The following is a 72,089-nucleotide window of genomic DNA, read 5'->3' on the forward strand; positions in this document are numbered from 1 at the left end:
CACCCAAAGGAGAGGCGTGGACATTTTGTTTGAATGGGAATAGCTGCTTGAGAAGGAGGGCTTATAGTCTGTGGCTTAGCTTGTTCTTTTTCTGCTAATACAAAACTATGCTAAAAAGAATCTTACTTCTTTTTTATTTTTTAAATGATTAACTCTACCGCATGCTTTAAGATGTACTTCAGCAGCAATTGAAAGTTCATTTTGTATTGATGTTGCAATTGTATCATTAAATAATGACCATTACAAGCTGACTGTGGGGTGGGCTGTTAAGTGGGTTAGAGGTGATTAATTATTAGGTCTTAGAGATGGAGGTATGTATATTTGATTAATTTTATCTTTGTAACAGTTGAATTGTGTTGAATAATTGGTGGCTAGAGAAGCAGCTTTGTTGCAATTTGATGAGAGAGAGAAGAAGAATATACTGGCTGTTTCTGTGTGAGCACAGGAGAAGTGTCTTTCATTCCTCATCACAAATTGCCATTCTCTCTTGTCAGCAGTTACTTGTGTCTCTGCACTGAAGTTCGTATTCATCTGCCATGAAAGGAAGGACTAGAAGAAAGGGTTTGACCTGAAAGGTCAGGCATTCCCACAGAGAGAACTCCCTCTCTGAGCTTTGCTGAGGTTATCTTGGTTAGCTGCAAATTCTTAATCACAAACTACACATGCTGCTTCTTTTATTCTCATTGCTTTTAGGTTTCAATTAAAACGCAAACACAGAAAAACAAATTCTTTCTTTGGGCTACATGAAGATTTCTTCATGGGAACTTTTTGAGCCTTGATTCTTTAAAGAAGTGAGAGCCACATGTGAAAACAGACAGACAGATAGATCCTGTTCTTCCTTGTAACAGTCCAAGACAATCATCCAGACTGAAAGATAAGTTGACAGAACAAATATGGCAGACAGATATGGCCTTATACTCAAGGTATTGGAATCAAGAGGTACGACAACTGAGTTCAGTCAAGATCTGACAGGGTTTTTCCCTAGGCTTCCAGAAATAATTTTCAAATCAGTTAAATCTGATCTCTCTCAAACAGTGACAATATTCCCACCCCCCCCCTCCTTTTTGTAGGTCTTGTTTACTTGATTGGAAGTTGTTTTGCATGAGCATTGTTTCTTACTGTTCTATTCCTATATGTACTGTCCTACATGTACTGTTTCTAGTCCTCAAGGCCTCTGGGATCACATAGGGTGTCTCATTTCTTTTGAAATACAAGTAATAAAGAGAATCTAGATTCCTTGGGAAAGGAAGGTCCAGTGAATGCTCTGGATATGTACCTGTTTCTCTGGTCACTGGTCAGCAGGGTCACAGGCAGAAAGACAAGGGGGAGGGGAACCTCAATCCATCCCACTCCTACCAGTTTGATGCCAGTGCCAGCAACAGAAGCCCAGAGCCTGGACAAAGATCACAGGTCAGCAGGAGAACACTTGAAGTACAGCACAAAGGAATTCCAGCCAGTAGGTCAGCTTCATTGGGAGCCCAACTTAAATACTTCTATGCAAACACACATAGCATGGGGAATAAACAAGAGGAGTTGGAGACCTGCACACACCTGCAGAGCTGTGATCTCATTGGCATCATGGAGATGTGATGGGATAGCTCCTATGACTGGAGTGTTGGGATGGAAGGATACAGGCTCTTTAGGAAGGACAGGCAGAGGAGACGAGGAGGGGGTGCCACCCTCCTTGTCAATGACCAGCTGGAGTGCGTGGAGCTCCACATGAGGATGGATAAGGAGCCCACAGGCACCTTATGGGTCAGGATTAAAGGCAGGGCAGGGACAGGTGACACTATAGTGGGGGACTGCCTCAGGCCACCTGATCAGGAAGACTGAGTGGATGAGGCCCCCTATAGACAGATAGGAGCAGCCTCACGCTCACAAGCCCTGGTCCTCACGGGGAACCTCAACCACCCCAATATGTGTTGGAGGGACAACACAGCAGGGCATAAGCAATCCAGGAGGTTCCTGGAATGCATTGGTGATAACTTCCAAGTGACAGAGGAGCCAATGAGGAGAGGTGCCATGCTGGAGCTTGTTCTCACCAAGAAGGAAGGACTGGTGTGGAATGTGAAGCTCAAGGGCAGCCTTGGCTGCAGTGACCATGAAATGGTGGAGTTCAAGATCCTTAGGACAGCAAGGAGGGTGCACAGCAAGCTCACTACCCTGGACTTCAGGAGAGCAGACTTTGGCCTCTTCAGGGGTCTGCTTGGTAGAATACCATGGGATAAAGCCCTGGAAGGAAGAGGAGCCCAAGAAAGCTGGTTAGCATTCAAGGATCACCTCCTCCAAGCTCAGGAGCAATGCACCCCTACAAAAAGGAAGTCAGGCAAAAATGCCAGGCGACCTGCATGGATGAACAAGGAGATCCTGGGCAAATTCAAATGCAAAAAGGAAGCCTACAGAGGGTGGAAGCCAGGGCAGGTAGCCTGGGAGGAATACAAAGAAATTGTCTGAGCAGCCAGGGATCAGGTTAGGAAAGCCAAAGCCCTGATAGAATTAAATCTGTCCAGGAACGTCAAGGGCAACAAGAAAAGCTTCTATAGGTATGTCAGTGATAAAAGGAAGACTAGGGAAAATGTGGGCCCTCTCCAGAAGGAAACAAGACACCTGCTTACCTGGGATATGGAGAACTATAGGTCGGTCAGTCTCACCTCTGTGCCCGGCAAGATAATAATAAAGATCCTCCTGGAAACTCTGCTGAGACACATGGAAAATAAGGAAGTGATTGGAGACAGCCAACATGGCTTCACTAAGGGCACTTCATGCCTGAAAAATCTGGTGGCCTTCTATGATGGGGTTACAGTGCTGGTGGATAAAGGAAGAGCAACTGATGTCATCTACCTGGACTTGTACAAAGCATTTGACACTGTTCTGCACAACATCTTTGTCTCTAAATTGGAGAGATGTGGATTTGATGGATGGACCGCTCAGTGGATAAGGAATTGGTTGGATGGTCACACTCAAAACATTGTGGTCAATGGCCTGATGTCCAAGTGGAGACCTGTGATGAGTGGTGTTCCTCAGGGGTCAGCATTGGGAGTGGCACTGTTTAACATCTTTGTTGGTGACATGGACAGTGGGATTGAGTGCACCCACAGTGAGTTTGCTGATGACACCAAGCTGTGTGGTGTGGTTGACATGCTAGAGGGAAGGGATGGCATCTAGAGGGACCTTGACAGACTTGAGAGGTGGGCCCATGTGAACCACATGAAGTTCAACAAAGCCAAGTGCAAGGTCCCACGTGTGCCTTGGGGCATCTGAAGCACAACTGCAGGCTGGGCGGTGAATGGATTGAAAGCAGCCCAACAAGGACTTGGGGGTGTTGGTGGACAAGAAGCTCAACATGAACCAGCAATGTGCGCTTGCAGCCCAGAAAGCCAACCATGTCCTGGGCTGCATCAAAAGAAGCATGGCCAGGAGGTTGAGGGAGGTGTTTCTGCCCCTCTACTCTGCTCTTGTGAGACCCCACTCGGAGTACTGTGACAAGCTCTGGGATTGCTAGTACAAGACAGACACTGAGCTCTCGGAGCGCATCCAGAGGAGGGCCACGAAGATGATCAGAGGGCTGGAGCACCTCTCCTATGAAAACAGGCTGAGAGAGTTGGGGTTGTTCAGCCTGGAGAAGAGTGTCCAGAGAGACCTTACAGCAGCCTTCCAGTACCAAAAGGGGGCCTACAGGAAAGATGGAGAGGGACTGTTTACAAAGGCATGTAGTGATAGGACAAGGGGTAATGGTTTTAAGCTGAAGGAGGGTAGATTTAGATTAGATATAAGGAAGAAAATTTTTACAATGCAGGTGGTGAGACACTGGAACATGTTGCCCAGAGAAGTTGTGGATGCCCCCCCCCCCCCCCCGGAAGTGTTCAAGGCCAGGTAGGATGAGGCTTTGAGCAACCTGGTCTAGTGGAGAGTGTCCCTGCCTGATCTTTAATGTCCCTTCCAACCCAACCATTCTATGATTCTATGAAAACTACAAGAGAAAGAACAGAATATAAATCTAGAAAGAAGGTTACATTGAAAAAGAGACAGGGATGTGGATTTGAGAGCCTGAGGTTACAGGAGGGCAGAACTGAGGACAGCGTGAAAAAAGGGCTTAAAAGACATAGGACAGAAAGAAAGCAAAAATAAATATGAAGGTGAGAAAGGAACTGGAAAAGAAGGAAGAATAAATGGGAAGACTAGGAAAGCAATAAGATTTAGGAAAAAATATTTGGGGAAAACAAATACAGTACAGTAAAAGGGAGAGGACAAAAAAGGTAAAAAATGCATGAGGGAAAACCAAAGAAACTCATAGCACTGCAATACCTTTGTTCCCAGGGCACATGCATCCAGTGGACATAGGAGGTATAGAAAGCCATTGTAGTTTATTACTCTTTGATTCTGTAAGATGATTATTAAATACCTATATACTCATTTGTGTGACTATTTCAGGCTAGAAATTACCTTATTTTGTCATTGAAATAACAGTTTTCACTGAAGTATTTGCCTTGGAGAATGACATTTTCTAAATAATTAGAGTATTTTAGCATTAAAAGGAAGGAATTTTGGAGTATGGCAAAATTGAGAAGAAAGAGTAAGAGAAAGAAACTAAAAGAAAACCCAGGTTTAAAACTACTGGTGACATCTTGGCTAATTTTATTGACAGGATCATTCAGTCTCTGCCATATTTCATTAGCCTGCCCCACCTCTTAGCTTTTCCAGGGTGTTCACCTTGTTCCATTCTTCAGCAACAATTACTGAACAGTATTATTGTGATCAAGATAAATAAAACAATCTATCAATTTATCTTGTATATTGTTTGTAATAATTCATATGCTGACTCTGACTACTCATTGCACTGGAATAAATTGCAATCAATATAGTGTTAGAAATTGCTCGTATCCCTCCTTCCAAAACTGAGCATGCTCCCTTTTGGTTCGAATCTACTAAATTACATTAAAATGGTCATTTGGCAAATGTCCTATGAGGCTGCTTTGTTCAGATGACTGTTCTTGATTAGACTTGTATAAATAGCACTGAAAACCCCCTTTGTAATCTGTTAGCTGCATAAAGACTTGTTCCAGTTTTATGTCATATTTTATATTTAACGATACCTAACATCATCATGAGCCTTAGAAAAGATGTCCATATTATTTACTGCTAATTCAAACTGACTCTAAAGGTTTACCTGTGCTCTGTGTTGAGCAATAAGGCTGTAGGTGCAGATTCTTTATCTGGGACTGTATTTAGACAGGTAATTGAGATATTTAGAATCTTTAGATAGATAATGGGCTGATAATATTGCTCATTCATTCAGTAATGAGCAGGCCAAAGGATGTGTCCTGAATGGAATCAGAAATTACTAGTAGCAAGGTTCTAAATTGCTATTAGTTAGGGACATTCTTAAAATGGCAAAAGTTGATGACTACAGTTTCAAGACCCCTCCTCCAATTATTTTTTGATTCTATGATTCTGTGATGAAAGTGGTGATATTACATGGCAAAGACTCTTTTTTTCCATCTGTTACATGAGACAAGGATGTGTTTCCGAGGTCACAGGTGCAGAAAGAACAGAAGACTAAACCTGTTTTTAACTGCTCATGAAATAAGTTATTCCAGTCAGCTTTTATTGTCCATGATGATACCTACCTTTCCCTCCAGAGCAATGATTTCCTAACGAGACTACATCAGGATGAAAGATTCTGGGCTTGTTTTAAATTGACTTCTAGATGTCTGTCATTTAAACTATGAGCTGAGATAAAACATATCTGCTTTATTTGAAGAATAAGGAATGGGAAATGCGTGTGGTGTAGTGCAAGAAACGTGCATAGGATTGTTCCTTCCTTTGTTAGGCATTTTTTAGAAGTTGCTTGGTTTCTGAGGCAGGAATTTTAAGAAGAGAAAGGAAAGTCTCACAGTTAAAACAGTCATATGCTGAACTCCGGAATTAGGTTTTATCCTCATCTTTTCTGTTGAATTTTGATGTGTTGCTTAGCAAGTGACTTCAAACTCAAGTGGGATTTTCAGATCGGGTCATTAACAGTTTGTTCCTTGTTCCCAGGCTGCCCAGCATGAGACTCTTTTTCCTGATTGGCAGGAGTGCAAAATGCTCACAACTATAGCTGCAGTCAATCAGAGATGTGCTCTCAGCATACAAAATGAGATCTACTGCTAAATACTCTGAAAACTTAGGTGCTACATATCTCAGCATGCTTGATGTTAGTGGCTATGTTTGACTTTTAACGCCTCTCTGGCTCAGTTTTTGGTCTACAAAAAACCAGGATAATGACAGTCTTCATCTCACCTGGGTTTTGAGAAAATAAATTCATTAATGTTTGCAAAACACTTAGATACTAGTCATGAACACCACAGAAAAGCCCATGAGGAAATGAATAGTTGTGTATTCAGACCAGGGTTTGAATGTCATGCAGTAAATAAGGACTAAGAGCACATACTGAACGGTAAGAAGAAAATCAAATATTAAAGAGCTGTTCATTAAGAACACCCTGTCAACTAGGAACACTGAACGAGACAACAGTTCTCTGTAAATAAAAGCACGTGATCATGGGATTAAGAGCTGTATCATAATGCATACATATCAGAAGCCAAACTAAATTTGCAGGCACTCCCTCAGTTCTGTTATATCCTAATTGTCAATGCTTGCCCTTGAGACTTTGATAAAAATCTTTAAATTGTGCACACAATAATTTCATTTCGATGAACACATATTAATCTATATACACATTCTCTCATAGATACACACAATCACAGAGCATATCCTATCCACTAAATAAGCATAACTAAAGCAAAACTCCAGGTCTTTCTTTTACACATTTCTGTTTCTTTCTGTTGTTTTTCCACTTTCTTCTTACTGCTTTTCAATGTCCAACCTAGTTCATAACTGTAAATGTGGAAGTTACATCTAATGACTTACTACCTGAGGATAAATCTGGAAGGCTAAATAGTTAAAAATACTAATAGACTAAAGACTGCCTTATTCTTCTAAGTAACCAAATACATTTCTCCTGACACATTTTCATCCCAATATTCCAAAATATTAACCTGGCAGTTTTCCATATTTCTCCCTGATACATTCTCTTCATTGATTTTTATGATAGAGTCAGGTTTACGTTTGCAAGTGAAAAGGATTAGATTTTTAAGATGCTAATAACTTTTATTGCTGGACTCTTGTCGTGGTTTAACCCCAGCTGGCAGCTAAGCACCATGCAGCCACTCGCTCACTCCCCTGTGGCAGGATGGAAGAGAGAATCGGAAGAGTGAAAGTGAGAAAACTCATGAATTGAGATAAAGACAGTTTAATAGGGAAAGCCACACACACAAGCAAAGCAAAGCAAGGACTTCATTCACCACTTCCCCTGGGCAGGCAGGTGTTCAGCCATCTCCAGGAAAGCAGGGCTCCATCACGCGTAACGGTTACTTGGGAAGACAAATGCCATCACTCTGAACGTTCCCCCCTCCTTCCTCTTCCTCCAGTCCCTTGTATGCTGAGCATGACATTGTATGGTATCGAATGTCCCTCTGGTCAGCTGGGGTCAGCTGTCCCGGCTGTGTCCCCTCCCAGCTTCTTGTGCACCCCCAGCCTACTCGCTGGTGGGGTGGTGTGAGAAGCAGAAAAGGCCTTGGCTCTGTGTAAGCGCTGCTCAGCAGTAACAAAAACATCCCTGTGTTATCAACACTGTTTTCAGTACAAATCCAAAACACAGTCCAGTGCTGGCGACTATGAAGAAAATTAACTCTATCCCAGCCAAAACCAGCACAACTCTCAAAGCACATTTGATATAGGTAATAATTTTAAAAATACAGAGCTAACAATGCTGCAAGTTAGAGGTGATGGATATTGCAAAGCTGTGCTGCCATGACACAAAATGGAATGTTGAGAGTGAATCACATTTATATATGAAGACAATGCTTATTTTGCATATATGACAGATACAGAAATAAGATGCAATTTTTCTTTAGAATAGATCTGGGTGCTCTGTCCTCTGCCGAATATCTTAAGAAAGCCAATTACTTATGACCAGTTTTAAGATGAGCAACCAAAATTACCTCACTGCTGCTCTGATCAGTTCTGATACCTGTTAAAGGGCCGCTTTTCAGGATGTCTTTTGGCATGTTCACTTCAGGTCTTCATTGGAACCAGAAAGTGCAACTTCGCTACAAAACTTAGACTGAAGTGCCTAAGTTTTGGCAAATGGGGGTTATCCATTGAATGCAGCTCTGAACAAATGCCTAGAAAGCTGTAGAAAATAAACAGGGATCGCACAGACATAGCATCCATTTGCTATTGTTTTAACCCAGAACCTTGTGTGGCTAACAGGCAGGATGTAGGGTCTGTACAAAGCCTGAGGACGGGAGCACAGGTTGCAGGATAGATAGTCTGAAGGTGATGCTAAGTAGCCAGTCTGTATATACAGAGCTAACATTATCTGATGTTCCAACAGCACTGAACAGAAGTTTACTTAGCAAACAGCTCATTTCACTAGAAACGTGAATCCTCTCATGATGCTGTACAGCTGATTTACAGAAGAAACAGTCCTTGGAACTAGGCAAATCCAGAAGAGACAGATTCAGTGGTAAACATTTCAGTGTTGGTTTAATTTTGCGACTGATATTGTGGAAGTGATGTAAAATAAATACCAAGGTGTGATGAGTTCATCAGAAAGAATATAATTAGAGAATGCTGATTATGTAAACAACATACCATCCTTCTCTCCTGTACAGAAAAATTAATTCCAGAGAATTAATTTTGAACAAATGCTTCTCTCTGTTACTGATTTTTTCCTGACATTTATAGCCAAGGGATATGTTGCTGAAATTTAATTTTTTGCTACACATGTGACCAACCTTACTTTTTGACATGGAGGATTGCCCTTGCATTCAGACAGGTAACATTTGGATTTGTTTCTTGTTCAGGGTCCACTCTACAAAAAATTTGTACATGTACCTCAGCTAAGGAAAGCTAATTAGAAGAGGTCCAGTCATCTGTTTTAGAGAAGATATAGTGAATGGCTTAAGTCTAGGAAGCACAGATTTAAGTGGAGTATCTCTTTTTATTTTCCAGCATTGATATTCAGGGCACAAGTGGGAAAAAAAGATCTTAGATGCTTAGATGTTGGACAATAACTCATTTGGAAGGGCAAGAAATAATTCAGAGGTGGATGTGAATTGCAAGGAAGAGTAATGGTGTTACTGTATGTATCATGGCTCTGTACCTGAAGAAATAACAGGACTTGATCAATGATAACTCATGTAGAGGAGGGATGCGAGGTGATGAAGAACCAGCAGAGGCGTCCCTGAGAGAATAATGATATCTTACCCCATGGTCCACATCGCCCTGCCCAGCAGGTGTGTTTGGATTGATGAGACCTCCATCTTTGGCAGTCAGTAGTAATTTAGTGTGGTAGGCCACGCACAAACGACTTTCGTTACTGCCGACAGCTTCATTACAGCAGGCCCATCCTTCACTTACTGCAGACCTTCTTTCATCAAACTGAAGATGGATGAGGGAATGACCCAGACTCTATATGTTTGTAATATTATTCTCTCCATTATTGTTCACTGGCCTGGTTTTGTTTGTAAATTCTACAGTTAGTTGTACCTTTAAATTATACAACGAAGATCCAGAAACACCTTTAATGCCTTTATCTGCATGTATTTACATAATTACTGCATGTACTCCAAAAGATAAACTAGCAGAAAGGGAAAGAGGGGCTTTAAAAAAGCCTGAATCTGCAGTCTGTTCTGACATCTTATAAGGAATGATTTCCAGAGCATGCTGGGTCACCATGGAGTCATTTTCTTACTGGCATGGTACGAGACATCTTTTTCTAAAACTGAGTTACCAATCACTTTTCCAATACCTTTTCAATAGAATTAATAGTTTTCTGTAAAGCAATAAATATACCCAGACATTAGTCACCCTCCTTAACCCTCTGTGTGGGTGCTGAATGCCATCAGATGGAGCAAGGCTATAGTCAGCTCTGGGAATTCCTCTTTCTCACAGCAAGTGACTCAAAGAAAAGGGAAAATTATATCTTCTTTGAAGGAAAAAGTTGCACAAAGGAAGCAAGGGGGTTGCTCAGATGCTATGTGCATACAAGGACTGCAGGGACAGAGAATGATGAAGTAAGGGATACACAAACCAAGGCTGCATAGAAGTAAATGCTCAAAATCAGAAGAAATGAAAGTTTGAAGGATCTTAGACTGGAACTCCTTGTCACAGTCTTCAAATGCATGAGGGCAGATGTATTTTTTTCTGCTGGTGAAAGAGGTTTGACTAATACTACAGGCCTGAGTGGTTTGTGTGCTTCTATAAGCTCTGTAAAATCACTGTTTATGACAGCATGTGCCTCTGGTTGTGATCATCCCCCTCAGAAGATCTGTCAGTGCCAATGCAACAACTGAGATTCTTCCTGGGGTCAGTTCTAAGTCACTTGTTAAATTATTCATTCAGCTACATAAAAAAAGACCCAGATAATGTACATAAAACCACTAAACCCCATAATAATAATCAGAACATTGAATGTATATAAAGTTCTATGTAAATGTTCTATCTTAGATTTGGAAAGTGTTTTAATTTATTATACTAAGGCTACATACCAGATGAAAATGTAAATTCTTTATTGATTCCAGTCTGTCTGACTGTATTGCACTAACTAAACTTTTAAAGCTGTCCCTACTTGAGACTTGGCATTGCATCACGCAAGTTCAGTACTTCTGTGTATGGATGATGTTACCTGCATTTGTCACACACTAACTATACATTCATTCTTACCAGGGGAGTCTCTGTGTGTGTGTGTGTGTGTGTCTGTAAAATCATGTGACAGGAACTCCCTGCCTACTCACCTATCTGACCAAATACGTGCTGATTGTGGTATGAAAAGGAGCTGTCCATCTGACACAGGCAGGATGAACGTGTAGCCCGTGTAAAATTGGTAACTGTGGACTATAACCGTACTTTAATAGCAACTCAGGAAATACAGAATAAAAAGAAAGCCTTCCTGCTCTGTCTCAAAGACCTGCAAGGTGATTATCTGCTCAAATGCAAGAGACTGGACACACATAAATGGGCTGAAATGCAAATAAACCACTGGCACACTAGCTTGGTATAAAGTGATCACACATTAACAGCCTAATGATTATCAACACTTACTTATAAATATATTGGCAAACAACAGCTTTGAAGAAATACTTGCATGAAGATAATTAAGTAGCTTTGCAAATGTTCATGCAAAAGGGTTCTTGAATCTGTACTCTCTCTGTTCCATGTCTCTTAGTAAACAACATAGAAACACTCTGTAACAAGAGGATCTAGCCAAAAAAAGGTGGTGGGGGGGGGCGCTTTATTTCCTAATTTATTTATTTTAAAACCTACATGTTTTATAAGAAAACCCACATAAGTACATTATGCATGATGACTTCTCTGCCAGATGTAGAAGTGGCAAATTTCATGAGCCATCTGGACAGTTTCCTAGAGAATACTGTTGTGGAGCTGTTGGTGAATGTTCATGTAGGTAACAGCAGCACAGGGAGAAGTAACAGTGGGGTTACATGAAAAAACTGCAGCTATGAATGAGACATTTGGCACAACATTAATTTCAGGTACTTGGTGGAAGTGTAGTAATTAATGGCACAATGGAAAATCAAGGTGCAAATTAGAGCCTAGTGCTTTACACTGAGGAGAGCACAGGGACAAAAAGTCTGTATGATTGGTGTCCATGGTTAATATGAATTAACTTTAAAAAATAAAATCTCTAAATTTGCATCACAGAAATTCTTCACATTAAATTTTTATGTTTAAATGGGGAGAATATTATACGAAGTCTTGACTACATGATCAGGAGGGGAATGATGACTGCACAATACTGTGAGTGATAAGACAGCCTGCAAGGGCTGAAAATGCAGCTGTAATGAGACCTCCTCTTTCCCCATGAATCTTAGCTAAGTGTCAAGGCACTATGCAAAAATTACATTCTTAAAAATCACTGATGAGTGTCCCTTGAAGTAACTGTCTTCAAAAGGAAGAACAGCAACCACATGTATTCAAATTCAGCAACCTTACAGAAGTGAAAAAAATCACTACAGTAAAATTTAACTTCAAAATGGGAACTATGTGGTAACCAAGAAACTATTTTAAAGGATGAAAGGGAGTAATCAAAAGGGTAAAATGCTTTCAAGAGTATTTAAAGACACCATATTGCAGCCTCAGAGTAAATATTTATCCCTATCAAAAAATAGTCTAAATGACCAGAAAGGAGGAGTGTGGTTAAACAACAGAAGGAAAGAGGCAATTATACATCCTTCAAAACCCAGAAGTTGTATCCATAGGTGCAAAACAGAAAATGCATAAAAATTCTGATATGTGAAATGTAAAAACATAATAAGCTATGTCAAAACCAATTCTGAGAAGGACACTGCTAAAGGCATGGAATTTGTTAATAAAGTATTTCTAAAACACATGAAAACCAAGTGCCCTTCCCAAATCTGTAGGGCTGAAAGACAGCTGAGCTATGGAAGAAGCACTAGAGGATACTGTGGCCATAGCAGAAAGGCTAAAAGAACTGCTAACATTAGTGTTAACCACACGGGAGCTTAGAGAGGTCGCTGCACTGAAGCCTTTACTTGTAGGGGATGAGTCTGAAGAACTGTCTCGAAGAGAAGTGTCAGCAGAAGAGGTTTCAGAACAGATCAATAAAATGTATAATAACAAACAATGTAAAAAACAGATGGCATTAACCCAAGAATTCTTGAAGTTGCTGCTGAACTGCTAACCGCTCTGGGTGAACTATTGAATAAATTAGTCTTTATACCAGAGAAAGAGCAGGTGGCAAGCTTAATGCCCATTTTTAAAAGGACCTCGTGGGGCACGTGCAGGTGGGGAATAAGCAGGCTGTGAAATCTACAAACAAATAAGTCTGATTTTCTTATCAAGCAAATTGACTGAAGCTGTGATAAAGAAAAAAATAATAGACATGGATAAATATGGTATTCTCAGGAAGAGTCAGTAAAGCTTTTCTTTAAAAAAACAGTAATCTACGTTTCACAAATCAAGCTGAGATCTTCAGGCATGTGTCATCCTCTTGATACAGTGCATTTTGATTTCCAAAAAGTTTTGATGATGCTCTTGTCCGAAAGTCTGTTGGTCTTAAAAGAACATAGTCTCATAAAAAGAGAGACCGGGATAGTATGTGAAAAACGTAAGATGACTTGAAGAACATGAAAAGGGCATGATTATGCACTGATTTTTATAACACAAGGAACAAAGATCATTAAGTTAAATAGCCTAACAAGCTTGAAATAAAAGAAAGCAATTGTTTACTCAATGTGTAATTAAACTGTTGAATTCACTGTCACAGAATGAAGAAACAAAAAATCATTACAGGGTTTAAAAAATGGCTGGAAAAACTGATAAAGGGTAGGAACACCATGAACTATCAATGTAAAATGTGGATTTAATCACTGAGTTAATCTTTGGTCTATATACCATGGGCTGGGAAGGTATACACTTGAGTCCTTTTCATATTCTTTCCATAAGCATCTTCTTCTGGTCAGTGTCAGAGAGAGGATACTGCCAACTGCTGCTATTCTGGTGCTCCTCTAAATATTTTAAAATGTCAATATGGAAAATAAGCTTTATAAGGCACACTTTATGTCATAATATTAAATATTGTATGACTAAAAAGAGCAGAGAAAGTGATGGAAATGTTATGGAGAGAAACTACCACTAATTTTTGGGTTAACTTTTATTAAAGCTTGAGAAATATGTTAATTCAAACCAGATATAGAACTGATAGAAGCAGATTTAGTATCAGTATCTCGAAAGATTTGTGGGTAAGATTTGTCTAAAAAGATGGTCTTGCAATTTCAGTATTAGACTGGATTTGAATTCTTACCAAAATCCTGGCTGATGCATTGCAAAGATTCTCCACGCTTCTCTGTTTCCCATCTGCAAAACTGGGTGACCTCCTACAGTAACTCCCAACTTCCAGAGTCTTGTTAAGCATAAGTAGTTAATGTTTCAAGGCACCCAGAAAATGTGTTCGAGAAGGTTCCTAGCAAGTTGCAGTGCCATTAATCTTTGCCATTTGTTTACAAGCCTTCATCCAGTTCTCAGTCCATGGAACAAAGGCTTACATCCAAGCCTATCTGAATTAATTCTTGTAAGACCTTGTGAGGCATTGAATCAATATAGTGTTTACTGTTTAACTTACTCATTGAAGAATATTTTACATTAATATAGCTCTTCTCAAGCTGAATGGTCCTGAAGCGCTTCGCAAACTATGTTAATACAACTGCAGCACTAAAATGCTGCACTAGCAGAAAGTGTATAGAGAAGGGAAAATTACAGCCAAGGACAATAGGGCAAACTATTTCTGTTACAAGAAACTGTTTTGAAACCTCTACTGCACACTGGCTGCAGTTCATAGAGAGCAATCCTGGAATAATCTGTTATTGATAACAGTGCTGCCAAAGCAAGAGAGTGAAATATCATGGGGCACTCAGGAATCATGTTCCTCTCCTGGACTACTTCTTACTCCTGTGGTATCATGTGTTCTGTTCTCTTTTCTTCTGTACTTTTGGATGTGATGAGGGTTATGTAGCTCTGAAACTATCCTGGAGCCGTATCATCCCCAAATGTGTTTCTCAGTTTTGTGGAGGTTAGATTTGCTTCAGAATCTCTGCCTTGCTGCAAAGCTTTGGGGAACGGTTTAGCTTTCATTTAAAAAAGGGCTGGTTCTTCTGCCAAGTAGGAAGCTGTGGTGCTGGGAGGCATGCGTTGCGCCTGTCATCAGGCTCAGTGCCTCACCGCAAGCGCAAGTGTGTGACAGTGAGATCTGGGATTTCTCCAATGTACCACTGACTTCAGGACTCTTTCCATGCTGCTGTAACCTGTTCAGGTACTGCAGGCAAGTCTCTGATGTTTGGGTTTTTTTATCTCCTATAACCTGAGACCGCCAGCAGCCGTCTTCTGCTCTGCATCTTCCCCTCAAAGGGCCTCGAACTGAACTGCAGTGTTTATCTCATTTTTGAGACATTCGTAGTCAGGCAGCTGGAAGGAATGAAGGAGCTGGAGATACAGACCAGCATACAGTGGGGAGTGAGGACTGGGGAAGGGTAGACTGGATACGCATCTTGTCTCTGCTGAATGTCTCATCTCTGCTGAGATGAGAGATCAGCAACAGACTGAAACTGATCATTTCAAACTCTCCTGGGCAAGCACAGAAGATCCAGGTCCTCAGGGTCACGCTAATGGAGTCTTCAGTGTCGCAGCCCAGGCTCCAGGCTTACATGGAGAATGGAATCCCAAGACCCTATCTGTCATGAAAGGTAATTGCTGAATTGTACATCCATGGGTCTCCATTGCAAAGTGCCATCATGGTATTGGGTGTGTGTGAGAAGAGTGGGAGTGAAGGCTGTTTCAGACTTTGAGGTCTTGCCTCAGATTTTGCTTCCCTGCTGCTGTTGAGTAGATGGCACTCATTTACCATAAAGTGAGACAAATGTTGTCTGGTATCCCTGGACTTTCTAAGTGTGACAGTGTTACTGACTGTATTGTGCTCTTTGATGGCCCTGTTACTAAGAGTGCAGTGGCTACTTAAATTTCACATGCCAGTTTTCTTCTCTGTGTCATTTTCTACGTAGTGGGAAAATTCTTTCTCTCCCTTTGACACTGGATTTGCACAGCTGACCAGTGGAGGAGGAATGCTACTGACTCTGCTCTCTTCACCCATTCCTTCCAGAGTGACTTGCAAAATTTCTTCTGATTTCAGAGAAGCCAAAAATCTCAGCCTGATTTTATCTCATCTCATGAATTTCTTTAGGTCTTGAAGTCAAGGATGGCTACGCATGACCATTTTTTCCAAAGGTTTAAGACAGATATAAAAGCTAGGTTATGAACATGAGATGCCATCCAAAGTAATTTTCTGCTTCATGGGTTGTTTGTTGGAATTTGCCTGATAGGAAGAAGCAAGCTGAGCTTTTTAGGATTTATTTTTTTATATATAATTAGAATAGGTTTTTATTTAGATCAAGTTTGAATCAGTTTACCCACAATAAATCTGACAGCATGTGAAGTCCTGAGAATTGCAATACAAGCAGAAGCAAGATGTGAATTATAAGTAGGCCTATCCCACTTTTCTGGCCCCCAACAAATCTCACTACTAACCTTTACTGCCCATAAAAAAGCCACCAACTCAGGAGGCTCACTTTGGCAATAGGAAAAAAGAAAAATAGCTGTAATGATTCACAATGGATAGTTATCATTAGATCCTAAGAAAATAAGGATGTAGCACATAAGTTAGCAAAAGCTGCTTTTCCAAGCTAGATTAATTTTGCTATTGCCAAAATTTGACAGTGGCAATAAATTCCATGAGGTGCAGATCATCTTTTTATTCTGTGTGTACAATGTCCAGCACAATGAGGTCCTGATGCACATCAGAAAGTCCTTGATCCTACCAAACTATAAATAAAACAATTACAAACCATTGCCTTTCCTTCTCCAGTTTCTTTGATCCAAGCATAATGAACATGCTGTTCTGAATTCATTTTCAAAGTGCCCCTGTGAGAGCTACTGAAAGCAAAAGCATTGTTTTTTACTGAAATTATTATTGGAATTTACGTTTTTGGATTTCAGCTTTCGTTGTTACTTTTTAATGAAAATGCATTTGCTCTACCTTTTCTTTCTCTTTCTAAGGACAATACGAAGCAGTGGGAGGAGAAGTGAGTTGGGTAGAAAGAGAGTGAAAAAATAAGAAAGGACTTAGCAGAGCTCCTGCTGAGATCAGAAGTGGAAAACCAGTCATGGTCATGTTACCTTCAAGCTATTCTTTGCCTGAGTTACTTTAATAGTGGGCTGTCCATCTTGTACAGGCAGGGTGACTGTGTAGCTCAGCAGCAGCTGCAAGAACACAGGTTGAAACATGCTCTGTTTTAGTCACAAATTAGCATCTTAATTCATGCCGACATTGTGACCAGACCTAGACGACTGTGACCATAGTTGCCTCTGTGCCCATGAGCAGTTGTTGCTTGTCAATGACCTCTCTTTAAATCAACCTACCAACCTATTTGTTTGATGATGTATTTTAAATATATATGGCTCTCAGCAGCTACTGTCTCATCTGCAGGGTTTCTGGATCCTCCAGATTTCTGCACCTTCCACATTTCTGGATCTAGGTAGATTTCTGGCCCTGTTCAGACTCCATATGACAACTGAGGTGCACTTTATTCTTTTCTGTTGCCCTCTTACCCTGGGAAGGAAACCCAGCTGTACAGGGTCCCACTCACTGAACTGGATGATAAAGCCTTTGTGTAAATACATCTACATGTGTACATGGATGCTTCTGTTGTTCTTATTATACAGAAAGCTCATAACTAGGGCATAAAACATGGGTAATGTTTAGATCAAATGTGAAACAATTCCACATAAAATTAAAAGCAAATCACTTTTTCCCGCAGTTCGGCTTAAAAGGAAATTAACTTAATTGAATATGGACAGCTCTATTTTGCAAAAATATTACAGCCAAAGGTAATTTGTTTTTGGAAAATATTTTAGTAGACCATTTCAATTTCAATGAGATTACCTACTAGAAAATTAAATACATTTTCTGTTAAATGTAATAATGAATTCCATTGTCTGCATTGCTGAGGCAGAACTACAATATAATTGTGTTTAATACAATTAAACACTGTCTCTATTAAAAGTAATAATGCAGTCTATTGTCTACATTACTCAGGCAGAACTACAATACAATTAAGATCTTGTATCTAAGTCACTCAGAAAAAACATGTGCCTTATTACATCCTCATTCTGAACATTACATCCTCACAGCTCTCCAGGCTAGTATGTCTTGTTTGTCCTCATTCTAGTGAACCCCTGTTGTTACCAGCTGGTCCGAGACTTGCACAAAGTAAATGTAGTGTTTTTATCCCAGTTACTAGTGGGCTCAAATTAGCAAGCTTTTCAATGCTCCCATCCGAAAGCATTTCTCGTAAGTTTTTGCCATGTCTCATGCTATTTATCTAGCGATATTAATGCTTGTATATATTTTAAAGTGCTCCAACAATCCTCCAAAGCTCCAAAGGTCCCCCAGTGAAAACTACTATATACTCTGGTTAAAAAAAAAAAAAAATCTATTTTATAATTATAACCATTTAAGTAATTTCTAATGCCTGATAACAGAGCCTGGGTGTTATATTGATTGTAATAAGTATTTTATGCTTCTTGAGAAAGCACTACTTGTTGAAAATTGTGGTAGAGTCACTGGTTTTTACAACACAAAACCAGAACCTTGAGGAAGAATGGGAATGGAAACAAAAATGGTGAAAAGAAACAAATGTGATTTTGATAACAGCTTGTGTCTAAATGAGCAAATACTCAGTATGCCTTATTGAAAGAACACCCTTAATAAGCCTTATTTCTCCTCAAAAGATCAGGAGAAAGAATAGGAAGATGAGGACAGGAATCTACAAAAGTGATCAAAGAGGGTGGAGACAGAATAAAGAGATGTGACACAAACAGGTAGTGTAAATACAAGCGAGAGAAATTCCTGGAAAATTTCTTCATATGGCTCAGAAACTTTCTGTGAGCATCAGATCAATCCTGGTCACCTGCTTGGCATCATTTCTTCTAGAAGCAGAACTAGCCCTTGTACAAATGGGCAGATCTGCTAAAACTGTTTTCTTGTATTACTTTTTTCTTTCTTGTTCACTGATCATCTAAATTGTATTTTTTGTTCTTCCTGTTCCTGAAAATGAATTATCTCTCATATGTCCACCCAATGACACAAGGATAGGATTCCCGTTCCCTTTCCCCTTCTCTACTTTATTCCTCGTATTGTGTTGCCTCCAGAAGGCACTGAGGATCACACTGGTATGGAAGCAACACACAACTGCATTACCTTGGCATTCATTGTGTTACCTTCCAGCTAACCATGGAAACTTAAACTTTTTAACATTTTGAGTAACATATTATCAATAAATAGGATCACTGTTAGTAGCTCTGAGGCCTGGGTGGTGAAAAGAGCCTAAACTGAAGGCAGAAATTTTGGTTCCAGGCATTTACTGCCTTGTTTTTAATTCCACTTCAAAACTCTACACTTTTCACAGATCTCTTCTGTTTCTGATATCTACCTTTTAGAACCAGCTTTTCTGGGGGTTGGGTGAGGGTTTGTAAAGTAGGGGTATAGAAACCTGCCCGAAGAAAGTACTTCTGGATGTACATGGATTATGACTAGTTCAATATAGAAATTACATAAAACCTGATGCCAGGATGTATTAACTCTTAGTTGTAGAAATATTTATTTGGGTAACTCAGAAAAATGCTGATTGAAAGTTTAATGTTTTAACAGTGTCTGTGATACAGGGGGCTTCTACTGCACTGGAGATACCTGTCTGCCACTATGTCCATTTTAGCATTTCAATTTCAATTTGACACTTGGATTTTGTCCAATTGGAGATAATTACAGTTATCTTCATTACAAAAACGCTTGGAGATTTCAGTCAAAATTAGAAAGCTTTTGCCAGGTAGTGTAAAAACATATGACAAGGCATAATTCCAATCCTGAGAAGTTTACAATTTAAATAGACAGGATGTACAATGGGAGACCTATTTGCATCTGCAGGCATCCAAACATCAGATCTTGAATATCAGACTGTAAGTGGCTTGCCCACATGGAAGTGGGAATTGAAAATACTTTTCCTGAGTTCCTGGAAACATTTTTATTTTTTAAAAAAATGTCTCTTGCAATAGCTGCAGTGTGAAGAATTATTTGCATTTTTCTAAAACTAAGTTCAGATTTGCAGACATTGTTTCTCTTGTGTTTCAGAACTGGCTCTGTCACAGCTTACTGCTTTACTGCTGCGCTCACTCTCAGGACTCACAGATGCTCCTGTTGTACTCACTTTGAAAATAAACCTCACCCCAGACCTGTAACTTTCACTGCTATCCTAATACTCCCTATATACTTTAACCTCCCAAAGTATTAATTTTACCTAAAAATCCTTGGTTTCTCCTCTTCTGGGGCTCCAAAGGATCAAAGGATGATATTAGGATGGTGTAACTAATTCTCAGCATGAATCAATAATGTAGATGTGCACGTAACCCTGAATTTCAGTGATCAGTATCAAGGCAAAATGAGCTATCCAAAGGTAAAAAATTCGGTACCTTTTGCGCAGCTCAATTTTAGCAGCTCCCTGCACTAAACAGTCTTACAGGAATTTGAGGACTGAAAAAGGAAATAAATAACAGGAAATAAATATTTAAAGCCATACACCATTTCCAATTGGTTAAATCACTCTAAGTGGTAATTTCATATCCAATAGGAAAAAAAAGAATTAAAAATTGAAAGTCTTTTGCACCAGACCCTAATGTGTCCTCCTGTGCATCATAAAAGCAGAATGATTTTATTACTGTTTACTCACAAGGAGACTGAGACCAAAGCATTGAACAATTTCTACTTCTAATCACAGGACTTTCATACTTGAACTTCACAAGTGGCATGGATGTTTCTGTGTTTTGTTTTGTTGTTGGTTTATTTTTTTTAAATTTGATTCAATGATTTGTCTTTGAATGGAACGTTTGCTTGCACGATGCTTTGTATTTTTGGAATGTCTACAGACACTACCAGGAGAAATTAAACTGATGACCTTTGTCCTATGAGACTGTAGCTGTGAGTCAAGCTCTCTGAAATCTGAAGTAAATGTGAGAATCTTTGAAAGGAAAAAGTTATAAAAATCAGAGTTATAAATAAAAAAGAGCCCCTCAAACATTATCTCTTATAGGCAATGCAGCCTAAATCATCATAGCAGTCTTTGCAGTAACATGGAAGGAATGATTGTGGTGAGGCAAAAAGGGAGAAGGCTTTGCCTCTCTTTATAGTAGGTATTTATCTAGCCTTGTTACCACATCATCTGAGCACACAACAGTTGAAATATATCTATTCACCCAGTGCTACTGGAAATAGAAGCTTGATCTATCAGGAAGCTCTGTAAAAATATGTGAAGACCTAGGCTAGTGCAGTAACTTTTGAGTAATTTTTTCTCATGAATAATCACAATTACCTCAGATGATGCCATCTTCTCTCTCATGAGGGAGAGGAGCACATTAAAGCAGCAGTACCGTGGCTAATCTTACAGAGTCTGCCTCATTTTCTCGGTAACCTTCCAATAACCAGGGAAGGCACATAAGTTTGGATGCTGAGGCCTGGTAAAGATGATTTATTTGACATCAGCAGAATTTTTAAGTTCACATCTCAAGAGTTAACTGTACCAAAGGATAACAATGGAGCAAACCTATGTGAGCCTGGCTTCCTAACATTAGCTATCCAGATCCTCCAAAATGAAAGTCCCATCCAGCCATCTATTCCTAGGATTCACTCTCAAGCCATACTACTGGAGTAGTAAAATAGTTTCTGTTTTAACATATTTCAGTCACACAAATATTTTACTGGAATATTCTCCTCTGAGACTGAAATTCTTCATATATATGCATCAGCTCAGGACTGTTCACAAGAGTATTTTAGGAAAAGATTCCTTGTATGCAGACCAAACTGGTAGATGAGAGAGGGTGAATGTAGGTGAATAAGAATACTTGACATTTGTTTTCATTACTTTATATTTGTTATTTATTATTCATTCACCCATTTAAAAAGTTGCAGCCACTCACTCAGAAATGGGTAACACTCCAGGTAGTTTAGATGGTAAAATCCACTGCAAACACTGGGCAGTGAATTCTTGCAGGGCACAGCCCTTGGGCTGTAGTTTGTTTTATTGATCCTTTGCTGAAGAGTCAGTATTAGTAGAGACATTCACAGATATTATGTGCTTACACTGAAACAGCCAGGAACAAAGCACAGGAAGAACACTTTGAATTAATCACTATGAGCACATTCCCAGATCAGCTTTGCTGGGGAAACATGCTGCAGTTTTAGAGTGTGCTTTTTAGCTAGAATCTAGTGAAGCAACATCCCCCTACACAGATTCAGCTGCCCACTCCAGCAGAGTGAGGGCCAGACTCACAAGATGCTGGCACACTTTCCCTTAAAGTGGAATATTTCTGCACTGGGCAAAGAGTAAATTAGGTTGGTGGTTTTTGTTTGTTTGTGGTGGGTTTTTTTGCTTTTCTCTTTTTTTCAGTTACCACATTACAAAGTATTTAAATTTAGGATCTTTCTGTGATATTTTGTCCCAACTAATAGGCTCCATATGGTTTCTCAGGGCTTCCCCTGGCTAAAATACAGCTGTTGAAAATACAATTCTTTCTCTAAATAGGTAGGAACTAATGTGAGTTCTTAATGAAACAGGACTAGTGAGTGATGGAAAGCAAACACTGAATTAGACCCAGGCCCCAGATTCTGTGCTATAATCTCCTTTCAACTTGGCTCAGGTGTAAGGGGTAGCAGGAACGAAGCAGAGAAGGTGTAAATCTTTTGTAGCCCCCTATTTGGATCAGATGGGTACCAGTCCTAAGGGAGAAGATTTGTGCATCGCCAGGGTCCAGTTCAACATGAAGCCTTATTTGTTCCTCCTCAAGGGGCTTAGAGCTGCTGGGAATAACCGAAATGCAGACTATTCCCATGAGTTAGCTTAGCATTCAGGGGGTATTTGGGCTGCCCTAGCTCAGGTCTGATGGCTCATAGTTCAATTAGTAACCAGAGAGAAGAATTTCTGGCAAGTCTGTTACACCAGCTTTTAACTGCTAGCAAAAGAAAAAGCTTAAATTTGGTCTCAGGAGTCTTGGAAAAGACCTAACCTTGAGTTTTGGCTTACCTATCTCTTTCCTGATATGTATATATTGGTAAAGATTTTTCAAGTGCAGGGAAGTGCCAGACAGAGAAACAGCTGGTGCAGAAAATTAAACAGGCTTAGAAAGCAATAGAATAAACTCATGGAAGAAAAATCCATCAAGGACCATTGAAAACAAAGATGCCATCCCAAACTCAGAAAGTTTCTCAGCTGCAGCCCCCTGGATACTGCTACTGTACCTCTGGTATACATTATATTGCACTTGCCCTGCTCTTATATTCTGCCCTAGGCATCTGTCTAGGCCACTGGTGGAAATAAGATACTGGGCTGGCTGGACTTTTGTTCTGATTCATTATGGACATCGTTATTTTTCTGTGACAAAATCTCAAATTTCAATGACATTGCTGTCGACATCATTGCTATGGAAACCAACTCTACTGCAATTTACTGACTACACTTTTAAAATACATTAGTGATGAAGCATTTACATCAAATCTCATGGAAATCAACCAACACCTTTTGTATTTTTTTTTACACTTCTGTGTAATGATCCAGCAATGAGAAGCTGTCAAGCTTGACTAGTGACTGGCATAACATGCAGAAATATTATACAAGCTCCATACTGATGAAGGTCTGATATCTGCATAGGGCCATCAGAGGAAATAATGTGGTTTTTATAGTGCAAGACAGAAGAGACAAAGGCTCAGGGGCTGTTCAGCCCAGAGCCTGTTTCTTCTTCTCAGGAGCAGGTAGGAACAGGCAGAACACCAATTCTCCAGAAGTAGTTGCTGTTATGACCACAGCAGGTATTAGATTGCTGTGGCTGTGGTTTTGTGCTGGGAATCTTACTACTTGGAAGAAGTTCACCTCTAAAAATATCAGCTGCCTCCACAGTCCATTTGGTCCCACTGCTTCTAATGGGATTACAGCAGGGATTGATTTGTTCCATAGAGTTTATACTGAAGGTACCACTAACTCAAAAATATTTATTTCAGACATTACTTCAAAACCTTCTGTGACTGCTGGCAGCTGTCTCAGTGCTCAGGGTCAGTGCCTTTGTGCCTTGTAAGTCCTGAAGGAGACGCTTCAAGGTATTGACCTTCTTTTTCCAATGAGATTGCTGTGGTATACACACCTCCTCCTATGCACGTGAAAAACCAGGCATTGCCTCTTCTCTTCCTAGCTGATTAATGGTGAGGATACATTATCAGACCTAATAGGAGTCAAATGAAGAAAACTAGTCAAGTGAAACACTGTAAATTGGTTCCTGTGCTTTCTCCATCTCTTCTAATACCTAATGCCAGGGATTTTCATTCTTGTCCAGCCAGGGCTAAAAAGGAAAGGATTAGAAAGTAAATAACTCCCACATCTGCAATAGGGGAGCAGTCAGCTGTTTCATTGGCCCATTTATTAGCAGGACAGAAATGTAAATCTACATCACAGAAATGTTTTCTTCCTCCTGTACAACCTGTCATTCTTCTTGGAAAAGTAGATGTGCATACTAGCTTTCCACCTATATGTCTGTGTCTGTGTCTCTCTGCATCTTTATTATTCTCTGCCCTGAGCTATATGACCTTTACTGAGGTGAAATTATCAGTTTTCAATGGGAATTTTACTAGTGGAAAGCGGTCAAGATTTGACCTGTTCCTCTTGGATGTCCTATTGTAACCTTTTTTTTTTTAGTTGAAAATTCCTACCAGTACTCTCCCTGCTGTAGTGCCAGCTGGCAAAAGAGTCCTGCTTCAGGTGGCAAAAGAGCCCTGCTAGCATAAGCTAGGTGGTGGTGTTCTGAAAACCTAGTTTAAAGACCTACTGAGAAAACACTGGGAGGCAATGCTTTGTCCATCCTTTTTCTATCCATCAGTTGTTGCCAGTGACTACCAGAGGTAAGAAATCTTATAGGGGAAGGCTGGGTAGATAAGAGCAGTGTTCCTGGCTCTAGTGATACCCAGATAATATGCCACTGGCATCACCTGCTTTCCTTGTTGCTTTCCCTTTCTGCCTTGTTCTCCATTAATCTACCACACAACTGAATTTGAAAATTCTGGAATTGCTATTCAATTTCTGCTATGAACATGCAATACAGACCAAGTGGAAGATAAGAACTATCAGTCTACTGTAACAGATCTTTACAACTGTACTGTTTCCAAAGATAATGGCGAGAAGTTGTGGAGACCCACTGTAACCAGTCAGCAGTTCCCCCATTCAGAGTGGCTTGATCTGTGTGTGACCCTGCGACTCTTTCCACACACTGGGCTGCTTCCCATACTGTGTTATCATAACTCTTTCTGTAAGACATACTGCAGAGACACCTAGGGAATGCAGGATTGTTCCTCTGGACAAAAGAGAGAAATGCTTTGGGAGAGAAAGTGCAAACTCATTTCCTATGTATAGAAAGATGAAGTTCCTCTACATGCACGTAGCTTATTATCCTTGCATTTGCTCTCTTTCTCTCTTTGCTTCTGTCACCCTGGTGATGGTTATCTCCCAACATCAGTAGTCAAGGTAATCTCTCCACCTTGACACAGAGTTTGATTTGGTAAGCCTGTCTGTAGAATAGCTATTGTGACAGAGCACACAGAGTCTCAGGCTTTTCTTACAGAATGTATCACTTGAAAGCCAAAGAAATTGTCTGTTTTCTTTCTCTTCGTTTCTCTTTCTAGTTTAGGAACACTACATTAACAAAACAAATAATGTAAAAAGCTTGGACTGTCTTCTCTCATTTCTCCCTTCTCCTCTCAGTAATAATTATTTGAAAGTAATGCAAAACCACTTCCCATGCATAATATTGTCATGCACATCTTCTCTTTTCCCTAGTTAAAGAATATTAAATTAAATGTGTCAAGCTGTAGGACTTTGTAATAAAACATTGTAAACACAATTGGTTTTGTCTTCTTGTTTGACTAACATTTTTCTTGTTATTTTTCAGTTTGGAACCCTGGAAAACTGTAAAACTAGTTTCATTCTTTGTGTTCTTTTTTTAAGCTTTATTTACCATCCTTCTAAACAAAAAATCCAGTGACCACATTCAAACCATCAACAGCATGCTCTTCAACTAGCAAATAGTGTGAAGCTCTGAATTAACAAGCAGTATGAAAACATTAAATCACTGGATGTATCTAATTCTGTATCTAGCAAGCAAATATACCTTTTACTGGATTGTAAACCTGAGTATGAATAGCAACAAGCACAGTGGAACCTGACCCAGACCTATTCCTCTTTTTATTACAGCAAGAATGATATGCTAATAATAATATTATCAATGCATTCTCTTTCTCAGCAGTTCTGAGCATTCGATACATTTGTGCATGCAAATGCCTAAAAGCAGCATCACAATAACAAACTATTGTATGTTCCACAGTGTTCCTGACTATCTCTACTGTGATTTTATCTATATATGTCTACTATTAACAAATGACAGTGGGAACAAATTGTTTTCATCTTAGGAGCTGCTCAAGAACTTTATTATCTTCTAATAAGTAATCAAGGCACATGATTGTCACCTAAACCTCTTTGGTTTTTTTCCTTGCCTGTGACATCACTGCAAGAATAACATACATCAGAGAAAAAACAATGGGCAGTGATTACTGATGCTCAATGTGAATATAGATATTATAAAGAACAACCACTTCCCAAATTTTTGTGAATACAAGTTTTTCCACATGAGATTTTGTGGCAATCACAAAGATGATTCAGTTTAACAAATTAACTGTTTTTATAAAACAGAATACTGTCTCAGTATGCCTCAGCTAGAATTGCTACGTAGCTTCATCCCCAGAGACAGGGTGGGAATGCTGTAATTTGCTGCTAACTACTACCCAGTTGACCCATTAAATACAGAATATTCCTGCAGCTGAAACAGCCTGTATTTCCATACCAGTACAATCCCATTCTATAATTCTATACCTCTCAGAATTATTTTTTGTCTCCTTCAATGAAAGGTATAAAACAAGAAAGTCGTAAAGGGAAAAAAATTGCTGAAAATAAGTCTGAAAGCAACAACTTGGAAGCTATAAAGGCAACTGATCTTGCAGAGGATGCTTGCTTTACTTCTTTGTGTGGGTTTGTTTGGGGACTGGACAGTCCTGACTTAAACACTAACTCATTCATCCTTCATGGAACTAAAATAATGTTTCACACCATACTTGCTAATTTCCATAGCTATTAAAAAGCTGCTCCTTTATGATCTAGCTGCTTTTTCTATAGTGAAGCTGTAATGCTGGTATGAACAATGTGTAATGCTGATGCAAACAACATTGTCTTTTCAGACATTAACTAATACTGGTCTAGATATTCATCAGTCATATAATCTTGTTTATAGCTGGGGAAAATGTGCCATAACAAATGGTGGTGAGTTGACAAAAAACATAAAAGGGAATAAATGTTCAAGCTGGGGCTAGATTGCAAGAGATCCACCCTTACAGACCTGTGCTTATTTTTAAAGATAATGCTGCCTCAGGCCTGGGAGATGTATAGGAATACACTGATCTCTGTGACTGAAGACTGTGATGTCACGTGCATTACATGCAGAGTAGTATCTTCATTTCTGTGTCAAAGGGGAAGTCAAGCTTTAAAATGTTTAGAAAAAGAAGTATCTCTGGACACAGTAAGAAATATTCTTCTACCAGTCACTTCTACTGCACTTTAGTTATATTCTCCTTTTATTTTCAAAATAGCTCAGGTATGAAAGCCTGTCTTTGTTCTTTTGAGGATGATGTCTTAATGGCAATTCATCACAGCAGCCATGAAATCTTGATGACAAATCCATAAACCCTGAAAAAGATTGTAGGGGAATTAATTAATTTAAGCACGTGCTAGTCTGCTGCTTCATATAATAAAATAACAAGAAGCAATTCACTGAGTAATGTGCATGGAGATTTAGAGTGGCTTGGAGTGTGCACATCTAAACCAAACCCTGAACCCTCAGCAGTTTGCTTCCCCTGCAACAATCTGCAGATGAGGTGACTGCTGGCCCAGTCCTGTCTCTCAGCTACTCCTGTGCCAGCTCACCCACTGGCCTGAACAGTCCTGCACACACTATCGAGCTTCAAAGCAGCAACATTTGTCACGTCATGACCTTGTTGTGATAATATAAAACCAAGGGGCCACCTTGCAAGAACAAAATATGCTTCTTCCAATGGTTTTCTTATGCTCATATTCCTACTACCTGCTGTTCTACTGTATCTGGGATTTTTTTTTCAATAGCTAACCGAATCAGTATATTTTAATTTTCCCCTGAAAATATTTTGCTTTTCAATGGCAATTCCTGTTTCTAGAAATTTCAGTTTTAGATGTTCTGATTTCAGACAGTCACATAACAAACATTTCAGTATGGTGACTATTTTCATAATTTCTTTTTACACAAAGAAACAAAGCACAAATATTTTAAACTAGCTCTTCAATATAAGAAGTCACACTGTGAGTAAACCAAAGTTACAGGTCAGGAGCCCTGACTTATTGAGTTACTTCAGCCTCTGATCTGGCAAAATGCATCAACAAAAACATTGACAATACAAATAATTTCTCGAATGTCCCTTTGCCTCTATCTATCTAAATCAGAATTCTGAACTTCCATAGAGAGACATCTGTATGGTCTAAGAGTGTTGTGACTTGGAATCTCCACTTTTGAAAGGCAGACTTTCATGAAGCCTCCAATAAGTTTACTCTGAATATTACCAGCTGAGGATCAATCATTGCACATTGAATTAGTGTATATTTGATTTCTGTGACATCTAATGTGTGTCAACAATATTTAAAAATTAAAATTATTTTTTTCAAGATGAATATATTCAATCTGTTACCGAATATTTCAATATTTCAGAAGGAAGCCAGCAATCATAAATTTGGGACTAATATACCAATCTTCTCCTTTTGGTAAGGCCTAATTATGTTGTTGTTTTTTTTTTTAAATGATGATAGACCCAAATTGTCAGATGTCTTTCTAATGCCTTAGCCAGCTTCAGTAGAGAAAAATTACTTTTTCTACTAAATCAACCACTATCACAACCATCTTCTGTCCACTTTTATGTCCCTACTGAGTAACACCCTTATGACTAGAGGGAAGCTGTTTTAACATATAAATTAGGATTTGTAAAGTGTCTTTCCACGTTAGCCTTCTTTCAATTCCCTCTTATTTATCATTGTAACTTCTATATATCTATGCACAGGAGAACAAGCTGCTGATATGTATAACACTTACAGAAACTAGAGGTAGCTGAGAAGTTTTCAGTAAAACATAATTTTGGCAGAATCTGCCAGTTTTCTGAAATTGAAACATTCAAGGGACAGACGTGTGATGTCACCATGATGCTGTCAGATCTCCAGTCTGGTGCCCTGGGACCTAAACACCTGATTCCTCAGCTTCCCATCCGGTGGGTTGATCAGAGTTGAAAGCATGAGCAGTGTGGCATCCAAGCACCCTCAGCTGCTTATCAGCCTGGGCTCCCAGGGCTTCCAGCTTCTGGGACAGCTGAACCCACAGAGCCCTTCCACAGGCTGTACATCCCAGGGAATCTGTGCCATAAAGACCATGGGGGTCACAGCTCTAGCCCCTTCCCGAGAGAATTTAAACAACTTGGACTTTTGTTTTGAGTCAACCCAAAATCGTATTTCAAAGCATTATCTGTGAAATGGAATTCTCCATCTCTGATGATCTCATAAATTAGTTTATTAACAACAAAGAAACATGATATATGTAATTGTTAGTAGTCCATCACCAAAAAATAGATGTTAGAAAGCTTTTATTTCATGAGATATTAAAAGATATATATATATATATAAAACATTCCCACAACATAAATGGATAAAAGAAAATCAGTTCTCTATAAATGCAAAGAACCTTCCATGTAAGAATTATAGGCACTCTTGGATTTAGCCTACATACCTTAAGGTACCTGACAAATTTAACTCGGCTGTAGCAATGAGGTATACAGGAGTAAAAATGATGTATCCAATATGACACAGGAAATCTTGAGAAGAGTCAGGCTCAGAATCCAGATCTTCAGAGTTCCAGTCCTATGACTTATCCATGTATTTGCTGTCACTTTGTATTTCTTTACATGGGCTGCAAGGCTTGGTATTTATGCAAAGTGAGTGGAGCCATGCTACGTTGTGTTCCCTTTGGTGTCAGAGAAGACAGTGTTGGAAATACTCCGGTAGGCTGAATGATGAGTAACGGGTTGCTCTTTGCTAATCAAGATGCCAGCTGACAAGATGCTTTTTCATCCACTGCAGTTCCAATATTAATTTACAAAGCAATAGTTTATACTAGGAATCACCTAAGTCATTAAGAAGAGGGTTTTCATTGTTTGACCCTGACACAGGCTCTTAGAGTAGTAACTGATGTCTGAAGTAAGTAACAAACACAGGTGTATTTTATGCCTTCTCTGTAACTTAACCAAGTCAAGTCAAACCCTGGGAGGTCTACGGTAAGATCTTCCAAGATGTAGGAATTATGTAGCTTCCAAAGATGAAAAAGGTGCTTATTCTATAAGATCTAGATGTGTTTGCAATGCTAGTAGTTCAACAATAAACCAGCAGAATATAGGTTTACTATACTGGTACAAGGTGGAAGAAGTTGCTGTAGAATACATTGCTGTTCACACTACACAATAAAGATGAGGTCACATTATCATTCTTTTTTGCTTTTGAATTCAGAAGTGTATTTATCAGGAGCCAAAAGGAACCAGGCAGGCCTGAATATTGAACTCCTTTGCAAAAAAGCTTCATTCACGCAATCTTGCCAATGTGTCTTCAATGACAGCCAGTGAATGGCCACAGAGACCAGAGTTCTTTCTGTCTGGAGGTGGCCTCTCCACATCGGAGGTGATGAAGGGCTGTGGGGAGAAATGTTTGCAGTCGTGCAGGTGTTCAGCACTTTTCTGAGCATAAACAAGGGGCATCAGTCTGCAGGGCTGTCAGTCTGCCACTCAAGCTGGCATTAAACTCACTTTTACAAAGAACATACGTCTGATTGATAGAAAAGAGTTTAACAAGGGCAAAACTAAGTCTCTGGATGACCTAAAAAGGTATGAAGAGAGCAGAGGACACTTTGTTCTTTCTGAAGAGTTTACTTCAGAGTCTAACAGACTAGTAGCAAATGGATGAAAGCAAGGAGTACACAAAAGGCTATTTTCAATACTTTTTGGTGCCACAGATTTTCAGCAATATGTGATCACTGAGATGGCTAAGCATGCACAGAAACAAAAAAAGGGAAAACTGTTCAAAAATTGTAAGGACAGATGTTGGTGTCAAGTCAGAGTATCTACTTCTATCCTTTCTCAAATCCTACAGTGCTTTCCCCAAGGAACAGTTATGGCTAGTCTAAATACTTAAGATTTCTATTGCTATAAGAAAGAGGGTATCAGGATCAGGCTCTTAATAAAATCATAATCTATAAAGGGCTTAGTGGCTTGATTCAGGAAAGCATGTTTTTATTGCTCAGTCAAAAGAAATTTCTTGAGTTGTGGTCATAGACAACTTGCTAAAGCCTTACAGATGGAAAAGATGGATTTCTAAGTTTCTAAAATGTCTCAGACTGATGGAACGGAAGGAGTGATGGTGAAGTTATCTGAAGAATGTCTGGGAAATTGAAAAGTATGGGAAGCTTGAAAAGTAGAAATAGTTGCAGCACAGGGGAGGAATGGGAAGAGCAAAGAATGAGGGTTGTTTTAAGACTAGTATCTGGATTTACTTTGTGCCTGATGAATCTGGAGATGAGAAAAATGATTGGCTCTTAGGGATCTGTACATCTAATAAAGAAGCTATGAGACTGGCTGACATCACTGATGAAATCTTGCTCTACTTTGATAAAATTTTAACTGGCAAACCAACTCAAAATATCAGTTTCTATTAAACCAGATTAATGGTCTCTCCTAAGATCTCTTCTTGTTAAGATTATTAAGCTCATTACTGAGCTTCCTCATAGTGTCTGAAGGTGCTGAATCCCCTTTTGACTGTGTGTTGGGTTTGCGTGGCAAGGTTTTGGTAGCAGGCGGGGTTACAGGGGTGGCTTCTGTGAGAAGCTGCTAGAAGCTTCCCCTGTGCCTGATAGAGCCAATGCCAACCAGCTCCAAGATGGACCCACCACTGGCCAAGGCCAAGCCAATCAGCGCCTCTGTGATAACATATTTAAGAAAGAGAAAAAACAGTTAGAGAGCGCTTTTGCAGCCAGAGAGAGGAGTGAGAAGATGTAAGAAACTCTGCAGACACCAAGGTCAGTGCAGAAGGAGGGGCAGGAGGTGCTCCAGGCGCTGGAGCAGAGATCCCCTTGCAGCCCGTGGTGAAGACCATGGTGAAGCAGGCTGTCCCCCTGCAGCCCATGGAGGAAGGATGAGGGGGTGCAGCGATTCCACCTGCAGCCCATGGAGGACCCCATGCCGGAGCAGGTGGAAGCACCTGAAGGAGGCTGTGGCCCCGTGGGAAGCCCACGCTGGAGCAAGCTCCTGGCAGGACCTGTGGACCCGTGGAGAGAGGAGCCCACGCCAGAGCAGGTTTGCTGGCAGGACTTGTGACCCCATGGGGGACCCACGCTGGAGCAGTTTGCTCCTGAAGGTCTGCACCCCATGGAAGAGACCATGCTGGAGCAAGCTCCTGGCAGGACCTGTGGATCCGTGGAGAGAGGAGCCCACGCCAGAGCAGGTTTGCTGGCAGGACTTGTGACCCCATGGGGGACCCACGCTGGAGCAGTTTGCTCCTGAAGGTCTGCACCCCATGGAAGAGACCATGCTGGAGCAGTTCGTGAAGGACTGTCTCCCGTGAGAGGGACTCCATGCTGGAGCAGGGGAACAATGAGAGGAGTCCTCCCCCTGAGGATGAAGAAGCGGCAGAAACACCGTGTGATGAACTGACCGTAACCCCCATTCCCCGTCCCCCTGTGCTGCTGAGGGGGGCGGAGGTTGAAGCCGGGAGTGAAGTTGAGCCCGGGAAGATGGGAGGGGTGGGGGGAGGTGTTTTAAGAGTTGGTTTTATTTCTCATTCGTCTACTCTGTTTTGCTTAGTAATTAGTAGATTAGATGAATTCCCTCTCTTAAGTTCGGTCTTGTTTGCTTGTGATGATAATTAGTGAGTGATCTCTCCCTGTCCTTATCTTGACCCATAAGCTTTTAGTTGTACTTTTTCTCCCCTGTCTAATGAAAGAGGGGAGTGATAGAACGGCTCTGGTGGGCACCTGGCCCTCAGCCAGGGTCAATCCACCACAGTCTGGTAATCATAAATGAGAAGACTAGGAACAGGAGCAGAATTGATATAAGATTAAAACTATATGGCGTCTCCATAAGATTGATGAGAAGAGTCCTTTTCAAGTTCAAGTACATGATGTTTCCACGTTTCTTTTCTTTATACCGCTGTTTGTATAATAATAGCACTTACTGGATGTAGCAAACTGGGAGCTACATGCTCCTTGCTGTGTTTATGAATAGAAAGACAGAGCTACTATCCTAGAGAACTTATCCATTAAGTAGATAATAAGTATGAGAAGGAAAATATCAACAGATTAAAGTTTGTGATGCTTGATCCTCCCTTTTTCCTAACATGTGACTCCAGGATAGTTCATGTACACCTGGAAGCTGCTGAGACCTAGAGCTGTAAATAGCTAAGAGTATTGTACTGTGTTTCTGATGAACTGAAAAATTTAGTTTAAATATTGTCATTTTCTTCTGAAAGGTATAAAATACATTAAAGCCTCAATGAGGCTCATTTTAAATAAAACAGATTATACCATTCATGTGCAACTCTAGTTTTGTGGCTAATGCAATCTCTATGGCTATACACATGTAACCTGATCATCTTCTACATAATCTATAACCATGGGACATTTCAAAGCACTTTCAGCCTATACATCACTAAACAGGTAATATCAAAAGAAGAAACTCAAGAAAGGGATCAACAAAATTTACTGTTGTGCACTGTTAGCTACTTCCTATGTGCAACACTGGGCTAGGTTTTAATGAGAGAAGAGACAGTAAGGTTTTTGACTAAAGGCTAGTTTCTAGAGGTCAAAGCTAACAGGAGATCTCTTTTTTTTTTTTTAATTTTTTGCCCCTATTGAGAGGAGTAAACACTTTGGAGGTTCTTCAGTCAATGGAGGATGATAGATACAAATCTTTAAATAGCATTATTTTTGTGCTGAATGAGGAAGCACAGACACAAATATACTGGTATTTCCCTGTCACATGAAAGCAGGACCAATAGCCTTGCTTGTAAGACTCTCTCCCATTGCCCCAAAGGGATTTTGGTTAAAGTCAAAGCAAGGTTATTTTGTTTGAATATCCACGTGATACTAAAATTTGATCCTGAAAAATAAAAGATCATTCTAATACAAATGTGTGTCAAATTGAACCTATTTATACTAGTGTAGCATGAAATTGGATCATCCTGTCAAATCTATACCTCTTGAGCTTCTAATGTACTTAAATATTCCTTTGCTTTTTTTTCCCCTTGCTTTTCACTTGAACTCATTTGTTGAGTGCTCCAAGTTTTATGGATGATGTGCTCAGTCTTGAAGTCCCTAGGTGTGTGCGTGCACATGGATGTTGACAGAGAACTTCAGCACTGTCACGCTGATTGCAGAGGGAAAACTACTTTGTTACAGAAGTGCGAGTTATGCATCATGCCGACATCTTAATCTTGGGGACGACAGGTTTCAGGGTTTGATGTTAGGCTGGAAATATGAAATGAAGAGATAAAGCAGAAAATGAGAGGAGAAGAGGCTGTGACAAGACAAAAACTGCTTTCTTCTCTTAGTTCAGTGTATGAATATTTTTCTTTGGATTGTAACAGTTACTGAAATATAACAATTTGAACAATTGGAAGCCATGAGTTCTTTGCAGCATCTAAACTGACAGGCCATGGCATTAGCTGATATCTGGAAATCTATAAAGAAGACATAACTACAGGAAGCAACAACTGTAAAAGAAATTTTGTCTTGACTGAAATGGTAGAGCCCTGCTTTGTGATCTGGTGATAGACAGTATTCTTAAGTGGCCAACTAATAATGTTTTGTACAGGTACCTACTGTACTGATTCAGCTGTAATGTAATCTGAACAGATCCGATCTGGGAGTACATGAATGTACAGAGCTGATACTGTCTGACTGTACAGAGGCTGCGTATACAGTAAAAGCACAGTAAGAAATTTGTCTCTGTGTTGCACATGAATGCCTGGGCAAGGCAAACTTTAACAATACATTTTCCAACAGTTCCAAGTTGTAGAAATGCACTTTTTAATGCCGAGTCCCTTAATTCAAATTCCAGTATATCCAGGAGTTTCAATGTGTACATCACCTGCGGTCCTGTGAGAACCACCTTGCATTTTGCAGGCCCTCCGTGCAAAGACCTTTCACTAGTCCTTTCTCTGCCTCCTGAGGGACACCTGGAAGAATTCAGGGGTATGCCAGGGACCTTTAAGGGATGATTGACAGGGAAAGTGCGTGACCTGTGGCACCAAAGCGCTCCTTATACTCCTGGAATGTCAATGCATATTTACTGACATTTTAAAATGAGCCTTTTTATCATGGGGGGATCATTTTGAAACTATGATGTAATAGGGATGGTTTAGAAACATAGGGATACTGGAAGAATCCAGAAAAGATCATCTGCATTACCAACGACAGAACATACTGCAGTCATTCTGCAAATTCTCTTCCTTTACATTTTCTTCTCCCTCTCTCTGTGCCACAAAAGCAGAGACAACAATAAATCTGGATTCTCTGCATTAGGTTGTTTCATTGCTTTCCCCAGAGATTTTCTTCTACAGTATAAATCCAGCATAATGTGCTCAGATTAGTGAAGTTACTTAACAGAACAGACTGTCCTAGTGGCACGTTTATTAATACCATATATAATGAGGATTTAACTGTACAGTAACTTTAGCATCTTTCTATTTAGCAAAAGAAAAAAGGACTCCCCTCCTCAAAATCACACACAACCACTAGTGAAGTTTAGAGGGCTGGCCCACCATCTTCACAGATGAATAATGGCTTTTAAATATCATATGCCGGAAGCTTACAAACCACAGTTAACTGCACTCTGATTCCCGGAATGGAAAGAGAACATCTATTATTTGTTTCAGATGCAAGAGAATAATAAAAAGAATTATGAAAATCTGCCTGCTACCTTGCAGGCAGGCAGAAGGATTCCTGCACTGATGCTAGGCAACACTGGAGGATGAAAGCACTGACTTGGAACAGAGACCTTGCAGAAATCGTGTTATAGCAGAATCCCACCAGTACTTTCAAATCTGTCACATCTTTCTAAAGCCGCTGCGTGACTTGTCTATGACAGCACAAGAATAGGCAGTGACAGATATGAACTCTTCATTTAAGAACACCAGGATGTAATGATATTCTGAATGCTAGCGAAGATGCAGTCACTATGGAGAAGTTACTGTACCTTTGCTTATGAAGTTGTTCTGTAGGAATGCATTGGTTCAGTCTAGAGGAAGTTCATGGAAAAACAAAACAGAAAGTCAATGATGTAGTTGACATAGGAATACATACAAAATTGGTACAAAAAGGTACACAAAACTGGTGCAAAAATGTACACAAAACTGGGCAAGCTCAGAGCTTTAACAGTCTTATATTAAGTCTCAAGCAATTAAAAGTCTTTATTGGAAGAATCAGAAGAATTATTTGGCACGTGCTGTCCAGGAAAAATGGGACTGACCCACAGAGAGACTTTTCTCAGATCTAGGAGATGATAAATTCTGGGGTAGATATGCAAACCTTCAGGTTGGTTTAGCATTTGAAAGGCAAGTTTTCACAGAAGTCTCAGAAGTAAATAATACCCAGCTTTCAGTGGGTTGTCTGCTCCCTACCATCACTATGCTAGCTGAAAGGAGAACTGCATTCTCCAAATTTACGTGAGAAGTGTTGAAACATTCAGCATATGGAAAACTGTGGGTAGGGCCTTCTCCAGGAGTGGGAGAATCACTTGACTAAAGAGGAAAATGCTCAAAGATCAACTTTCACAGACATTACAGTCACTCAGGATATACTATATCCTCTCAGTACTGGTGTCTGGTCCTGTTTGGAATAGTCCTTTGTTCTGAGGTTGAGAGTATATATGCATGCACAGAATATACTTACAGTCTATACTTATAGTCTTTGCCACAATATCTGTTAAGTTACAGGCCTCCATAGAAATATGTACTGCTAGCTAACAGTTTATACATTTAGGGACATAGTAATACCCAGTTTACTCCAATATTCTGCTAACAATATACTAGTTGGGTAAGGAAGACCTAAGAAAGTTCGCCTTCCCTAGCATTAATGAAGATAGCTCACATTTTTCAGACTTCTAGTCTTTCAGTATTTAAAACAGTCCAGAAAAAAAAGACATAGTTTCTGACTCATCTGGAGTGCTTACAGGTCCAGAAAGGTTATTATGAAAGATTAGACTATATGGCTAAACATGTTGGTTACTAGATGTAGTACCCCTCACGAAAGCCATAACTAATGAGAGGCTCTTCAATGCCCCCATACACTGACGGAAGGTGATCCAGGAGCTTTATTAAATATTTTCCTCAGAAAATGCTCTACCTAATCTGGTAAGCCTTACACTCCCTTTCTCTGTTTTACACAGTCATTGTCATGGTATCTGACCCCTCTGCATTTTACTTAACATAGGTTATAACTCTTTTTGTTTGATATAAAAGAAAAAAATCACTAACCACATCTTGAATGTTGTGTGATATTCTAAATGGGTTGTAGAATACATCACGTTTTAACACAAGAAGTAGGGAGTTTTCTGACATCTGACTCTGTCTTGAAAAATTAATTATAATTTTTTTTTTAAAGCTCCTATGCTGACAGGTCACAGCTGTGAAGGGAAATGCTTCATAAAATCAATGAGTCACTTCTGATATGTTGCCTACTTCTCTGCTAAGGTCAGCCCTGCCCTGCTGCTGGAGATAACACAGTGTCAGTGCGTATCTTTAAGGGGGGAAAAAAACCAAACCGTAACAGCTTATCTTTTCATCTGTTGTCTGTAAAAGACATGATTTTTTCCTTGGAAACACGTAATTTCAGCCATGTCCTTGGTACAACAGGTACAATCCTGGTGGTCATTAGGCTGAACTTAGGTAAATAGCTACAGGAACTGTAAGTGAGATTGAACTCCTTGTCATTGGTCTTTCTGGTATAGAGTTCTGCTATGAAAACCCCCACCCTGTAATGACATTGCAGGGGATGTACACATTCGATTGCTAAGAACTGATCCTAGACTGTCAATCCTGCATGTTCCTGACAAATTTGCCCTTTGGTGGTAACACTATTACCAACATAGGTCGGATTTGAAATGGAAGTTGCCGACTGAAAGTCCAACCAAATCAACAAAAGCACAAATATTTCGTAAAGGAACACATATAAGCAATGTCCTGTGTTGCCATGAAACCTTCCATTGTGTCTCAGACCTAATGTCTCAGGGAGGGGTGCTTGAAAAGAAATAGGAGGCTGGAAATATAATAAAAATGTCAGGTGAAACAATAATAAGAAAGAGGGAGGGAGAGAGAGAAAGCACATAGGGGAGGGAAGGGAAGGGAAGGGGTAGCAGAAGGGGAAGGATTAGCAGAAGGGGAAGACCCTCTTTCTGATCAGAGGAAATAGCACGCTCTTCCCAAGCAAAGCCCTTTCCCAAGGTGGTCATTCATTCATCATTGACCTATCCAAGCCCATACCAATTAGTTAATGCCTGGAAAGACAGAAGATACTTTTTAAACCTTTTGAGCTTGGACTAATTTTAAACCTACTCCAGCTGATATATTTACTGCCTGTCTTCCTCATAAATTATGTCATATTCAAATAGTGAAAATCCTCATTTCAGCATCATCAACTCAAGTGGAAAACTGCAAATTCTCCAACAGAAAATTAGGGAACATTTGTTCTGTCTGTCACAGCTCAAGTGTGCGGTATTTTTTTCCTGTCACAGATGTATTTAGGTTTGCTAGCTGGTGAAACTACTGTAGCTATTCTGCAGTGTCCCTGGAGACAGGCATCCTATGGCTACAAATGAGTGTATTATTTAATCATGAAAAGACAAGACTTTGAATAAGAAAAAGCATTTCTAAGATAAATGTTACCAAGGACTCTGGGATCTGACTGCATAATTCAATCGCATTCCATTTTTTGAATGAAAATGGTATGCTGCTGAAATGATGTACTCGTGCCTTGGGAGTGCACTTCATGTACACCAAAGTACAATGATGTAATTTATTCAGTCTTGAGAACAAATCAGTTTTGTAGGTAAGAGGACAGGAAAATATGCTCTCTGAGCATTTAACAAATATTAATTGCTTCACACTGCATCAGAAAGATGTATTTTGTTCTGCATTTGCAAAGTAGGTAGGTACTAGCACTGTTTCAGGCTTTGGGGTGCATCTGAAATTCTTTCAAGGGGCTTCATTTTTACCAAGTATTTGGTATTCTCTTCTGTAAAATAAAGGTTTTTTTGAAAGTACCTCTATGAAAACACTCAGGTTTGAAATCTAAAGAACACCAAATCATTAGGCATGTGTGAACTTTTATACTGAATACTACCATTTTACTCATGTAAATGAAAGACATAGCTTTTGTAATATATCCAGAAATGACTTGGCAATAAAAGATCTGGTAAAAGTGTGTGGAAGCCTAAGTATCAACTACATATTGTAATTAACTACTAGACAGCAATTTGAGTGTACTTAATTTTGTTTTGCCTTTTGCATTTCCTTTTATCTGTATCTGATTTTTCTTACTCCAGTTTTAGCAAGTCCAGTTTTTACCAGTGCAGTTGCTGAGACTAAACCTAGCTAAAAGTAGATATACTCTATAATAGCCTAAAAGAAGGAGCAGATTTAGGAAACTTCGCAAGCATGTGGAAGTAATTTAGGAGTATATCAACAATGCAAAAATGGGAACTTTCTCAGAAATAAAGTAAAACTAAATCTTATATCTTTAAAAACTGTTGAAAATGCTGCCTTTTTGCTGCCCCTGAAAGGTGGCAACATTCCCTTAAGCTGGAACAAGAACAGAAGCTTAACTTCTATATTATTTTTTGACATGTGAAGCATGATGTGAAAATATGGCTCTGTTGGGTTCTTAAGGCTTGTATGCCTTTTGAAGTTCACACAAATGCCTGGGTCTCTGCTATGGGAGAATAAAAGAACCTAAGATTAGTATCTATAATTCAGTTACACCATTCAGTTAACATCTCTCTACTGCTTGCCAGTTCACTTGACAGTGGCCACCATGGTTAATAGCTCACTCAGATTTTGGCAAAGAGGCTAAATGTTGTCCAAGAATACAGGAAGTGGCAATGCCTACACTATTGCCCATGCAGATCACATTCAGTTTGGCACTCTACTTCAGGAGCTGATTCCAGAGCAAGTTGTGTCTTGATTTCTGTAGGTGTCACCAGCGTTTTAGATGAAAACATACAGTGTAGTTCAGGGAACATTTCCTCCAGGGGCGATGGTCTCTCAGTGTTAAATTGAACAGTTTACAAGCAGAGAGTTAAAATTTTCTGGCCCTCATCTTGCACAGCATCCCATATACAAAAATAGTGCAAATGTTTAGATTAGCTATTAATTTTGTCTCTGGCTTTTCAGACCAATAACTCAAGTATAATATGTCTATGAATGAAAAGGATGTAAGATGCCAATAGTAGTGTATTGTCACATTTTGAGTGCTATCACACTGATTTTTATATGATCACAGAGAATTATAAATCCAGTTAGACCTGTGGCAAACAGGCTGCACAGTGAACAATATCATATAGTCTCATTTACTAATACTTGAAAAAAATTTGAACGTCAACTGCTTTGAAGTTTTACTTTGATCTCACTGAGACCTACAACCTGGCATGTAGCCAAAGAAAGGGAGACTTCATGAATGAAAAGTTGAACATCAGAATTTTAGACTAGTATCAAAAACACAGACGGAGAGAAGTGGAAATTGCTAGGAAGTCAGATTTTGGTTTATGATCACTAAGCATTGGGTGGTACATCACAACACAGATGAATAAATAGACCCCATTGTGGTGTTGAATCCCGTTATGCTTTGGACCTGCTATTAAGATTAGCCAATAATTATAAATAGCCTCCTGAGGTCACACCATTCACTGCATATTTCAGGTCCCAAAAGGAAAGACATGTAAATAGCCAGACTAGTTCAGGAATGAACTCAGATAAGCTTCAGCCTTAAACTGTGATTGTATGTAACACAAGGACATTTTCCTCCCTCTCTTCAATTATACATTTCAACAATGTTTAAAAAATAATCCTCAATTCATTATCACAATTATTGCTCTTATTTTCTTCCTGAGGTCTCAGCTTTTAACTCCTCTTCTGCCCCTCCCTCTTTGAAGCCACTAGTATGTTATTTTGCCAAACTACTTGAAAAGAAAATCAATAGTTCCTCATGCATGTATGTCTGCAGTTTCACAATCTAGCTGATACAACATCCTCATCTTTTAATAGAAAAAAAAAATTCTGATTTTTCTCATCATAAGTACACTACACGAAAAGAATTTTATGTACATTTACAAGATTACTGATTCTTTATCCTGAATTGAATCCCTATCATAACACTCCTTTTTGTCCCATTATAGTTTCTACCTGCTATTGCTTCCCTTCATCCCTCCTGCAAAAGCTTCTTTCCCTGCTCTTGGCATAATTTATCCACATGGAGTGTCTGACATTTGATTATGATCATTAGCTCCAACAGGGAAGGAGACTTGATTATCAACAGGTGGGCTGGACCCTTTATTCCTTAAAGTAAGTTACCCTTTCTTCCAGATGCTTTCTCATTTTAAGGGTACCTAATTTGATACTTGGTGACTGATTTGCTGAAGTGCGCATTACTAGCAAGTATAGCAGGTGTCAGTGGCAGATAAATTGACATTAAGCATTAAATACTCTGTAATACCACTGTGTTTGTTGAGTTGGACACCCAAGGCTAATTCAGAATAGCACACCTGTGCCTTTGCTTCCCATGTGTAAAATGAAGTGGTAATGCAACTTTCTTCACACAGCTGATATAGATATTAATGCATTCGCTAAGACCTAAGTCACAACATTATGAATACAGTAGATTGGCCTTTAACTCTATATTCAGTGAAGATATTGGATGGCATATAATAAATAAAGCATGGGAGATTGTGCAATAAATGGTGAAGATGAAAAGCACAGTTGAATAGCTACCATTCAGTAAGTACTATCCAATTGGTACACTAAATGAGGCAGGGGTCCTATGGGAAACATTTAATCTTGTAATTAAACACTATCGTAAAGGCATATGCAGAGAGGATCTGAATAAAAGATCAGAAACCTTAATTCTGGTATTTCCTAACTTTGGAGTGTTAGACTTTGCAAACTTAATGGGGTTTTGTTAATGTCTTTTTCAGGAGATATGTAATATATACTATACTTGCATTCCTTTACACTAAACTGCTGCTGCACTCACAGCTTCTGAGGGGAAGAATTTTATTACCAAGGGCATTAGTGAATGGTAAAATATCTTTGAAATCACAAAGGAGAGTGACATCCCCTAAGCAGACATACTGAACATTGTCAGAATAACAATAAGATGTAAGAGAGCCATGGCCCACTGTGTAAGTATATCTGTTAAAAGAAAAGTTTATTTCTTGTGAAAAGCCCCACTTAAGAAATTTTAGGAGTAGGCAGTGGAAAAATGTATGAACGAGAATGACCTTGTTTTGGCAGAGAAGAAGAAACAGCCTGATAGAACCTGAAAGGTCTATTTCTAGCTCACATCTCAGCACTGTTTCAATCCACTTCTGCCCTAGGGTAGTTCACTGTTATATATGTTACTGTTCTCTCTAGTATGGGGTTGAACTTTACCTTAAGTAAATCTAACATACAGCTGCAGGGCTTACCTGATAGGCTTCTGCTATGTAAAACCTGGAAGTAGATTCCTAATGTGAATAATCATGGCTGTATTATTACTGAATCATGACACAAAAGCATCATTTGGGATTTGGTCCTATTGGTTTTATAGCTATGGTTTTACATGTCCAGAAGTTGGCCCTTGCCATCAAGAACTCATCTCAAAACAAATCTCAAAGACACACTGATGAAGCTATATGCAGATGAAGCTATACAATGCCATATATTTAGGACTTGCCTACAAGGGGAAGTAAGTCTGCAGCCCAATCCACATCTTGTCCACATCTCCCGGGACAGTCACCTGTAGTGAAGGCAAGTCAACATCAGGCAACACATCACCATCCAAACGTGCTAGAGATAGCCCTGAACAGCAGTATGCCTGTGTTATTTCAGCACTGGAATCGCACTAGTTATACCAACTAAGAAAAAGGCTAGTTAGCTTCAGTGTAGTACTGTGCCAATATACTAATAGTACTTCAGAACTAGTATCTTAGCTTGGGATTGTGTTGCATTATGTGGGCAAACATAATATTAAGTAGGGATTTGTCTCCAGAATGCTTCCTTGCTTCATGCAGGTACTTCATAAAAGTGCTTTTGTCTGCAGTCAGATGCACCTTCCATCACAAAAAGTCACTTAGCCAGCTGAAAATATGCCTTTAAGTAGTTGTGATTAACTAAAAAAATTTTGTTCATAGGACATAATCCTCACATCTGTTACTATTAAATTCCAGTCCAAATTCTAGAAACCTATATATTATGATGTGCAAAATTTAGATGTTCATCAAATTCCTTCCACCCCAGACATTTAGAACACTATGATATATATCTGTAAGGTACAACTGGCACAGCATATTGTGGAACTAATCATTATGTAAATGAACAAATTTTTAGGTCAGAAAATTGACAAATAGACTACAGTTGTTCTAGTCTCCATTTGAATGATACTATTTATTTCTTCAACCTCCTATGTTTAGAAATAGAAAGAAATACTCTAAACATTACAAATTCAGAGGTATTCTAAAAACTTTACCATTTCTCTTCTGTGCACAGGATAGTTTGTGACTTTGTCAGTTTGCTCTCCTTCAAGCCAGCTAAAATGGCAAGAAAAGTTGTCTGATCTTTCTAGTAAACACAGCTTCAGACATAGGGACAGTTTTATAGAGTAAATACCAGCCAGGTTAAATTACCACTGTAAAAGCTTTCTACTCATGAACAGTGATTTCTACTTTTCTTAGAATGTATTTACATTATTACATTGCAAAAGCAGAATATTTTTTTTTGTTCTTCTTGCTCTTCAATATATAAAAGAACCCATCCCAGTAACTAAATCAAGATAAAAGGGATCAGTATTTTCTTTTCCCTGGGATGTATCAACCATCATTAGGAATGCAGACAGTAAAAAGGCAATTTGGGACTCTGAGAGCAGGTTGCAAAAATAATTTACAGTGGTGTTCACTGTTGGCATTATATTAAATCACATCAAGACTTTTCATTTGTTCAGGCTGCATTCAGTATGGTATTAAAAACAAGTCTTTCCATTGCTATTTTTATTGTTGTTTGCAAATAAGATATTTTCTTCTAGATGTCTAATGTGCCAATAGAGACATCTCTGCACAGATACCAATTAGTTACTTACATTGTAACGATAGTCATTACAAAGCAGACACAGTGGGAATGAAATCATGCCTTATTAAGGCATTTGTCAGGCAAAGTTGCTTCTCTTTTCTTTTTAATTATATGCTGGAGCAGTTCTATCAATGCTCATACAGTAAATATACTGCCAATTTTAATTACTGAGAATCTAGGACAAACACACTGAAGTCTTACGTATTTTACACCCCTTTCTTTCTACAACATTTTTCAACTGAGTGCCATCTCAAAGTGCTTTATAAGCTGTGAGTTAATCTGGAGAGTCCAGTGTAGCAGCTAGGTACAATACTATTGCCCCTTTCTATGAACTGTCTGAATTTAAAGAAATAATTTGTCCAGCATCTCAGACTGAATCAGTGGAAGAACCAGAAAAAAACCCCTCAGATCTTCATAATTACTGATTTTGGTATGTACCAAGCAAAGCTGCCTTCTGTTCCCTTCAACTATGACCTGAGACATAGAAGTACTTGTTGGGATATAACTTTAAAGTGTGATTACATTTGTTTTATGTTGTGGTTCTGCTCTGTTTAGACAAACACTTTCCTTTTTTGTTGGATTCCCTGGTTTCTCCTTCCATGTGCCACAGACTGCTACCACTGAGATTTTTTTTCATGACTGCTGCACTGTTATGCCAATGCTCTCCTAGCCCTTGAAAAGCAAAGGTTCTGTCTGAGCCCTTGTCCTGTCCTTGGCACAAATCTGATCTTTATATTGTGAAATATGTGTGCTAACTTTCTTTCTGATACTGCATATTTTCAAGGTAGCTCTGTAACTCTGGGTTCCAGTCAAGAAGAAACACCTAATTACTGCAGACATGAGGCATTTCACCAAGGTTTCAAGCTTATCTTTTCAGACTTCAAAGTAGTTGGGATCAGTAAATAACTCTCCCCTCTGAAAATGTTAAAAGAATTTCTTGCTTAGCAAATTTTAATATTCTTCTTCCTTCTGCCTTTGAAAGGCTAACACTCCTGAAAAGAGAAAAAAGGTTTGGCAAAAAGAGAAGTGTTTTAACCCAGACTCAAAAGCTCCAAAGAATCTCTAATCCTCTGTATTTTCCAGCACTTCTCTGAATTGCCCTCAGATGCTGTGTGGGTCACAGGCTGCCCTCTCAGCTCTGAGACCCCCAGTTCTTTTCTCTAGTGTAAGAGTTTGCAGAATATTTCCACATTACTCATGCACTGTTGTGACATGCTTTTGTCATTCAAAGCAAGGCTTTTACAGCCTGGTAACAGTGGTAAGAACTCATTTCCTCTGAACTGCAAATTAAAAAGAGGCTAAGATGGCTTGTGGCACCCTGTCAAATACTGTAAATTGTTCTCACCGCACCATATTTCAAAACTGATGGCAGTGTAAACTTATGGGTGGGTATGGCGGAAGGTAACACTCAAAGTGAGACTGTGGGGTACCAAATCTGCTCTCTGTCAAGGAGGTCAGAACAAATTGGCTCACTTCAGGAGGCAGAATATTTTTTCTGTCAGATCTTCATAGCCAGGCTAGATTCCAAATCCCATGTATGTTGCTCCCATCTTGTATGTTACTGACTTATGATATGTGAGAATGGAAGAAACATGAAAGAAGAAACATTTGCTCCCCTATGTTTGTGTTGTCTTTAAAAAGAAAGTAAAAGGAGGCTTTTGTCTCTATTAATCCTGATAAATGGCTCTGTGACATCAAATCTGTGTCATTCTTTATATGAATTATTCCCAGAGCTCTACGGATTTACTGCCCCCCAAAAGAGAAGCACTTCAAGACAGACCAAATAAAAGGTAATTATTTAAAAAACTTTCAGATTTAAAAAAAATCAAAATAATTTCTATTTAATCATGAAGTTATGAAAACTTATCTGAAGACTTAATTTATTGCTGTACTAAAGGTACACATTAAATACTAATACAAAATGTAGTATGTTTGCTATCATAGTGTTAATGCATATCAAACTACTAAGCTGGTAGAAGTAAATTGTCAAATTCCGAAAATCCACTTTATTGACTTGCTAACTCAGTCGAAATGGCTGTAGCCTCTTCCTGTGGTATAGAAAAGAAGACATTATTCAAAAAGTTTATTTGAATTACTGATTCCATTTAAGAGCAGATATTTGGATAGACTTGCTAAAAGGGTGAAAATTATGTTTCCTCTTCCAGCCCATGAATAAAGACTGGTTATAAAAAGGAGAAGATCAACTAGTTTTAGAAAGATAAAGGATCTGGTGATTAGAAACAATCTCTTCAATTCATTAATAACAGATGATGCTTTCTTCCTCTACTAAGAGACCTTTCTTGGTGGTTTGGAAAGATTTGCATGAAGTCAGGCCTAAAGCAACTTCACTTAGATTCAGAACAAAATGAAAAATAAAAACGTGATTTTGATGGCATTTCAATTTCCTTTCAAATACAGCTTGGCATAAATTGTAAGATAATCATTACATATTAAATAAAAATGTAGAATTAATAATTTTCTAACAAATTAAACGTGATAATTAAGGAATTGAATGACTATAGATTGAACTTTCTAAATTATTTACAACAATGCCTGTACATTTAGCATGTCCTCCTGAGTCAGTAAAAAAAATGCCATATACAAGAAATGTTCTTCCTTTAGAAAATCAGCTGGAATGACCCAATAATAACAGAATTTTAAAAGTTTAAAGCAAATTTTCTACTCACTGATTTGAATAATGATCAAAATCCTACAGTTTCAATCTCTTTGAATTAAATCAGTCTGCTTAAAGAACACAATAAAACAAAGAAAAGCATTGTTGTAGAGATCACCTCCAGAACTAGTAACAGCTTATATCATGTTTGTTCTGTAAGAAGCTTAGCAAGTGAATTTTGGGGAAGTCTCAAGTACCCAAGAGACTATTGGCCTGAGGCAATGCACTGATTATAAGAACACAAGATATAGCAGCATTTCTTTTCTCTTCTCTGGCTGTATGGATCCAAAAAGCTAGTTTATGATAATACTCCACTGTGCCTTTTCCTCTTTCTTTTCGCATAAAATGCAGGCCCAGTAGCAAACACGAAAAGGTTCTTTGACAGCAAACATGGCAAAATTAAACATGCCCGGCAGAGACAGAAGGTTGGGCACATGAGGAAATTAAATCTGTCAGTGTGTCCTGTTGCCCATCAGTCTTGAGCTATGACTATTCATTTTCTAAGGTAAATGCAGAGAATGCTTCTATGAATTAAAGAGAAAGACCTGAGCCTGAACCATGTTTCAAGAGTGCAGCTTAATCAATAGCATTAGGGAATACTGTGTTCAAATTATGGATATATTTATATTTAATGAAGCCAAGGCTTGTGAAATATACCCTGGATGACAGGTCTAAAAATTAATTTCTATTATTCCATTTGATCTCAAACCTGGCAGTGGTAGAGAGGGTATAGGCAATTTCATTTACCTAGATAGTACAACTCAAGTGTGTCCTATAACACTCTGAATACAGTCAGCATTATTTATAAAACCAGCCTATGCCCTTATTTAATGATTGGGCAGTCATGCTAAACAATTGAACCTTTTAGGGAATAGTGTTAGTTGAATGTCAATACATACATATGATTGCCTTTGATCTGTGCAGAGAAATGGTAATTAGGATTTCCATTGAGTTTTCTGACAGAGGTGAAGCTGAATTAAAGGCTATTTATAAATATTTTAATATCATAAAACAGCCTTAGAGCCAGCCTTAGAGCAATCAATTTGAGCAGCACTGTAAATATGCCCTTCATTATGTAAAGGTTGGCTGTTTAATAACAATATGCAAATATCTTTGCAAGAGTATTTGCTTTTGTCTCTTCTCTGTTTTTCAGGCACAATGTTTCTCCCACTGGGGAAAGTGTGCAGACAAACCTACTATCACTTTTGCTGTTTATTTGTACGTATAGGACTTATTTATGTTCTTCAGCCAAATAAAAACCTTATACGCCAGCAGCTTTTTTCATTAAAACTTCTATTAAAACTTGACTTAGTGTCATGAGAATGTTCATTATTTACAAGTCAATGTTTAGTGGCAGAACCAGAAATCTGGACACTTTTCAGCCTGTATGAATTGTCTACAACTCCACTGACTGCAGCTGAGAACCTGTCCCATAAATCCCATTTGGTCTGCTTCTAGATAAAGCTGATCATCTGGCTCCAAGACTGCCTTGTTGCAACCATAAGTTAATGAGTTTATTTTGGACTCAGATTTTTTGTCTAAAAAGTAAGTCTGAAAATACCTAGCTTATGTGTTGCATTTTTAATTCAGGAATTCCACTAAATTTAGAATAGCACGGAGTCAGTAAAAATGAAATCAGGATTAGGATGAGTTTTAACATGCAGATGTAGCTGAGGTCACTAGTAAACAAGTAAGATGCAAGTTGTAAAGCTGCAATGACAAGGAAGGGAGACAGACCCCCAACAACGTAATATTCCTGTTCACCTGCACAACCCCAACAGGGTTAAAGCCTATGCTCTGCAACTGAAATCAAGAACATTCTGACAATTTTACTGTTCGTAATTTAGTCAGCATCATGGTTTTGCATGGAATTGGCTTCCTACTCCACTTAAAATCAGCAATATTATGCATTCTGCATCTTTTCTCTCTTCCTTTAAGAAAGTAATTTCATCCTTAATCATCAACTTGTGGTGGTATCTTAGACTTTCAAAAAATTAAATTCCTGTTTTAGCCATTATCAATACAAACTCTTTAACTCATCTTTCTGAATTTATACACCACTGACACCAATTTATTATTTTTCTTCTTATTCTGAAGCTTCTTGGATTGGCTGAAATTGTACACAACAACTCATAGATCAATAAGTAATTCGTTTAGAATGCCAGGGATCATTTGTGATCTAATTTTTGTGTGTGGGTCAAAGTAAAACAAGCACAAAGCATATGTGTATGCTCTCAAAAATAAGCACAGACAATTCAGTTTGCAAAAGTTCTTGAGCAAGAATCACCTCAAGGAATCAGAGAGGAGAAACGGAAATGACAGTCCAAAGTGAAGGCAATACAGAAATGTTCCTGTTATCTTGATCAGATTTCTCAAAGTGTCCATCACTGAAGACAATTACAACTACAAAATGATAGCTTGAAAATATTTGGAACTGTTAAACTATGAGAACACCACAGGATATCACTTCAGCATTAACTAATGTAGTAGCAAAGCAGTTTTGCACCTGAATTTTTAGTTACCGACCACATAGTACCATGCCATTCTGGATTACAGGGGAAAATCCCAGGTAGTCCAATCCCTCTGCGGCAAGTTCACAGCTGTTTACTGTGGCAAAGCGAGACTTCTTGTCTTGAGAGACATTGAAAACCTAGTATTTGGTATGAGTCAAGGTTTACATTTTCTTTTCATTTAATCTTTTTACGTATCAGTGCTGTTAGGATGCAGTGCATATGCTCTTCTCGGTTACTTCTATTTCAACTAGGCAGCTCTGTAGAAAACAAGGAAAGCTCACCTGCCTTATTAAAAACTTGAAGGTCACTAAAGTTTTGATAATGGGCTTTAGCTGACACAACTTCAGCAAAGACAACCAAATTTTAAGCATTACTTAACTTAAATCGGCAGTTTTGTGCATGTGAACAAGACCCGGGATTATATAAACACCAGCAAAAAAGCTGGAGTCAACTCTGGTCCATATTGAGACAAACGCTCAAAATGCAAATAAGAAATCATGCTTTGAGGTAGCTATCCCTATTCTTCACCAAATGCTCAACTTTATTCTGAAGCTAACGTTGGTAGGCTGTCTACAATTGGTCAGCCATTCAAGGAAAAATGAAAACTACTCTTGGGTGAAATACTATGAGATTCCACTCACGGCTTCCAGCCATCTGCTTTCTACCACATTTGTATGGTGTTTCCCTTGGAAAACATCTGTTTTGTATAAAATCTGGAAGAAGGGCACTACTTACTGAATGGACAAGTTGCCTTCTAAGACTGCTTTGGCCTACCTGTATTTACTTTATGAGAACTGACAACACTGAATTTCCAAAAAGCCCATTTACTTGGAGGAGATTGATATTTATCCAGAATGCAATTTTCCAGAAGCCAGGAAGGGGGAGAACATTTAAAGGTAAGTAGTTGCCATGCTATTAGAAGGACATATTTTTAATTGTTCTAAGGAAATGAAAATAATTGTTAAGAGCACAAACAGTGACAGTATTAATTGAAGAACCAGAGGTATGTCAAAGCTTTAGTTCTGGTCAGGATAGGACTTTGATGTAGATCTCCTGGGTGTCCCCAATTATGGCATTTTTGTTTATGTCTTAGAACTCATTAAATGGCTTCTGTTCAGACTGAGGTAAACCAGACAACGTGCTCTAGAAGAGTACCTACTGTGCTCCAGCTACTAATGGGTACTTAAGCTATCAGCCAAGACTAGATAGAGCTAGTCTGAAGTGGAACCACTGATAAGTGAACAGCGTGGACTTTAGCACCAACTATTTCAATGTCCACTCCTATTGTACCATACTATTTGCCATCATAGCTGTATCTAATTCTCCTAACTGTCAGTTTTGCCAAATGCTTGCTTCACGTTGATCATACATACACAAGAGACACTGAGAAACAGTCTATGCTCTGGTCCAGAGAAATAGCCCTTTCAGGGATTTTATTGAGGAATATGAAGATTTGGAAAAATCTTCAAAACTATTGGCACACTGCAAACTATTACAGTGAGTTACTTTTTATTTTGGTTCTCACAAGCAGGGGCAATATAGAGCAGAAAAAAATGGCAGTGATGTACCACTTCCTTTGCATGATCATCCTTTACCAGGTAGAAGGAATCATATATGCTGTCAATAGCATATATTAATTTGATGCTTCTGTGTACTCTTACTATATAATTTGTCTTACTACATCGTTTGTAATGAAAAATATCTTTAGCTGTTTAATATCTTTATCAATGATCTGGATGAGGGGATCGAGTGTACCCTCAGTCAGTTTGCAGATGACACCAAGTTGGATGGGAGTGTTGATCTGCTTGAGGGTAGGAAGGCGCTACAGAGGGATCTGGACAGGCTGGATCCGTGGGCCGAGGCCAGTTATATGAGGTTCAACAAGGCTCAGTGCCAGGTCCTGCACCTGGGTCACAACAGCCCCATGCAATGCTGCAGGCTTGGGGAAGAGTGGCTGGAAAGCTGCCTGGTGGAAAAGGACCTGGGGGTGTTGGTTGACGACCAGCTGAACATGAGCCAGCAGTGTGCCCAGGTGGCCAAGAAGGCCAACTGCATCCTGGCTTGTGTCAGAAATAGTGTGGCCAGCAGGACTAGGGAAGTGGTCGTCTCCCTGTACTCGGCTCTGGTGAGGCTGCACCTTGAGTACTGTGTTCAGTTGTGGGCCCCTCACTACAAGACAAACATTGAGGGCAACAAAGTTGGTGAAGGGTCTACAGCACAAGTCTTATGAGGAGCGGCTGAGGGAACTGGAGTTGTTTAGCCTGGAGAAAAGGAGGCTGAGGGGAGACCTTCTCGCTCTCTACATCTCCCTGAAAGGAGGTTGTAGCAAGGTGGGTGCCTTTTTTCCCAAGTAGCAAGTGATAGGTCAAGAGGAAACGGCCTCCAGTCGTGCCAGGGGTAGTTTGGATTGGATCTGAGGAAAAATGTGTTCCCCAAAAGGGTTGTCAAGCATTGGAACAGGCTGCCCAGGGAAGTGGTTGAGTCACCGTCCCTGGAGGCATTTCAAAGAGGTGTAGATGTGGCACTAGGGGACATGGTTTAGTGGTGGACTTGGCAGTGCTAGGTTAACAGTTGGACTTGATTGTAAAGGTCTTTTCCAATCTAAACAATTCTATGATTCTATGAAAATAGATGCCTATGTAAAAGGCTAGGTTTTGACTATCAGTAGATTTGTCAAAGAACAGTGCTGTGCTCTGGGAAGACAGAAAGTACCTGTCTTTCACTAAATTCTGTAATAAAAATTTTCATGTCAAAGATTCTAGACTCTAAAAAGGGTCAAAGGGCAAGATGTTAGTCTGGTCTTATAATGATCACAAGATTGCAATGGGGATGAGAATATTAGATCATTCCTGTGAGGACTTTTTATTTTTTCTTACTGAAGCTGACAGGTAGACACATGAGATTATTAGATGTGGGTCATTAAAGACAGCTAATGTTCTATCACACACCTGTAGCAAAGGCTATTCAGTGATATGATACCACATCTCAACACCTGACTAATGGTAACATAAAACTGAACTCCTCAGCCTTTTCTCTACCTACTCCACTATCAGAATGTATGGAATTCCTAATGTACCATCAGAACTGTTTAAGTCAGTTCCAAATAACGCTTAATTGTCTTTCTAAGACTACATAACACAACTTCTGCACCCTCAGCTGAATACTGTACAGCTATGGTCCAGGTCTCAGAATTTATGAACAAGTCATAGTGCATGTATACATATCAGCTTTTTCTTTTCAACACTGAGGTTCTATTGCAGTCTTTTAAATTAATTCAGGAGTTAGCTTTCTTTATTGTATTATTATAACCCCTTTCCCTTCACAAGATAAATTTGTAATTTGAAGCTGGAATCTTCATACCATTTAATAAGATCAGGAGGAGAGAATACAATGTTAAGAATACTATTCTCTATTGATTGCATTAAAATGCTGCTAATAATAGTATGTAAAGAACATCCTAGATATTGTTCAGATCAGGATCCCTGGATGGTAATTGCCTTCATGTAGTAATAAAGACATGAGAAACTTACAAAATGTACCAAACAAGCAGGTTAAATGAGTGTATTGGACAGAGGATTTGAGGAGGTATGGTTAAAAACAAATAGGATGCCTTTAGTTCTTAGATATCCAGCAGTAGCTGTAGCAACGCATTATCCATGAGCTCCTGAAGCCCCTTCAGCACAGAAGCCTGCAATTCCCCGAACTGCAGCATAAGATGCCAACCCAAATTTTCCCATGAGAAGTATTTTACACATTGCAGAAGCACAGTACAGGGAAGACTGTGAGAACGACTGGAGAACTGTTCACCGTTTCTTATCCTTAGAAAATATCTGGTCTCCCTTTTCGTTCATGGGGAATTTCAGTTCCAAAAAGAAAAGTTAAAAGTATGTGGGAGTGTTGATTGGTGGCTGATTCAGAAAGTAGAAAAGGTGCTGATGAAACAGAGTGATTCAGACGAGGGAAGAAGCCCTCAATCAGACTTGTCTGACGCACAAATTTCCTGAAGTAATAAATAAACAATAATAAAAGAAAATTACCCATGACCACTCTATGTTGCCTGCCTTTCTGGGCATAAACAGGGAGAAAGCAGTGCAACCACAGCAAAACCAGACAAGTTTGGTCTTCTCTGAAAAAGATCCCACCTGACAACATCATGCTTTCTTTTCCTGGGTGCTAGATTTACATGAGAGCTTAATTATTGTCTGTATGAGCTTGAGAGACCCAGAAGAAATGCCCTCCATGATGTGTATGACCTGTAAGTATTGGTTTGTGTTTGTGCTAAAGGAGAAGTGAGAGGGGGAGTGTTTTTGTTGTTTTTATTCTTTTCTTCTTTTTTATCAGAAGATGTAATAGCTTATGACAAGGTCTATTAGCCCCTGGAAGGAAAAGGAAAAAAGGGAATGTCTTTATGCTGTAACAAAAGCTAAATCACTTCAACTGTCAGCTTCCATCAAGACACACCAAGCAGGGCCAGTGATTGCTAAGCCAATTTGTCCATCAGTTTTTGAAAGGTGCTAGCAAATATAAATAAGGAAATGGGGATGAGTGCGACTCTATAGGCATTATTATGGTTGATTTCTGTAGACATAATCCACCCCTTCTGATAATTTTCGTGTCATTTAGGAGAGCAATGCTAGGAGCAGAACACAACTCTGCTTCAGGGTGCTGAGAAACATAAAGCAGTATTTCTGTTTACGCTAATACAATTTGAAAAGAGTGTCCTTTCATCCCTGGAGGTTTATCTATCAAAGGACAACATAGGTCACTTTCCTGAATCAATGTTTAGGTTGGCTTTATGCATTGTCTATCATCTGTAAATTAGGTAACCTATATTAATATAATTTCAAATGTTGGTCACCTTTCTGTATCTCAGAAGTTCTCAAAGCAATTCAAAGCCTGTTTCCACATAGTACTGAAGCAGTTTGCCTGCTTCTAGAAGAAGGTGGAAGCCAGTTAGTAGGCAGTATCACCTGGGCTGATGATTTGGCAGCAGGTTCTCAGTGAGTCCCTCCAGTTGTGAAATGAATATCTTCAATGTCCGTGCTTTGCAGATTGAGTGTTAGTCAGCCTGAGAATTCATAAGGTTGTATGGCATAGAAAACTAATATGTTCCAAAAGGAGGGAGGAGTGCATTATTTTTTTGGCCAAGATGAAAGTGAATGCTTCTTTGAAGAAGTAGAGGAAAGAATCTGTGGATTTGCAGCTTGCATTTACACGTCTAGTCATTTGAGTTCTTATTACAACAGGTAGTGTAGTTTGTTACCTCTTCACCTGAGGTAGCTACTCATCATAGTATCTACATATTCACCTTTTTTTACCTACTTCATCAAGGTGGGTCAAAATAGTTGCTTGAAACTGTCAACATAATTTGACTCTTTGAATTCTTGTCTTGGAAGTGTAGAGATTTATGGAGATGAAGAAACAGAGACAAAAATATGACAAGTATGTTTTCCTAAATCTTGAAAAGCGGCGTGGATGAGTGTAAGGGCTTGGCCAAGGGAAAGAACAGAAAGCTTTAGACAAGGTTAACAATACATTAGCTTGCTTAGTTCTAGGGGTATCAACTGAGCCTGGTTTTTGCACAGGATAGCAAATACCCATTATACAAAAATCAGAAAGTCCAAGCTCTCTTCAAAGACCTACCTGACGGATGTCAGTCAGCTCTCCAATCTATTTGACTTTTGGTGTCATCTGTACGATGGGGATAGTAACAAGTATGATAATAAACCCATGCTTGAGACTCCTATGTGGGATTTGGTAACTCCTGATGTTAGTCACATTTGACCATAGCCCTTTAATCAGAAATCTCACCATTGCTTTTTTAGTTCTGTGTTTGTTTTCAGTTTCATTCAAAAGGATTTTTTTTCTTTAAATTATTTGAAAGTGAATATTAACAAGTAATAATAGCAGGAAAAAGAAGCCATGTTCTAGAAACAGGACACATCTTTCAGTAATATCAATTAGCAGCACTAGGTTCACTGAAATCAATGGGAATTTAGTCATTGACTTCAAGAGCACTAAAAGGCCACTGAGGATGTTTTAGACGGATAAATGTTATCTCTTGAAAGGAAACCTGGAGAGTTTTTCAGGCAAGGATTTTTTTTTTGTCTGTAGCAATCTCACTGCTTTCCATAGAGATTTCTAATGAGGAGAAAGAAGAAACTGCTCAAGCTGGGTCACCCACAGGATAAGAGTGTATAATCCATTTTGAACAAATTAAAAATCATATATCAGCTATAACTGTGCTTCTTAATTTTGATATGTAAAAGAGAATTCAAAGTTCTAAGAAAACTCAAAATACTGTTAAAATTTACAGACACCAGTTTTTAACATCACAATAGCATTCATCACCCGTCTGAAGTGTTTCAAGATCTAAAATGTACTCTGTATTACTACTCACTTTGTATTTCTAGTTTCAGAGACTCATCTCCTGAGTTTCAAACAAATATGTTTTCAGCTGTTTTTACATCTCTGTAGCTCTGCAGAGCCACCATGATTGACAGCTAAGTGACTCTCAGTAGTAAGAATCCAGGATGATATTTGTATAATCAGTTGAAAGGGCAAAACCCACTTGATTATAGCATTTTCTACCAATTAAGACCAGCATGTATCTAAGTTTTGCTGCATAGGGGATTTAATGAAAAAAAATCCTAACATAAGCTCCCTTCCTGGAAATTGGAGTTTTGAACAGTCACCTGCTTTGTCAAGAGCCCAAATTGTGACTGATTAGCATTCTTAAGGTGAGCTCTTAAATGATATGGCAACTGGCTCCTGCACGAGCCTTCAGGTGCAGATTTCTACATCCTCCTTCAAACTTAACAAAACAGTGATGATAAGCATGACATGGAATGTCAGGCGTATAGTTAAACCTTCTAAACTACAATATATAATTAGACTCAGAAATGCCTAGGGAGTGTCCCCCAAAACAGCAAGTGTTATGATGTCACATGGTTGTAAGACCCTTAATTGTGGTTATGTCATGTCCTGGGGCTTGGTGTTCTCAATCTTTACTGACTGTGATCCACTTCACCTTTTCACTGTTGGGGATTTTGGACCTAGTGCTTCTAGTTTTGTCATTTATATATAGCCATCCAAGGTGGCAATGTCATTTGATCACAGGGGAGATTCTTGTGACACCTGCACTATTTGTGACTATTGTTTCCCACCAGTGAGGTGCACAACATGTTCCTGAGGTGATGGCAGCTTTCAAGACCCCACATAATACTGAAGGGTTTTTTGTTTACCTTCACTGTCTCTCTATACTTTTGTAAGTCTCCAAAGACCCTGGCATGCATTTCTACCAGTGATGGAAGTCTTGTTTTCAGTTTTCTGTGCAATAAAATGCCAGCAAGTCACGGACAATGCTTTCAGCTATAGAATCAGCATTGCTTCAACCACCTTCACGTTTTGCAAACTTTGTAATCCTAGAAATGCTTTTGTTGTTCTTGTCTTCCACCCAGCATATTCTCTTACTTCCCTTGTATTCACTTCCATTCTTAGATCACTTTCCTCCTAGGAATGTGATATTTGGAACTTTCTGCCTGTAATTTAAAATTAGCCCACATACGCCTTTAGTTTTGATGAAATGTCTGGAGAATGCCTAAACTAATCCTTTTAAATACCTAGTTACTCCAAGTTAACTGGCAGGGTTTAAAAAATTCTGGTGAAGATGAGACCCAGAGCTTATAAAAGTCTTGGAAAAAGATCATGTGGGAAGCTCAGGATTTAGGATTTGCGAGAGCCATTCTCAGCCCATGCTTTGGCTGCAAATTTTTCTTCCACACATGCACAAGGTGCTGAGAACTTGTCTCTTGATTGCTGTGACAGCGCAGCATCTTGCAAACAGCATTTGACACTTCAGAGGCTCAGGATCAAGTCTTCCTCCCTGTATCTTTAGAACTGGTTAGATTCACTGTGGAGACATGTCTTCACCTTCCCCCAGAGTATGACCCAGGAAGCTGACAGAAAAGCACACAGCAGTTTGCATAGGTCTGTCAAATTCTGAATTATCAGATACTGTAAGGAAAATGAGAGGAAGGAGGATATTTCTGAGATACTGAACTACTTCTATGGAATAGGTCTGCTAAGAACCTCTGGACACTGCTGTTGTAATAATTACATGTTGATAATGGAGAAAAAGCCATCTGTAAAGTAAAAATAATAATATCATAACACCAGATATAAGAACCTGACAGGCTCCATTACTATAAGATAACAGAAAAACATTTGTATCGAGAGCTGATGGAATGCCTGACTTATCACCTTGTTCACATTTTCCTCTGCATCCAAACTAAGAAGATCTTGTGGATATAAAAGCTACATGTACAGACATGAAATTCCTTACCCAACTTTTTAACGTAAGTAAGTATATAGCCATACTTAGAAAAAGACAAACAAACAACAGATTAATAGAGAGATTCTATAGATGGCTGGACAGAATGAAAGGTAAAAATTATTACAGAGGTGTTTGGACATCTTAAAACAACAAACAGTTCAATACGATTTATTTAGTCAGGGTAGACTAAAATTCACTAGTATAATAACAGAACCATTTGTCTTAGCAAGTATCTTGTTATTGGTGATCAATAATGCAGCCGAGATGACTGATGGCTTTGTTTTCCTGTGGCGCCTCAGCCAGTCTAAATTATTTATTTGACATGCTGACTCTTGGCAAATGCAAGGAAACAGTGATAAGAAATTTGCATTGCTCTGATATATACCTCTGAATGAATATAAGATATTCCTCAACCTTTTGGTGAATGACATATGGCTGTAGTTTGAGGGACAGTTTTGCTGACCAGACATGGTTTTGTCTCCTGGCATGAGTAGCAATGTAGACATGAGAATGAAAAACAACGAGTTCTTTTTGTCACACGTGGCAGAAGAGAACATGATTGCATTTGCAGAAATATTCAGAATTTGCCCAGGTTTGTTTTTTAAGTTGTTATAACAAATTTTTAAGTTGTTATAGCAAATTTTAGTTAGTCTTGAGACAGGGAAAAGGGTAAAATATATAACAATAACAGCAACAAATTGTAATGAAAAGGAAAATAACAGAAAGAGAGAGAAATAAAACCCAAGGAAGACAAGTGATGCAAATGAAAAACAATTGCTCACCAAAAACTGACTGATGCCCAGTCTGTCCCTGGGCAGCAGCCCCCTGGCCAGTTTTCCCCCTAGATTATATACTGATCATGATGTCATATGGTATGGAATATACCTTTGGTCAGCTGTCCTGGCCGTGTCCCCTCCCAGCTTCTTGTGCACCCCCAGCCTACTCGCTGGCAGGGAGGTATAAGAAGCTGAAAAGTCCTTGACTTAGTGTAAGCACTGTTTAACAACAACCAAAATAGCAATGTGTTATCAATATTATTTTTCATCCTAAATCTAAACCACAGCACTACACCAGCTGCTAGGAAGAAAACTCTATCCCAGCTGAAATCAGAACATCCTTATGCATTACTTTGCATTTTTTAAAATTTAATTTAATTTGCTGTTTTATAACCCAGTTGCATAGTATCACAAGACCCTTCCGCAAAACTTCATTGTCTAGTCCACTCTTGAATAACTTTGTATTGTCTGCAGACTTTGTCTCCTCACTATTTACCTTCTTTATTAGCTCACTTAGGAGTACTTTCAGCGGCACAAGTCTTAGTACAGATTCCTGTGCGGGACAAGAATGAAACTCCAACATTGTGTAAAGGCAGGATGAATATACATTGGTAGAGACAAAGATTAACCATGACAAGGCTGGAGAAACATGCATATTTTGGATGACTGTTCTGTAGCTTTCCTTCTCTTTGCCTTAACATTGTAGAAATTTTGAAGTTCTGCTGTCTAACTGTCCTACTAAAATTAAAGTCATCTTCACCTCCACTGTGCTCATGTGTGGTATTCTCACAGAGGCACTGCAAAGCACAAAATTACATGGAGCAGCTCCAGAAAGTATTTTAGCTCATACTGGCAGGTTGTTAGCAGCTCACTCACACAGATTATGTTTCTTCATACACCTTTCAGTGCAGAGCTGCACATGTAACGAGCTCCTATCCCCTCCAAAAAGTGGCAGTTCTGTAAGTGAGCTTCCATAACACCAAAAATACCACTTGGCTAACCTGGTAACAGCATTTTGAGAAATTTTATTTCTGGGACATATGATCATTAGAAATGATGCCAAGTCTTTATATGAACATGACTGTTAACACTGATGTTAGCAGTGAAACCCAAGGCAGGTGCTTTCCTAATCAAAGGCCAACTTGTACACAACACCCATGTCAGAAGCTGGTCACCATAACTGGACAGAGTTGATGGAATTACAGGACCCCCTCTGGATAATGTAGACAGGAACCTCATCAATCACCCATTTCAGGCTCAGGTAAATTAAAAATTCCCTTGGTGCCACTATGGTATTCTGTCTGGTGGTTTGGTTTTTTTTTCCTTCAGTGAGGGAGTGACAGTGCTAGCCCAATGCCTGGAGAATGTGTTCCTGGCACTATGGTGGTGCATGGCAGCCTTCAGGTCCTCCAGCACCTGCTGCTGTGGCAAGGCTTGGCATTTGCCTGGCTCTACCAGGACACCTCAGGCCTAGTGCTGGAGGGTGGCAGAGGGGTTTTGCTCTTTTGTAGTTCACAACTGGAGACTACCACATTGGCTTTCGACTACAACTTTTTCAGTATTAAAAACCAAAGTTGGTGAGTGTGCTCATGTCTGGCTCATGACTTGTTTTGTGATACATGACTTCCAATATCTTTGGTCTTGACATCTGCAGTGTAACAAGATGACTCTCTGAGTGCTGGAAATACTGTATTGTGTCTTGCTGTGAATCCTACATAGCAGCTAACAGTACTTTGAAACTTTTGTTTATTGCTCCCATTCAGAGAAAATTAATGCACTTTGAAGAAGTAAGGCAGAATGGACAATTACTAATGCTGCTGCAAACAATTAGTTCTCATTTGCTTAACACCATTTCCTAATGCGCAGCTGTAAAACTTCTCCCAGGACCTTTAAAATACAATCAATTTTCCTTGGCTATTTCCTAATAATTCAAACTGAGTGCAGAACCTGACATGCAATCAAGCTAATAGAGGTCGATATCCATTTTCTTTCAATTAAATAGGAATTTTAAAACAGTGTTTTTTTAAACAAGCTGTGGAATCACAAACAGTACTGTATATCTATCTGTCTGTTTGCTGAACATGCACACAGAGCGAGGACACGATTCAGCTACCTTTAGTCATATTGAACGAAACTCATCAGTATAGATCATTAGGTAAAACAAAGAGTATCATGAGTCATTACGACAAAACTAGTCTGAGGATCGTTCATCCTCAGACAAACACACCATTTACATTTACATTTCATTTACAAAGATAAGACATAAACACTTTACAAATTTGGTGTCTGATCTCACTTGGGAAAGTGGGTATGAGAAGATATTCTTCTCTAGCCAGAAGACTTAAAGCTAGAACATGTGAGATCAAAAACAAGCCCTACATAAAATACCCACAAAAAAGCCCCACAAAAAAATACCCACTTAACTGCAAAAGGACCTTCTGCTCTGTTTTTAGCACCACACAGCAATGGAAGGTGATGGCTGGAATCTGCAGAACAGTTCTACATACAGCTGAAATTGCCAAAAAGGCTTAGGAAACCATGAGGGAAGGAACTGTCAGAAGCTTGCCTAAAGACCACATCTAACTATTTGTGAATAGAACTGTGAGACTTCCAGGACTTAATTTTACATGTCATCCAAAAAATGCCACATTTCCCCCAGATGACATAACAAATTATTCATGCATAAACTTAATTACTCATATGACATTTATCAGAAACTTCTATCTGCATTGGCTGGTTATGATAGTCTGAAGTCTGAGCTTTTAATGTGGCTCTGATGCAGTTATTAAAACAAATTAGGGACAGATAAAATTAATAATTGCTTCATCTTTTTACAACTAAAATAGCTTTTACTTTGGTAACTGTTTTCAAGGCTGATATTGATATTTTCCTGATGCATCCTTCAACAGAGGTGTAATTTTCTACCTGAAAATGACTGACTTAATTCTGTTGGATCATGGTTTACAGGACACAGCTAAAATTATTAAGTTCAATATGTTGCTAGGTCTCAATGTATAATTTGCTTGTGTTTGGAAAGATGAGTGCTGGCAAGTGAAAAGGAGGGAAAGATGCATAGCAGAACAAAATTATTGGGATGAATGATGGACTACATATGAAGCTCATACAAACAGTTGCACAGACAACAAAGAATCCTGAAAAATGGAACTGGACAAGTATTTCCATTAGGTCAGGATGTGCTTTATTTTCATACACTCACTTGACTCCTTTTCTTCCTATTTCACCGCAAATCAAGACAAGACTATTGCCACAATAAGATGACTTTCACCAAATGTTTCTTTAAAGTGGTCCATGAGGATGTCTTCCTCTATGTCCTTGTTTGATATTTTATTTTTGTGCCCTGTTGCCAGACTTATTTTTCTGAGGTTTGACATATGAATTAGTAAAGGTGAAAGGGAAAGAGATGTAGTAAAAAACCCCCATTTTCCTAATGCTAATGAGCTTAGAACTGAAAAAATGAACCCCCTCCTTATTTTACATAGAGGAAAAATTAAGGTGCAAAGACTTACTCTTTATTAATCTTTGGAGAAACTACACAGATTTCTGTGGCTTGGTGACCTGTGCTGGCTACAAGGTGTGATGACCTGGTCTCAGTGAACATGAACATTACAAAACAACCACTCTATGCATCTGCCTTGTTGGCAGTCTCAGTAGGAGAGTTGAGGACTTCAAAACTGATAGCAGGTGAGTATTTCAGTGAAGGAGCTATGGCAAATTTGCATATAAAGAAATAATTGCCAGTTAACAGATAACTTGAGGCTCTGGGGATATGAAGCCAACACCTATGCAAATCCTATGAGACTGCTCAACCCATTGTCATCTAGAAGACAGTGATGTCTAACCCCTGAGCTAAGAACCCTAGTATAATTTAACACCTGTGAAAAATAAAGTCTGTATTTGCTCATTACTCATGCTCATTCTATCCTTCCAAAAAGTCATGATCCATTTCTTCATCTAGTTGAAATGACGGTAAGTTTTGACTTACATATCTACTGCTAGCTTAATGATTTTAATGTAACCTACCTGGCAAATAGCTACTTAAGCAAGTGTGTTGGTTTTGCGTGGCAAGGTTTTGGTAGCAGGGGGGTTACAGGGGTGGCTTCTGTGAGAAGCTGCTAGAAGCTTCCCCTGTGTCTGATAGAGCCAATGCCAGCCGGCTCCAAGATGGACCCGCCGCTGGCCAAGGCCAAGCCAATCAGCGCCTCTGTGATAACATATTTAAGAAAGAGAAAAAACAGTTAGAGAGCGCTTTTGCAGCCAGAGAGAGGAGTGAGAAGATGTAAGAAACTCTGCAGACATCAAGGTCAGTGCAGAAGGAGGGGGGAGGAGGTGCTCCAGGCACCAGAGCAAGATTCCCCTGCAGCCTGTGGTGAAGACCACGGTGAAGCAGGCTGTACCCCTGCAGCCCATGGAGGGAGGGTGAGGGGGTGTAGAGATTCCACCTGCAGCCCGTGGAGGACCCCACGCTGGAGCAGGTGGAGGCACCTGAAGGAGGCTGTGACCCCGTGGGACGCCCGCGCTGGAGCAAGCTCCTGGCAGGACCTGTGGACCCGTGGAGAGAGGAGCCCACACCAGAGCAGGTTTGCTGGCAGGACTTGTGACCCTGTGGGGGACCCACGCTGGAGCAGTTTGCTCCTGAAGGTCTGCACCCCATGGAAGAGACCCATGCTGGAGCAGTTCGTGAAGGACTGTAGCCCGTGGGAAGGACTCATGTTGGAGAAGGTCGTGAAGGACTGTCTCCCGTGAGAGGGACCCCACACTGGAGCAGGGGAACGATGAGAGGAGTCCTCCCCCTGAGCATGAAGAAGCGGCAGAAACAATATGTGATGAACTGACTGTAACCCCCATTCCCCGTCCCCCTGTGTCACTGTGGGGGGCGGAGGTTGAAGCCGGGAGTGAAGCTGAGCTCGGGAAGATGGGAGGGGTGGGGGGAGGTGTTTTGAGATTTGGTTTTATTTCTCATTCCTCTACTCTGTTTTGCTTAGTAATAAATTAGATGAATTCCCTCTCTAAGTTTGGTCTGTTTTGCTCGTGATGATAATTAGAGAATGATCTCTCCCTGTCCTTATCTCGACCCACAAGCTTTTCGTTATACCTTTTCTCCCCTGTCTAATGAAGGAGGGGAGTGATAGAGTGGCTCTGGTGGGCACCTGGCCCTCCGCCAGGGTTAACCCACCACAGCAAGCACAGAACAATCCTAGACTCAGACGAGGGCTGATTTGTGAGAACGGAGTAAGCCTGTAGTAGTTCCAAGTATATGTTAGATTCTTCCCAATTTCTTCATTAGAAATATTGACATGTATGAGAATTTACAATGCTTGGAATAAAGATTTCCATTTCTCTCAAGTGGTCTTCTGTGTGTGCTTAAAAGCATTTAAATATACATTTACCTACCACCAGCTGCCTGATGGCGGAACTATGCTGGGAATGCAAAACATGCAGGTTTCAACACCAGTGCCCACTCTTGAGATGTGCAGGTTGAGGAGAGAGATAGGCATGGATGAATGAAAGCTTCTGACCCTCCCAGTATATTAGAAACTGCCTGCATCTCTCCCATTTCCAGCAGACTCCTGACAATAATGCGTTCAGACAAACTGTTTTGAAGCATGATGGATTCATACCTTGTGTGCAAGAACTACTTTTTCTGCAGCAAAACAGAATGAAGAAAAAAGGAGCAAAATCAGAAAAACATGGAATCATAGAATGTAGAACAGCCCAGGATGGACATGGCCACCCTTACTTGCCATGATTTCCAAGGCACACATGTGAGAGAAACATTATTTACCATGGGTGAGAATACTAGGATTTCACCTGTAACCACATACAGTATATAGTCAGTATATTATTCTACTAAGCAAGATTCTACATTTTTCTGTCTCCTCTTTAATAATGTTTATTTATTGTTTGAAAGCAAACTTCAAAAGGTCTTGCTTAGAGAATTTTTTCTTCCTTCTTTGCTGCTTTTCTCTCTCTTGCCTTCATTGCTGTTATAATCCAAACCCCTTGTCTGCTAGTCTCTGTATCAAATCTGAGCTTTTGTACTAGGCTTAATACAATTTGCCTAGAGAAGGAGACTGACTGTCATCCATGGTTTGGGTCATCTGAAGGATAACATCTGTTGAAAGAAGTGTGTGAATTTTACCCATGGAAATAGTGAGGGGGGAAAGTTTAAAAGAATATAATTAATTTGCATCCCTAAAGGTGACTTGTTAGTACTGTTGAGAATTAGAGTGTTAATGTGACAGTGAAGGCTACATGGGTTGATCTGGTGTGTCATATTGAATTATGGCAGCCTGTATCCATGTCAAGCAATGTATCTCTGAGGGGAGGATGTGGAAATTTGAGGATAATTTCTAGAGGTATCATCAACATCCCTAAAGTTCCTACCTCAGTGCTTGTTAAATATTCCAAGCAGATTTGCAGCTGAGAAGGAAAAATTTAGAGCTGTGAAACATTCAGGAGCCCTGAAACCACAGAAAGCTTTTGCAAATTGTTGGGAGAGAGATAGTGGAGAAATCCCCCACTACATTTTTAATGGTTTAAAAACTGTTAAAATGGCATTATTGCTTCATTTTACAGTGCATATCAGATGGAAGATCAATGCATCACCTTCACTGACTGAGAGAAATCTCTACAGCCAGCCCCAGCTTCTTGCAAAGAATTTGTATTGCCATTGAATATCCTGAAAATTATACAGGGAGGGTGAGTGCTTGGCCTCCAAGAGATTATTGTGGAATTAAGAGGCTCCATTAAAAGGACAATATTCTAAGGACAGGCACAACTAATGGTCTCATCTCAGCCGAACAATAAACTTTAACAAATAACTGCCCAAAATTCAGTGTGCAGGAAAGAGCAGCATATTGTTCTTGTCATATAAGAATCCAATAACTGTCCTGTTGATCCTGAGAAATGTCTAGTCAGAACTCCTCCTTCCTGCCATCATTTCTGACATTTCTCCCATGAGCTGCATTCCTGCCCTGAACTACCCACTTCTACTGCTCCAGTATTGTTAAGTCCATGAGATCAGCCAGCGCATTTTATTTTTGCCAGCGAACTCTGCCTCTGTCATTTCACTCTGAGTCATTGAGAGGTTACATTTGTGTGAGGTCATGCTGAGGTTTTAAAAGAGGAGGTGCTAGATTAAGTGGCTAAAAGGGATCTCAGAAAGGGGATTTGTTTGGGTCATTACACTGTGACAGGCACTGTGGGCCAAACCAATGCCCTCAAAGGTGAAAAACAAATGGGTTAGTCTAGTGCTCTTAGTCTGTACATTCATAAACATCATACCACATGTTAGCACCTCTACTTTTAAGGTGAAACATCCTGGATACAGTTTCTTCCAGTTCCTGGAATGACACCCAGTGTCTCCTCTAGATGCTGATACTCCCATCCAGCAGTGTTTAAAAAAGCTCTTGGGACTCAGTGCATCTTTTTTTCTTTTTCAGATGCTTTCCTTATAAAGCAGAGAACATTCATCCTGCATCTTTCAAATCAATACCAAGGCAGCAGGGTGATCTGCATACAAATCGAGTTGCAAATTTACACCCTGTCTGACTCAGCCAACAGGATTAAAAATCATTCATGAAACAACAGCTCCCTGTAATCACATCCAGCCAGATTTTAATAATAACTCAGGCATATAAAAGCCTCTTGGTTTCATATGTATTAAAAATAGTTTCTTCTCATTTTCTACCTCTTCCTTGGATAGTAACTTCCCATTTTCTTGCAAGCTTTCTGCTCTGGATGTGCTTTATCATTCATCCTCCAAAAACCCCATCTACTTACTGACTGGAAATATTTTTCCTACTAACCAAAAGACAAGGTGATTGTTTATACCCCAAGCTGGTGGCAGGCAGGATTTAAAAAAGCTCTGTCATCACCACTTCACCACAGATCCCAGTCCCTGCGTTCAATAAAAGTTACTGTCCCCAAATTGTTGCTAAATTTTGATGTACAATGAGCCTGGTAGTTATAATTTTGCTCTCTATGGGCAGTTCTCTATTTCAGAAAAGCCATCAGGATCCTATTTAACATCTGATGGACATTATTCAATCTTTAGTAAGCGAAGCAGTTAGACTTCTTCACTGGGCAGCTTTGATTTTGCTTCAGATTATGATGTGTCTATGTAATTAAATATAGTGCTCGCTGTCTATTATTACACTGCATTTTTTTCTGCTTGACAGATCTATCTTGATATAGTGTCATTTTCAGTTCTTGTGGAAATGGCCAGAGCAGTGAAAAGGGGTTTTTCTTGTAAATTGAAACAATACATAAACACAAAAAAGCTTATTTCATCCTGCAGTTGTTTTTGTCCAGGAGAGCTGAGACAGGGCTTGAGAGCTGTGAACAATTTTTGCCTCTCAGTGACAGTGCTGTGAAAGACTGATACCAGTCGAGTTCTTGATCGCCTCATGGGGACGATCTGTCACCATTTGTCAGGTGCAATTCCTACGCTGGAAGCTTTAGAAAGAGTAGTTACAGACTGCAGGTATAATAGGATGCATGAGTTTGGAGGGCAAGGCAAGGTTTTTGGCAAGCATGCTTAATAATCACTGCAGACTGAATTCAGTCTGAAGAACCTGAAACCAACTTCTACCTTTTTAGTCACTTAACCATTTCAATGCTCAGCCCAAACTACCCCCAAAGTGATAAAAAAAGCTACAGTGTCTCTGTAGTATTGTCACAGTGCTTTCTTTTATACAAACACAGTCATTGATTAAACACTCTGGAAAAGCATCACTGTTAATAATTTTTCTGTTTACTCTCTTCATACTAGGAGGGCAACAAATTGGCAATCACAGGAGGAAGCATGCCAGAAGAGAGGAACAGTCAGGTGCTGAGAATGAGACTCAGTAGCTCCATCCAGTCACTTCAATACAGCAAGGTGGAACAGCACAGTAGTTTGGTTTCCCTTGTGCAAATAGTAAAACTGGCCTCAGCACTCATCCCATATAATGTACAAAAGGAGCAATCCCTGTGTTTCTTGAGTGTTTTATGAAGAATATGTCTTGTAAATGTCCAAATACAAGGAAGTTTGAAACAGTGAAATGGATATGAAAGCAACTACCAAGTGGTTGCCTCTCCAATACATGGAAGAAGCATGCATGTATTGCTGCCTGCTTGCAGGGAGGAAGGGTTTCTCAGCAATGCCATTACTTCCACTGTCATTACTTAATAATGCCATTATTTATTTTTGTGGCTTCAACAGTGAGCAGCTGGGTTGCTGAAGGCATGGGAAGGGGAGACTGTGGACTGTACAGAGTTAGGCCTGAGAGCTGTAGTGAGTCGCTCTTAGAGATGCTGGAAGGATTGGGCTCTAGAGAGGGAGCACAGTAATTACTGGTGCTGCTGGGAAGGAGTACTCCATGCAGCATCACTATCTCTATCCTACTGCTGGCATTAGGAACCAACCTCACTTTCTGGGGCTGGCAAAAGGCATTCCAAAGTAAATGGCTGGAATGTGACCATTTGCTGCTGTCAATGGTCTGCTGCCCCCACCCACAGGCTACTTTGCTTATGTCTATGGCCTTGGGCTCATCAGTCCCTGTATGATAGATTCACAGTAACCCAGTGAATTAGCAGTGGTCAGGAAGAGCATGTCATTGGCTTCGCAGACAGTACCTTTCTTTAGCCACTTAAAACTGCTGAAGAATGCTTTTATGCTAAAATGAATCTGACCCAAAAGCCTATGTTAGGAAATTAGACCTTAGACTTGCAGGTCTTAGACCCACTGAGATCTGGGGGTGGTGGTGTGGTTTAACCCAGCAGGCAGCTAAAACAACGGCAGACGTTCACTCACTCATCCGTGCTCCCCCAGTGGGATGGTGGAGAGAATTGGGGAAAAAAAAAGTAAAACTCATGGATTGAGATAAAAACAGTTTAATATGACAGAAAAGGAAGATGGTGGTGATGATGATGATAAGAGAATATACAAAACAGGTGATGCACAGTTGCTCAACACCCACAGACCACTGATGCCCAGCTAGTTCCTGAACCACAGACTAAACTCCCAGCCAGCTTCCCCCAAGTTATATACTGAGCATGATGCCATATGGTATGGAATATCCCTTTGATCAGTTGGGGTCAGCTGTCCTGGCCATGTCCCCTGCCAGCTTCTTGTGCACCCCCAGCCTCCTCACTGGCAGGGCAGTATAAGAAGCTGAAAAGTCCTTGACTTAGTGTAAACATTGCTTAGCAACAACCAAAATATCAGTGTGTTATCAATGTTATTCTCATCCTAAATCCAAACCACAGCACTATACCAGCTGCTAGGAAGAAAATTAACTCTATCCCAGCTGAAACCAGGGCAGGTGCAGAAGTAATAGAAGAGTTTCAGTGCAGTTTGGCAGGAATATGAAAGAGATAAATCAGACAATACAAACTGATGTGCTTCCTTCCTGTATTTGAAGGAATAATAAAATAGTTTCTAGGTTAAAATGCCCTGCAACCCCTTTCATTCTCTTGCCATACCTATGCTGACAGAATCAAAACAGAAAGCTGGTAGTTCTGCTTAATAAAAAAAAAAAAAAAAAAAAAAAAGTTCTGCTAGAACTCGCCTGTTCAGAAAATATCCCCAAGCACAGGCAATCAAAAACATCCTGTTAATGAAGCCACAATATCTCATTTTGACTCTAGCTACTCATTCAAAGGAACTCCTTAAAATGAAGACTGAAAAGCCCCTTCAAGGGAATTGAATCTATTTATTTGCACCAAAGCAACTACTTTTAATGTTTGTAACACACACTCTTTACATACCTTTATGTTCAAAATACACAAACAAGACTGAGGCTTGTGACCAAGCTATATGTTCTTAATAAACAATTTTTTCTTATGGAAAAGGGCTGTGATTATGAGCATGTTAAGGCAAACTGAAACTTGATGCTGATAATGCCATCAGTCATGCACTAAGAACACTTATCCATCATGTAATGTAGGACAAACCACAAGCAGGGACTTCCTGTTTCAACATCAACATTGTCTGGAGATAGTGAAGAAGAGAAATAATACAGAAATGCAAACTGCTTTGTGCAATGCAGGTCTATGGATTTACATGGTCAAAGCACTGGCCTTTAATTGAGATCAGCTTTTACTGATAAGAGCTGGAGGCAGCACTGTTGGGATGGTGAAGATGACGAGCTGTGAAATGTTGCAAACTCTTCCCTAAAAACTTTGCCTCTACTAATAAATCCCAACATACCTGGTAAATTCCAAGGGCACTGAAAGTCAATTGCTAGAACGGCATCTGGCATTTGGCCCACACCATGTAGCACTTTCCCAAATTATTCCTGGGCTTTGCTTATTCTCAATAAGCAGTTTGCATGCAGCACCCCATTTTGGAAGCTAAAAGAATAAACCAGCATAGGCATGAGACATTCTTTGCCAGCTGGCATCAATATCTGGGAACGTTCCTGCACACATTACATTTACTACCAGAGATGTAGCTAAAGCGTGTGATGCATTGGGTGTGTTAACAAGGGACTGCAGCCCTCTTGGTCCCTTGCAAGTTCTGCACCTGTTTAAAGCAAGCACTGTTTGTCATAAAAGAGACACTGTAGAGAAAATAAAGCATGGAAACGAAATTATTTCTAAAGTATTTGGCTTGCACTGCTTAATAAACTCAGGTTTGGAATATCTGCTTTGGTGCTCATTTTCTGGCCAGAGAGATGTAAACATAAAATCCAGCCTCTTCGGGAACACATGTCATAAGACATTAAGGAGGCAACTGGAATAACGCCAAGAAATATCTATAGGACTTTGACAGATATGCCAAATAGCAAACATCACAGTCGCTAGTCATATTCCCTTGAGTCATCATGTAATTGGGCTGTGAAATTGTATGCCAGTGCTAAAGACTGTGCCCACTTCCTCAGCTACAGCCAGGCAGGGAAGGGAGGGAGGGAAATGAGGCCTTTATGTTCTCCTGACACTGGACTACTGCTGGGCTCTCAGATATCACCTACTGACCAGGTGGGCCAAGCCCAAGAGCCACAGGGGCTGGGCCTTGGCATTGGAAGCAATTTCTCAATTCAGAGTGATACAGAATGGTGGTTAACACAGGAGGAAATATTAATCTGTTAGACACACAGCTCTTCCCTTCTTCTTCTGGGGAAAAGGCAGGAGGCTGGCTAGAGTATGCCAGAGCTGAGATTTGGCCTGGCAGCCACCAGCTTGCCTGTGCCACTTTGGAACATCCTGAGGGCTACTGCAAATTGCACTCCCAAAAAGACACTGTGTTGTGGGGCTAAATCCCACCAGCATTGGGGCACAAAGATCCTGAATCCCCATCACTTTGGCTTTACCAGACTACAGTCAAGACCCTCTTCTTGAATATGACAATGAGGCACCAGTTCAGTCATACCATAACTTCATCCCCTCCCCTACTATAAACGAAACTCTGAGCTATGAATCTGAGAATGAACAGGAAATGTGGTTTTCTATGCATTACTAAGCAAGCAAGCAAATACAGTGAATGGAATATAATGTCTCTATTTCGTTTCAGAGTTGCAGTTACTTATGATGACACCTGTAGTGTACAGAAATGAACTGTAGACGAGTGCTTTATTTAATATGAGGCCACACTATGATAACCATTGGGAGAGATGTGCTTAGACCTGAGGTGAGTCTATGATGTATTTCCAGGGGATTAGAAAGTACAGATGTCTTTGACTTGAGCATTAGAATATACACGGTTCTATAAATTTCAAAGAGAAAAAAATGGACAAAATGCTGTGATTAGGAGGCTTTTCCCCAAGTGGTATGCAAGACTACCATTTAGGTGAGACAGTAAAATTAAGAGACATTGATTTATACGGAGGCTTTATCACTTTGAGCTAGTTTTGCACAAACCACCATGGCACTCATATAAAATGTCATGGACTAATACTATCTCTGGTGTAAAAGCTATCCTAATGTCATGTAAGAAGCTGGGATAAATTTAGATGTCTCATTAAACCAGCAACTGGTATTAATCTTACTGGGCAATTTGTAAAGCACCTTTCTGATGAAGTGTGGGACATGCTGATTTTTATTAAGACTACGCATTACTAATTTATATGAAGACCATGCATGTGTCTCTGTGTTCCTCCTTTTTTTCTTTCTTGTGAGGATAAAGCAAAACTGACTGTTGAAAAGATGCTTTCAGGAGAGAAAGGCAACGTCCTAGATAAGGAAACCCCTCAGACATCACCTGGTCAAGTGTACTCCAGCTAGGTATATAGCCTTGAAAAATGGGCTCTTTAGCCTCTGTTTAGTTTTTTCATATCACTGTGAATCTGAGATCTGATACTGTATGTACCATGCCTGCATTACAGAGGGATAGAGGAATCTGTGTGCTGGTTCCCTGACAGATCAGGCTGACAGAGCAGAAGGGGCAGCAGAGAGAACTGGGTAAGGAAGGTACAGGCATGCCACAGCTCAAGTACTGGATTTAGATTCCCTGGATGTGGGTAAGACAGTACACCTACTAGTCTTCCTGATTGTTTGAAATACATGCCTTTAAGTGCTATGTGCATTTAGGCAACATAAATTTGC

The 72,089-nt window shown here is 39.6% G+C and overlaps 1 long non-coding RNA gene across 1 annotated transcript; it reads left to right on the forward strand.

The window, feature by feature from the left end:
- Positions 1 to 14,623: 14,623 nt before the first annotated feature.
- LOC142601924 (uncharacterized) lies at positions 14,624 to 48,120 on the forward strand. Its single transcript, XR_012835501.1, has 3 exons — positions 14,624 to 15,326; positions 45,975 to 46,033; positions 48,071 to 48,120. It is a non-coding gene; the product is annotated as an uncharacterized LOC142601924 (long non-coding RNA).
- The last annotated feature ends 23,969 nt before the right edge of the window (positions 48,121 to 72,089 follow it).

Source organism: Balearica regulorum, chromosome 5 (assembly GCF_011004875.1).
Source record: "Balearica regulorum gibbericeps isolate bBalReg1 chromosome 5, bBalReg1.pri, whole genome shotgun sequence".
NCBI lineage: Eukaryota > Metazoa > Chordata > Aves > Gruiformes > Gruidae > Balearica > Balearica regulorum.